This window comes from Saccostrea echinata, unplaced genomic scaffold (assembly GCF_033153115.1).
Source record: "Saccostrea echinata isolate AGI-Se365-2 ecotype Australia unplaced genomic scaffold, CSIRO_AGI_Sech_v1 ptg000001l, whole genome shotgun sequence".
Taxonomy (NCBI): Eukaryota; Metazoa; Mollusca; class Bivalvia; order Ostreida; family Ostreidae; genus Saccostrea; species Saccostrea echinata.
In genome coordinates this window covers 12,151,958-12,224,046 of record NW_026889750.1, presented here as the reverse complement: position 1 = coordinate 12,224,046, position 72,089 = coordinate 12,151,958, and the positions used below count along the sequence as shown (strand labels likewise).

Genomic DNA, 72,089 nt, shown 5'->3' with positions numbered 1-72,089 from the left:
TGAGCTGGAATAACTAAAAAAAACACAGAGCATACTAGTCATGCTCTACATGACCGGTCTAATAGGTATTTCTACGCGCTACCTCTTACACACTATAATCAGCAACCACGTGTTCGATAAAAAAACATGTTAGATTTATCAACCTGCAGTAAATATTTTTATTTTCTTATTCGAACAATCTCAATCGAACAAAAGATTTACCAGCTTTATTCAAATTCATAACAACACTGATTATGCGTAAATGCTCCAAGATTTGCGCATTTCGAATGTTACAAAGAAAGAAAAATATATTAATTATACACATACAATTTATTATCAAATACCCAGAGACTTTGACACAGACAATAATGACTGTACATTGTCATGAACGTAACCATCTTTGGCATTGTCTGAGCGCCACCGGCCGTGTTTCTTAAACAGTCTGTTACTTACACCGGCATTAGCAGCTGCAGTCGCGCCCCCAGACCTAAGACTGTTAAGACCAAATCTCGATTTACCCACCGCACAGCTTTCGAAAGCCTCTAGTAATATTTCTCTAGCCCTAGTGACAATGGTCCAGTATTTCTTAACTTAAAAATACCTGATTTCTTAAAAAAAATTCACATTTCTGAAAATAAAGCAATCAGAATCTGATGGAACATCAGCAATCTGCAGATACAATTTTAACATATTATAACGACATGTTACAATATCTGTTCTAGAAACGATTACATTGCTACCATTCTTATATCTATCTGTTTTCTTTTGCGATAAATAGAGATACATGTAAATGGTCATAATAAAACACAATATCAGATCGATTTAAGTTGACAAGTTCTGAAAAACGCAAGACAGCTGCGTAACTTAATAAACACATACATGAAATTCGAATGTCAAGTAAACTGTTACTTTAAGATCCGTAACGTTCCACAATTCACTGAGGTATTTCGGGAGTAATAGGTTCGTTCTTGGTGACGGGTTTTGCACTTATTCTGAGAGTTCCCTCCAGAACTGAAACAACTAATGATGAATGACAAGGGTTTGCTTTGTCTGAAATCTCATGAGCCCAGGAAATTGCGTAAAAAGCTTCATTAACCTTGGAAACAGAATTGCATTGTTTAGATAAATGTATTAATTACAATGAAACGTTAAAGTCGGTGGCAGGAATATGTTGAATTTTTTAATTTTGCGATTGAAACCAGTTTATCCAGGAATTGAAAGCATAACGATATGTACGATAAGTACTCTCAGATTTTGATTTCTCAAAATAAAACCTCAAGTCTGCTAGATTTTTCCTCTGATGTATGAAACGAACTCCATTTTCCAATTTGGAAAATATTTATCATTTACTTGTTGACCCGGAACTACCTGATTGACTGGCAGCGCTGAAGAGGGGACAGTGTTTTCTCCAGTGACCCGCTGACTTGCAGTGGAAACAGATATCATAGGCTCATGGTTCCCGTCGTTTCCCAAAGCCACGAATAAGCTGCTGCTGGCTTCCAGCCGCTGCAGGAATACTTCCATTATTAGACTGAGGAGCATTGTAACCAGAGGGGTGTGTCTTATAGGGTTGGAATCGCTTCTGGTCTCTAATGGCACGCAACTCTCTATTTACAGTTTACCGTAGTTTTTTGTCGTCGTCTGAATCTGAAGCGATGTCATTGTGCTCGTACTTATGAACGGTGGCCCACCCGGCTGGAGAGTTGTCAGCGATGTTACGCTTCGTTAACTTAGAAATAATGTTCTCGAAGAGATGGAAGCCCTCACTGTTGGGTTTGACCCTTTTCTGTAATTTCTGCAAATCAGCAATTATTTCCTCGTTGAATTTGAACTGAATCTTATTGCCTGTAGACTTCAACGAAGACGCTATTTCCATCTTAAGTTTTATCTGTAAGTCGATTTCACGGCCCTCCTGGCTGTTTAAAAGTTCTTTCTTAAAGAAATTCAGGGAAGAGTCCAAGTAACACTTGAATAGATTAAAAGTGTCTGAAATATCCGTTGCTGTTGTACTATTAGATTTCTTATTTGTATCCCCGCCCAACAGGATACTGTCCGAGTTCGACATCGTAAAGCGTGTGAAAAGCGTAAAGTCTTGATCTCGAATGACTAAAATAACCACACACACAGAGTTGCCAATCATGCTCTACATGACCGGTATAACAAGTATTACTACGCGCTACCTCTTACACACTATGATTAGCAACCACGTGTTCGATAAAAACATGTTAGATTTATCAACTGCAGTAAATATATTTCTGCAAATGAATGAATTGTTTAAAAAAAATAGCTGTTTTTACAGATGCATAAATAAAAAGCATTTATATTTACATGTGTATTTATTTTTTACATGCCAAAAAAAGAAAAATTCATAATCATTTTAAATCTTCTATACCCTGAAACTCTGGATCAGAAAAACCAAGTGAATTAAAACTCACGAGTCCACTTCTATCCAAAAATCGATCAGAAATTACATCTTAACATATCAAACAGTTAAAAATAAATATTTTCAATTTTTCTTGTCAGACAACTATCATTTATTTAAATAAATATTAGTAATCTAACATAACCATTAAGTCTTGCTTCGTTTGGAATATGTACATTTCTAAATATTTTTAACTATTTTGAATGAAGAATCCTGCGTTTGCTTTAGCAATCATGATCGTTCGTGTAACGTGTAGAATCGTGTACGTGAAGGATCGTTCGAGTAACAGGTTTAATCGTGCGTTAATCGTGATCGTTCGTGTATCTTGTCAACAATAACGTTTCAGCCACTGTATGATGAAGTTTGGCCTGATTTTCAAAACTTTAAACATTGTTGATAACTTTTGAATGACAGAAGAAATGGCGTACATATTTGACAGGTGCATCACCTTTAACAAGAAGTTTCGAATGAGCTTTGATATTTGACCCTGTGACCTTGACCAGCAAATTCAATCTCTTTTCAAAAATTTTATCATTGTTTCTAACTTTTGAAGGAGAGATTGATTGATTGTTATTGTTTAATGCTTAGTCGGCAATATTTCAGCGATATTTCGGCGGTTTTGAAGGAGAGAAGATAGGGCATGCTATTTGACATGTGCATCATTTGTTAAAAGACCTTTTCAAATGCACTTAGATTTTTAACCCCATGACCTTGATGTTTGATGTTTGATCTAATTTTCAACAATTTTAACATTGCTGATAACTTTTGAATGGCAGAAGATAGCACAATTATATTTGACACGTGCATTGCCTGTTTCATGACCTTTCCGAATATACATGTGTACTCTGGTTTTTGACCTCGTGACCTACATATAGACCTCTAAGTTTAACCTACAGTCTTTTTCATTTTTTTTTACATTGGTAAATTTTGGTAGGCAAAACATTGGTAAGATCTGAAGGAGAGACTTTTGTATCATGCCCGCAAAATGACCTTCGTTCCGCACATTTACACAACATACCTTTTTACCCTAAAAAGGTTTCAACTCAATTGGATAAGCAGTTTCCGAGAACACTCGCAGAAAAAAGTACACCGGAGAAGAAATAAGAAAAACAAGCAAATTCAAAGAATCGTGGTCCCCCGCTTTCGGTGTCCTAGTGGATGGGATGCCATTATTTATGGCATATATTGTAACACTCTTTTTGTGTGTCCTGTCTTGTCTGTGCATCATACAAGAAAGACAGAAATTATTGTATTAATAACAGTTATAGCAAAGACTATAGCTTTTCAAAACTACACCAAACTTCAACATCAAGGTCATGAGGTCAAATATCATTATACAACCCGAAAGGTCTTGTCAAAATCAATGCACTTGTGAAAAAATTATCAAAATCCAGAGTATACAATTGGAGAGGTGTTGAAACAGGTAATTCACATGTCAAATGTAAATGCTGTAAATATCCTCTCTCAATCAAAAGTTATCAGCAATGTTAATATTTTTTAAAATTAGGTCAAACTTGAAGGTCAAAGTCCTGGGTTAAAAAATATGGCGCACTACTAATTTTAGCGCCCTTAACGCTAAAATTTATTGTGCGCTAACGGATTTCTAAATATTAAACTTTTTTGTGGTCAAAGCAATCACTTACGTAAACCGGAACGCGTGATTACGTAATGTCGTAGGGTCATACTTGCACTGGTAAACTGTAGGATCGATCGAGATAGTCCTACCAAATCATGAATTAATTAATCTATTATTAAGTGTTACCCGGTACTTATCATTAAAGGCAGAGATTTTAAGCACGGCCTTCAAAACCACCTGGTCTATGTACCCCTGTCAATCAAGTGCATAAAAGACCCCTTTTTTTTACCGTACGGTTACCTGAGGAGAGGGAGTGGTCTTATTAGTACAAATGTTATTTACCTGAAGGGCCCTAATACTCAAGATGCCAAAAAATTCATATACACAGTGCATTATACAGGAAGTCTTTCTGGTGACATGGTCAACATTACACAGTTTTGTCTAACTCTGAGTGAAACAGTGGTGAAAAGAAACAATTCTTTTGCATAAAATTGGTAAATTCAACAATTTCATCGATATTTTTTGATCAAATAAATATCATGTATAAAGAAAAGTTTTATAAAAATTAAAAAATTCGAATGTAGGCTACAAAACAATATAAATGACATTTTTTTAATTGTCAGTAAATAAAAAAAAATAATTACAAGGTACGTTGTATGTATAAATATTGTTCCATTTCTCTTGAGCACATTAACCATCTATAAAGTTATTAATTTCCCTGGCCGACACTGGTACCCATGATGTTCATTTACGAATAAGGAATTAGAGGAAATTCGAACAATGATTGTGACATTTCTTCCACTGCGTGGTGAAGAATTATTGAAAATTTTTGTAATCCAAATTTCTTAAAATATAATGCCACCCAAATACAGCACAACTTAAAAATAAACCCCAATCCATTGTACACCAAAGACAACTATGTGCACATGTATTATTGGTGATTTTTTTTTTTTTTTTTTAACATCTGCATCCACAGAAAAAACTTTTCCCTGGCCGACACTGGTACCCATGATGTTCATTTACGAATAAGGAATTAGAGGAAATTCGAACAATGATTGTGACATTTCTTCCACTGCGTGGTGAAGAATTTTTGAAAATTTTTGTAATCCAAATTTCTTAAATTAAAATATAATGCCACCCAAATACAGCACAACTTAAAAATAAACCCCAATCCATTGTACACCAAAGACAACTATGTGCACATGTACTATTGGTGATTTTTTTTTTTGAACATCTGCATCCACAGAAAGAACTTTTCCCTGGCCGACACTGGTACCCATGATGTTCATTTACGAATAAGGAATAAGAGGAAATTCGAACAATGATTATGACATTTCTTCCACTGCGTGGTGAAGAATTATTGAAAATTTTTGTAATTCAAATTTCTTAAAATATAATGCCACCCAAATACAGTACAATTTAAAAATAAACCCCAGTCCATTGTACACCAAAGACAACAATGTGCACATGTACTATTGGTGATTTTTTTTTTTTTTTTTTTTTTTTTTTTTTGAACACCTAGGCCTGCATCCACAGATAAAATTTGTGGTAAAGGAATCTTCATAATTTTCAAATTAAATTCATGCCATCGGTGTCTAATTATTTTATTCCATTTAGTGTTGATTCATTCATTTTATTGGGGGGAGGGGGTGCTATATTGTTCCCGAATGACGGCGACTTGAGTTTCTCTGTACCCAAGCCACAAATCAAGCGGCATAAAAAAGAGGTTGCCGCGTGGTCAGGTATTTGTTATCGAAACATTCAATTTTAGAACATCAGGCAGCACAGGTAGATGGTATGTCATTCAGATCAGTAGCTATTGTTTTTTATGATAGACAGGCGGTATATTATTGATCTTGAACCAGATAGATTTTGGGGGCGTTAACATAAAATTGGATGTTTAAGGTACATCATTTGGTGCTAGAACCTGATTGACATTTATTTACTAGTCCCTGTGTATACCCTGCACACCTTGTTTGGCACTCGTGGTGACCTTCAAATTTTATTCGTTTGGAGCACTTTCGGTCATGACGAAGTACATGTACATAAAGAAAAGAGGAAAGTAATTTCGTTTCTTTTTATCTGTATTTACATATCATTGGAAGCCTTGAGATAACTTCTGTTAATGATTTAGAGTAATTTTATTGAGAAGATTGTGAATTATTTTCAACTGATCATCCCTATGATGATTTCCATGAATAACTACTCATGTTTGAGTCACCTTCCGGTTTGGTCATTGCCTATCTTATATCCGCATTAGCCAAACATTTCTGTAAAACGAAAATAACTTGAAAAATTCACTTTTACATCGCTTTCTGCCACGACCGGAAGTGACAGCAAAGTACAATTTTACATGATGTAAATAAACTAAGGACTGACTAATCAGTACTGAAAGTTTTAGACTTCAGTCATGTGCTGTTCCTGAGCAATTAGGTGAACAAAACCTCAATTTGAGGACAGGAAAACATGCGATCGTAAGGGAATTTTACTAAGATGGTTGACATCACTGTAGACAATTGTAGTCTCAATAACATGTAAAAATCATTCAAAAACTTTATCTATAAGCGATATTTTTGGGAAAGCTAAAAATCCCAATTACGTATTTTTTTCTCATAACCTTAAGCCTTCGTTTTTTTGTTTCCGGTGAGACCAACATATATCGAATCTGTGAAGGAAATACAATTATATGATGCATGTTTCATTTCAAAAGAGGAAGGCTGAAATTTGTGATTTATTTGATCACTTCCTGTGACGAGCGGAATTGACGGCTGACGCTCTTAACCCAAATGGTTTCGCTTACTCCTTAAGGTCTATTTCTCATATACGTTTGGTGTCTTAATTTTTTACCGTTTTTGAGATCTCTCTCGTACAAGTTCTCATTTTGCGGACAGGAAAAACACGCGACCGGAAGTGACTTTTACAAAGATATTTTACGTTACTCTAGACATTTGCAGTCTTAATAAGATATTTAAAAAGCATTTCAAATACTTTATCTATAAGCGATATTTATGGGAAAGTTCAATACTCAAATTTTGCAGTTTTTGTTCTTGTTTTCGGATGGAACCAACATATTTCGAAACTGCGAAAGTGATACAACAATTTGATGCAAGTCTTAATTTAAAAAAAGGAGGTTAAAATTTTCGATTTTTTGGATCACCTCCGGTGACGACCAGAAGTGACGACTGACGCTCTTAACCCAAATGGTTTCGCTTACTCCTCAGGTCTATTACTCCTCAAGTCTATTACTCATACTAGTTTGGTGTCTATATCGCTCACCATTTCTTAGATATCACTTGGACAAAATATTTTTGAAAACAAGGAAATCGGACATGTCTGACGACCGGGAGTGAATTTTGAAAAAGTGAAAAAAAGAACTGTCTGGAACTATTTTTATTCTCTATTTGAAGACAATCCAGCCAGTCATCTTTGAGAAATCGTGCCGACAAGAAAAAGGGGAAAATTAAAATAAAAATTATAATAACAATAGATCGTCGCCCGCGTGGCGCAGTGGTTAGAGCGTCTGCTCTAGAGTCGCGGAGTGAGGAGTTGATCCTTACGTCGCGGGCTCGAATCCCACTGTGGGACGTGATGACCGGTTCTTCGGATGAGACCGTGTAAACCGAGGTCCCGTGTCGCAGTAGGTGTTGGCACGAAAAAGATCCCTAACTGCTCAATGGCCCTCAGCGCCGAGTATAGGACAAGATTTGTTGCCCTCCACCGGCAAGTGGTGGCGTCTCCATATGAGTGAAAAATTATCAACAAACAAAGAGGAAACGGAAAACCTTGAAAACAGTACAATCGCTATAAGGTCTTTCGTCTGAAACGAAAGTACTTAATAAACAGAGTAAAAACAATATGATCCCAAACTCCGTTTGGGGAACATAATAACTAGTTCTAATTGTAATGGAGACCGTAACAGGTGTTCCCCCAAACGCTCCCCCTAATCCCTTTTGGTGCCCAATTCCCTATAAGCTTCATTAAATGAGGCAAAATCTTTGTTTTGTACTATATTGATTTGAAATATCAGACATTCATGACACAGAATCAGTTAGCAATGTATCAGAAAGCAGTTAATTCTCTGCAGATAGTATGGTGTTTATGCATACTGCAAGAGTTGATGCATCAGATCTAATTGAAATGAATTGAAATTGTTAGAATTCTAATGGACTTTGGTTTTCAGAAAACATACTGTAAATTTATCGCAATCACCGCTTAGGGAGTTGTTGGCATAATCATGAATCAGCGCGACATATGTCCGTGCCGTGTATTTATAAATTATTTCTTAGCGGTATTCATGGGTTAGCTCATCGTTGTCCGCGCTAAAGCCGCAAAAATATGAACCCCGTTTTTTTTAAGTACAGATGCAGTATGTTTCTATAGAATTCGCTTAAAGGTCAAATTGAAGATGAAAAGATCAGAAGAAATATCTCTCATCACGTTTGGGTCAACGAAACCGAAGACAGTGTAAACACCAAAGTTTTTTTTTTAATTTAACTAAAATACAGGCACTGCAAAAGAATAAACGCGAATGTGGTGCCTCATATTACGTCCCATTCGAGAATTTTTCACTCACATAGAGACGTCACCATATACCGGTGAAGGGCTTCAAATTTTGACCTATACTCGGCACTCAGGGCCATTGAGCAGTGAGGGATCTTTATCGTGCCAACGCCTGCCGTGACACGGGGCCTCGGTTTTTAAGGTCTCATCTGAAGGACCCGCAACTTTCACTTCAAAGTGCCGAGCGCATGGCGAAGGAACAGTTGCTACCCATTTTTTATCGACCTAGGTCAGTCGCGGCCGAGATTCGAACTCACGACCTCCCGATCTATTAGCGGATCAAAACAAAGAAGATCATAACCATTATATCATTAAAAAGGTACAGCACCAATGGAAACATTTTCACTATGTTGATACCCTACCGAAAACTGTAGAAATTCAGCCATAGACATTCATACAGGAAATGATCACTATGTAAATGGTTATTTTCACCCCCTTACACCCTTCCCTCCAATTTTGCCCCATTCAAAAATCGCCCAAACACAAATGTATTTAAGAGATAATGCTGTCTTTCAGTTGAAAATTCGCCCACTTGCGGTGAAGGAGAAAAGGGGAAAATAAAACAAGGGCGAAATTTTCCCTGTATACAGTATTTCATTGATTTAGTATTATCAGAGAAATCAAGCATGGGCTACACTTACTTTTAGGAAAAGTAGGATTGATCCTTTCTGGAAGAACAAAAAGAAATTGAGACGTCGAGTTAATATTTACATTAATATAAAAACTGATTTTAAATGGAAAAGCCTAACAACAGAATATTGTCATCATTCCTCCACTGATAAATGTCTTCCACTGAAGACATCATCGGACGTTTATCTGTACTTTGAGACAATTGAAACTAAACATTAACCTCAATCATCGGACATTGAAAAGGTCTTTATAACTTTAAAGGGGTATGCATGGACACAGATTTGAATTTAATATTTTCTAAAATTTTCAGTACAATATCATGACTTATATGTTGCTAGACCATTTCAAGCAGAAATTTAATAAAGAGTGTTTAGAAACGTCTTTTATCTGGACATCATTAAAACTTCGAATTTCGGGACGTGTTGATCGACACATATCCTTGCACTTTCACGAAGTAAAATACATTCCTAATACTTAAGTAAAGTAGAAATTTTGTTGTGTATTAATGAAAAATATTAAAACTATAATCTAGAAAACTATGAGTAAAAATGCGAGAAAGCAGAATCAACTTACCAGTATTGTTAGGTCATGCTCAGTGATGTGTGCAGAATAAACAAATTGAACACATCCCTTAAAACGTAAACATTAACAATAACAGAGCCTGTGCCCTGTTTACAAACACGCATGTTTGACGTGATATAAAGAAAAATTTCGTTGTCGTTGAATTCTAAGAATATTTACGTAAGTTTAATTCATTAAATTGAATTTATTTTTTGAATAAACAGAAAATTTTAAAAATGTAAACAATGCAACTGTGTCCAGGCCCCTTTAAAAATTCAATAAAAATAGAAAATTTCAAGTATGAAATAGCTTGGCCATTTAGAGAAAGGAAAAATAAAAGAACTAGAAGGAAAGTGTATTTTACTTAAGAGACTAGTAAAAATTGGCGATATTGTTCTAATCAAAGAGGACCTCCGTAGAGGAGCCTGAGCTTGAAGATTGGGAGAAATTGTGATTTGACATTGCGTCAAGAGGGTAAATTCACATTTGAAACAGTAATGCTATCTATCAAAGACAACCTTTGAAAATACTTTATCAAATAGAATGTAGCGATGAGACAGACCATGTTGACAATGATGTAATAAATCAGTGATATTTCTCCGGTCCCTGGAGCAAATGTGCAGGCTGCTGAAAGAGCGACAAAACTGATAAAGGAACAATTGAATTTGTGATTGATTTCCTTGGCCTTAGCAGTGATGCTAACAGTTGCAATTCTAAATTTTTTCTAAAAATTCAATCAATTTCTTTTAATTCTGTAAAATCTAGAAAGTTCTATACGTTACCTGAATTCGAGACAGGCCAGCCCCCCTCCCCCTCCCCCCCCCCCCCACTAGGAAAAGAAAATATGTTTCGGATTTAATAGAGAGATCTGTTTTGACCATGACTACTACAAAAAAAAATTTAATCAAGGGAAAAGCACATCCTTTCTAGGGATAGAAAGGAAGATCATTGATGGGAGGATCATTATGGAACCTCCGCATAGAGGTATTTAATTAATGTCTTTGGAATTGAAAGATTTACATGTGAAAAGAGACTTTCTTTATACGTTTGTTTATTTTCACTTTTGTTATTGTTTTTTCTTCATTTCTTTTCTTAAATTCAAACTTTGATGATGAAATCATGTAAATAATGATAAAATTGCATTCTAGGACAGTAATTTTGCTGATGTCCAATAATTGAATAATACTTGAATTGACTGGAAAGTCCTCAATTAAATAGTGTAAAGAGTATATTGGAGTTGAAAGCATATGGGGAAATCTAAGATGACTTTATGAAAAAAAAAACTTAGGTGCACTCGACATTACTTGTAATTTATTCAAAATCAAATAAATTTTATGCATTTTTTTTAACAATTCTCTGCTGTTAATGAGGTCAAATATTGCCAGTTATTGTTTTTCAACTCAGGACACATTTGTTAAGTTGTCATGTTTACTTTGGTTCAGATTTGTATAAGGTCATCTGAGTAAACTCAGGTGATCTATCGCTACATGTATCTGTCTTCGTCCGTTGTGCTAGTGCGATGTGCGTTAATATTTGAACATTTTTAGCTTCTTCTCTGAAAGCCGCTCAACCAACATTTACCATTTTTGGCATATAGCATATATGGGTGAAAGGGGAACAAAGAATATGAATTTCATTGACTCTGCCCCCCTGGGGCTTGGGATGTGGGGCCAAAACCACCAAAATTAATGCCATGGGGGTCTGATGAATATATAGTGAAAATGCATTATTTCTTAAAAAATCTTCTTCTCTGCTCCTGTGTATTAAGCAAACAAACAAAGTGCATAGTTATGATGCAAGAGGGTGCCTCTTCAAAAATTGTGAATTTCATGGACCCTGGGTCAGGGGTTCTGGTGCTAGGGTGGGGCTCTAATGATAATATAGTGAAAATGCATTAATTCTTTGAAAATCTTCTCCTCTGCTCCTGTGAATTAAACCGATGAACTTAGTACATAGTTATGATGAAGAGGAGTGCTTCTTCTAAAATTATGAATTTCATGGCCCCTGGGTCAGAGGTTTTGTTGTTAGTGCGGGGCTCTAATGATAATATAGTGAAAATGCATTAATTCTATGAAAATCTTCTCCTCTACTCCTGGGTATTAAGCCGATGAACTTAGTATATAGTTATGATGAGAAGTGGCGTCTCTTCTAAAATTGTGAAATTTATGGCCCCAGAGTGAGGGGTTCTGGTGTTAGGGCGGAGCTCTACTGATTATGTAGTGAAAATGTAGTAATTCTTTGAAAATCTTCTTCTCTGCTCCTGGGCATTAAACCGATGTACTTAGTACATAGTTATGATAAAAAAAAAAGGGTGTCTCTCCCAAAATTGTGAATATCTTGGCCCCAGCTCTATTGGCTCTATTGATCGTATAGTGAAAATGCATAAATTCCTTTAAAATCTTCTTCTCTCCCCTGTATATGAAATATGTGGAGATGACGAACAGTATTCGAGCTCAAAAATCAATTATACATTACAAAATAGGAGCAGAACAAACGCGGACCTCGAAGACATTGGGGGGGGGGGGGGGTCAGGTGCCATGGGGGAGTGAGCATCCCCTTGCCGACGTTACACCCGCCGTGTGCTCCATGTCATGATCGGGAAATAACGGAAAAATCCGTCAACAATTTATTGTGTAAATAATGGGCAAACAATTAATATGAAAAATGTCAGTCAGCATTTGACTTAATGATGGATTGTATTTGCTGACAAGGTCATTGTATCGACCATAGAACTTACGAAATGATGACTTAAAACGAGACTGCTGATAATCTTGTTTCATCAACTTGTTTGTCAATAACTTACCTCGTTTTAAAAATTGTTCATTCGTAGAGCATGCTCTGGCGTATCGAATCAACTGAGAGATATAAACCCCATATGCAGGTGATAAAAGTATACTGCTGCATAAGTAAGGGAAGTTGATGATTGAAAAGTTAAAGTCATCACGTATATAAGAAGATAAACTAAGTATATAGTTACAATGATCAAGGGTGCATCTTCCAAAATTGTTAAAGTTGTGGCATCAGGGTGAGGGGCATCAGGGTGTGGGCCCTGCGAGAGGGGGGGACTCTATGGAATATAGAGTGAAAGTGCATTATTTCTTTGAAAATCTTCTCTGCTCCTAGGTATTTTGGAGATAAACAAAGTATACAATTATGATGAGCAAGGGTGCCTCTTCCAAAATTTTGAATATCTTGGTCACTGGGCCATTGGTTCTGGTGTTAGGGCGAGGCTCTATTGATTATATAGTGAAAATGCATAAATTCTTTAAAAAATCTTCTTATCTGCCCCTGTTTATAAAGAAGATAAACTAGGTGCATGGTCATGATGATCAAGGGCGCCTCTTCCAAAGTTATGAAATTTGTGGCCCCAGGTTGGGGGTTTGCAGGGGGCCCTATTGATTATATAGTGAAAGTGCATCATTTCTTTGAAAATCTTCTTCTCTACCCATTTTTATTAAAGAAACATACTAAGTGCAAGGTTATCTTCTTCTCTGCTACTTAATAGAATATATGAAGTTGTAATAAGCAGGGGTGTTTTACCAGATTCTGAAATTCTGCACCCTTTGGTCAATTTATTAATTTCTACTGAAAGAAGTTATTCCCCTTTGCCATTCACCAATGAAAGTTAATCACTGTAAATAATGTAACTTAAAAGGTCAATTAATAACAGAATTATACAAGGAATTTTATTATGTTTAATAGAAAACTACTTTTATAGGTTTCAATGGTCAGATAAACTTTTAAATAATAGATAAATGAAAATGGGACAAAAACATCTTTTCTTTGTACAATAAATATTAGTAATCTTTAAAGACCAAGAGAGGCCAATGCGAGGGGGATTGACATGTTTTAACTTTTTACAGTACTCTAGAACTATTGCTCTGTTTAGTCCGCATGAGGATAGTGACAAATGGGGGGGGGGGGGGGTTACAGGCAAATATATAGATCAAGTTAAATATTTGTTATTAAGTACTAAGTAAATATTTTGCTGTTCCCTGATTATCCTATTTCTTTTGTTTTTGGGAAAAAAGCTTCATTTATCGGCTTATTTTGTTTTAAACTATGGATCGTTACATTATACTCAGGTGACCGTAAAGGCCCTTGGGCCTCTGGTATATATTTAAATTGACTATCATGAGAGCAAAACTATGCCATTACTGCATATTTATTGGAAAAAAAATGAATTACATTTGTATTTGCAGGAAATTTTGATCCAATACAAAAATCTGCCGTGCATTTTTTGGCCTTGTTGTCTCCCTCCAACATTGAATGTGGGCGAACAAATGCATGCTTCAAAGTAATATGTGCTAAACCACAAATACCAATAAACAAGCATGCTCTTAACTTTTTTGGACATAAAATCTATAGCATAATTTAAGGAAGGAAATAAGAATGATATATAGATGATTAATGATTCATATGTTACTTTTTGAGTTTATTGGTTTATCGTAGAAATAAATAATTTATCGTCAAAGAAAATGTTCAATAAAATATACATTATTATTTTTTTTCATATTCTGAATTATCCCTCTCTGTATATCAGAAATTTTACAAATTCGGTTAAGCATTCAATTTGTACGTAAAATAAAACATTTGTCAAAAGTGCGGAAATTACAGACAAACAAACTTTTATGAAATTGAATTCACTGAAAGGATACTATTAACATTCTATAATTTTATAATTTCTGTATTTTTAAGGTCTTTCGTCTTCAAAGACCTTACAGTGATTCTATAGTTTCTTGTTCTTCTTATTATTTTTCTTTCTAATTTTGTGCATGCGATTTCTCCAACACTTCTGGATGGAATGAAATTTGCAAAAAAATCTGTCTTAAGCTGAATTTATTTTGTTCGGAAGGAAATTTGAAAATTCACTTGCGGTGCCACGTTACGGACCATTTTCTAAATTCAAAAAGACATTTTGTCCGCGAATGATATGGAGAACGACAAAAGATATCAATGTCAAACTTTCAGGGATTACGTATCGTGATAGATACTAGCCTTGTCGCTACTTTTCCTTCGTTTTTCTTTGATATTAGTAGGGTTAATAGAGAGTCTTATTAGAATGCGAAATATACAATTTGTTTCAAAACTTCTCAAACCATTTTCTAGATATTCGTCATTTTTTCATTCAAATACGGTGGTTCCGACAGCGTTATGGTAAGCGTGTTGAATTTTCACGCGCGCGACCCGGGTTCAATCCCCAGATTGTTCAATATTTTTATCATTTGTTTCAGATTAAATTTACGTTTTTATCTTTGTTATGATGTCTGCTATTTTTTGCTGATAGACTACAAACTAAAAACTGTTATTTCTTATATATTTTCTCTATGTCAGGAAAGAGAAGTTAGAGAAATTACACAACGGTAATACACATTGTGTTATAAGTAATAACTTTTCGAGAACCTTGCCTGACGAAAGCAATCAGTATCTATAGTAAGTAATACTGTTTCTTTCACATGCCGGGCTCGGCTCCTATCAAAATAATAGAAGACCACAAAAATAAGAAAAGCATTTTTCAGAGACTGTTTAATGACGTTAAAATATTTTTTTTATAGATGCAAATTCCTTGACTGTCGTAGTGCGAGACATGTTTTGTTGCAAAACATTTCAGTCTTTACTTGAATTTATAGCTAATCGGAATAGTCCACTTCTGGGGTAAACAGGAATAAAAGATATATAAAAGAACTTGGTGAATTCACTGCTTTAGTATTACTTGCCCATAAACGATATGTTATATATACAATGTGATATATATATATATATATATATATATATATATATATATATATATATATATATATATATATATATATATATATATATATATATATATATATATATATATATATATATATATAGATAGATAGATAGATATATATATATATATATATATATATATATATATATATATTATAAAGCTCGAAAATCAGGCTATAAGAACATACCTTTTTTCAATTTCATTGAAACTTTCTCACATTCAACAGAACGTATATTCCAAAGAAAAGGCGCGAAGATTTACTTGTGACGTTTGGCGCGAAATAATGTATCGTGCCCCGCCTTTCATAGTAGACAAATGGACTGATGCAGTAATATAGAAGTGAAGAAAAAGATTACACAGACATGTCTAATTTGGAATTGCATTGAATAAAAAGTTGATTGCATAAAGAATCAGGGAAGTAAACATATCAATAGATTTTATCAGTAGCAGATTATTTCCTGCTAACAGTTATTGTCAAAACTCAAGTAATAAACTCCGATGTGAATCTGCGTGCACAAAAGTTGGCTGGCTAGTTTTCGTCTTATTACCCCGCACTATTTATAAAAATTAATTTTACCTGCCTGACGCTCTTTACGTCAGACAATGAGGTCAAAGTAAACATCGCTGATTGCTGGTGAAGTGGTTTCCATATTAAATGATTTGAGTTTAATTCCGACTGTGTCCGATTTTTTTTTTTTCATATTTTTAGCTTAAATTTACGTGTTCATCTTTATAAATTGACATTTTTTTCTCTGTATAAATTCTGCATTATTTTCATTTTTTATAAATAAAAATTTTTCAAATCCCGGTATATTTTTTAAAGCTCCATGGTATATTTTAAGTGTAGCAAAAAGCAGATATAAATATAATTTTACAGGCAAAGAATATCACATATAAGGAAGATTATTCGGACGGAAGACCTCTCGTTGCTCGCAACGAGTATCTACTTTTTTTTTAATGTATTTGTACAGATTGAACAACCATAATTGCGCAATAAAATTTGCTTATAAAAAAGTGAAGATGCCTGCATTTCCTTTTTTGGGGGACAAGCAACGTGAAATTTATTAAAACATAGCTCTTAATTTCAATTATATCAAAATAGAAATATTTCATGTTATGAAAATTTTTCGATTAAAAAATTTCTTGAAGAACTATGATAGCAAAATACATGTGACCATGTTTCTTAATATTTTGAAACAAATAGCACTTTTATTTAAAAGATATAAACCCTCCTGAAACTTACGTTTAGATTCCATTGTCAACATTTTTCAGTTATAAAATTCGCAGACATATGATTAAGGTGACCTTTAAATAAACAAATATTTTCAAAGTAAGTTTTTAAAAATAGTTATAATTAAAAATAAACATTTGTGCCTTCTTACTTTTCATTGTTAGGTTGCATTCAAGTTTAAAATGAACGAGATATTTTGTATGATAAGAGTAAAACAACAATATAGCACTTATAAAGGGGGAATTCGAAGAGTCGAGTCATAATTTATATTTTATTCAAACATTCTTTTACACTTTGAGATCGCTATGTCTCCTTAAGATAATGCGTCTGTGTAAAACATTTATACTGGCCAATCATGTGTTTTAAAACTGGGGTCATTTTAGATATTTAAAGTTGTGTAATTAACTATACGTTACAACCATGTAAGCAATGTAAAGATTTAATAAAATCTAAATTAGCAGAGATATGAAACGTAGAAACCATTAATTTGACAAATATATAAGACCGTGGTCAGCAATAAATTTAAACTGTAATTAAATGTGATTATAGCAACACGAACTATAGACATAAAGTTATGTTATTAATGAACATAAAGCGATTAATTTGGGCTTGACACAAACTGCTGTCTGACTGCTCGTCAATTAGTTATGGTTCAATCCGAATTCCTCAATGCAAAATAAACTTGACATTTTGGTTAATTTACTTCATATAAACTTCACTGATTTATTCTTCTGATCTTAAAGATGAAGACTTAAGGTAATGACACCTTGAATACCTTGTACTCAGAACAATCGTTAACATTTTGCTAGCTGAAGGCATATTAGAACGATTGAAATTTATATCAAAATAAAATTAAATCTTGAGCCAATTTAAAAAAAAAATTACAGAACACAATTTTCCTAAATTGTTGTCTAGCTTCTATCAGAAACGCATTAATAATCTAGAAATAATGAAAGTTAATAAGGCACTCTGCAGAGAATGCACTATGATTTTACAAGTATATGCAAAATTCAAATTCATGATGGTCGGTATTTAGGGAACTTTAAATAATTTAATAATTTTACTGTTTTCGTTCGATCAGATTCAACTTTGATTGGTGTCTGAATAAATATAATTTCCAGGCGGCAATCATCATACATTTAATTACATTAAACTGGTGCTAATTGGAACGAGTACTGTTACAGATGCCCCCCCCCCCCCCACACACACACACACATACACGAACAATTGTGGATTTAAAAAAAAGTACCAGAGGACAAAAAAGAACAAGATGCGTGCTTATCGCCAAGACAACTCTTAACTGAAAAGATATGCAACAATACCTTATTAGAAACATACCTGAATGTCAACCTTTTTTATGTGTACAAGTAACACACGCTTTCAAAAATGGACCGTGAATATTACAAGTTTTATCCATAAAATCAGTAGAAACAAAGCTTTTTAACAATCTGGGAAAAAAAAATTAATGACAACAAGAGGCCCATGGGTCACATCGCTCATCTGAGCACATTGGCTAGGCAAAAGCACAAATCAAGATTACCGGGAGGGGGGGGTTGAATTTTAAACTACCTGATGATGCTTCCATGTCAAAATAACAAATGGCTTTGTTGTACTTGAGAAGATTTTAAAAAAAAAATTCCCATATATTCCTTTGTAAAAATTTGATCCCCCATTGTGGCTCATCCCTATCCCAGGGGTGATCATTTAAACAAACTTGAATATACACTACCTGAGGATGCTTCCATATCAATAGGACTAAACATAGCTTTTCTGTTCTTGAGAAGAAATATTTTTCTATATGTTCTTATGTAAAACTTTCAATCCTTCATTGTGGCCCCGCCCTACCCTCGGGGGTCATCATTTGTACAAATTTGAATCTACACTACCTGAGGATGCTTCCATATCAATATGACTGAACATAGCTTTTCTGTTCTTGAGAAGAAATATTTTTTCTATATGTTCTTATGTAAAACTTTCGATCCCTCTATTGGGCCCCACCCTACCCCCGGGGGTCATCATTTGAACAAACTTGAATCTACACTACCTGAGGTTGCTTCCATATCAATATGTCTAAACATAGCTTTTCTGTTCTTGAGAAGAAATATTTTTTCTATATATTCTTATGTAAAAGTTTCGATCCCCTTATTGGGCCCCACCCTACCCCCGGGGGTCATCATTTGAACAAAATTGAATTTACACTACCTGAAGATACTTCCATATCAATATGACTAAACATAGCTTTTCTGTTCTTGAGAAGAAATATTTTTTCTAAATGTTCTTCTGTAAAACTTTCGATCCCCCTATTGGGCCCTACCCTACCCCCGGGGGTCATCATTTGAACAAAATAGAATTTACACTACCTGAGGATGCTTCCATATCAAAATGACTAATCATGGCTTTGCAGTTCTTCATCAGAAGAAATCTTCCTATATATTTCTATTGCAGACTTTGATCATCCATTGTGGCCCCACCCTATCCCAGGGGGTCAACATTTGAACAAACTTGAATCTACACTACCTGAGGATACTTCCACATAAGTTTGATCAATCAGGGCTTTGCTGTTCATGAGAAGAAGATTTTTAAAGATTTTTCCTGTATATTTCTATGTAAAACTTTGATCCACCATTGTGGCCCCGCCCTACCCCCAGGGGGTCATGATTTGAATAAATTTGAATCTACCCTACCTAAGGATGCTTCCATATAAATATGACCAATTAGGGCTTTGCTGTTATTGAAAAGAAGATTTTTAAAGATTTACCCCTATATATTTCTATGTAAAACTTTGATCCTCCATTGTGGCCCTGCCCTATCCCCGAGGGTCATGATTTGAATAAACTTGAATCTACACTACCTGAGGATGCTTCCATATAAATATGACTCATCACGGCTTTGCCGTTCTTGAGAAGAAGATTTTTGAATGTTTTTCCCATATATTTCTATGTAAAACTTTGATCCTCCACTGTGGCCCTGCCCTACCCCCGGGGGTCATGATTTGGACAAACTTCAATCTACACTACCTGAGGATGTTTCATATAAATATGACCAATTAGGGCTTTGCCGTTCTTGAGAAGAAGATTTTTGAAGATTTTTCCTATATATTTCTATGTAAAACTTTGATCCTCCATTGTGGCCCCGCCCTACCCCCGGGGGTGATGATTTGAACAAACTTGAATCTACACTACCTGAGGATGCTTCCACATGAGTTTCATCTTTCCTGGCTTTGTGGTTCTTGAGATGAAGATTTTTAAAAGATGCTATTAATTTTTCACTAATTCTTTATTATCTCCCCTTAAAAGAGGGCGTGGCCCTTGATTTGAATAAACTTGAATCCCCTTCACCCAAGGATACTTTGTGGCAAGTTTGGTTGAAATTGGCCCAGTGGTTCTTGAGAAGAGGTCGAAAATGTAAAAAGTTTACAGACAGACGGACAGACAGACGGACCACAGACAAAATGTGATCAGAAAAGCTCACTTGAGCCTTCGGCTCAGGTGAGCTAAAAATGTTATTGTTGAAAAAAGAGGGAAACAACGAAAAAAGTCGACTACAGTTTGGATTCGAGATATAATGTTACCGGAGTAGGTGAGTCCTTACTCCTAACGTAACATGTATTACTTAGTGTATTCCCTGTAACTACAACTGTATGAAATACCATAAAAAATATTGTGCAAATATCGCAAAATTCGCACGAAAAAAATACCAAACATCATTTTAATGATAAAATCTTATATTCAAGCTGAAAAATGTGAGAAAATAATTTAGATAGACACGCTAACCCTATTGTAATATTATTGGAAATAATGTGTTTTATGCATTCATATGTATTTTTCCATTTATGTGTTTAGAATTTAGCTATTGAAGAATATGTATGTATATCTCAGGTTTCGGAGTTATCCCATGTTATGTAACGCATTGTCTCAGGTTTCGGGTATATTGCGGTGTTTAGACAATTATTAACGTACAAAGCTATCACGTGATCACTATCACTGTTAGATGCTGCAAGTGTTGTGCACGCCTTAATTTGTAAGGAAAACATAGCGATTATTGATCTTGATCAACGACTTATAATTACTTTATTAGCGGTACTTGAAGACTTATATGCACGGTGATATTACATGTAAGTGTTGATATTTGTTTTTTACAAATCGGTGGTAACGATCTATCTTTCGACACCCTCGCAAAGATTGTAAGGAATATCATTTCTTTTACTAACTTTCTGATTCACGGTGCGGGTGTACAACACGTAATTGTTGGTCAACTTCTCCGACGTGACCCTCGAAAATCGCCACCAGGATATAGCGATGGTGTTATTGAGATAAATCATCTTTTGAACACTGCGTCTGCATCATTACCAAATGTGACATTTTGGAAACACCGGGGTTTTTGGACTAACCTTCATTACCTGGGGCCTGATGGAGTTCATCTATCTACAAAATCATGCAGTACCGATCCAGTACCCATGGTCAAATACCTTAATAGTATCAAATATGCAGTGGTGAACACTTGCAGGAGGCTAAGGCCAGTATAAATGAATTTGAAGTAGTATATAAAAACATGTAGGCCTATATAGATATATGTATAGGATGTGAGTGAAATAGAGTAAGATAAGAGAGAGATACTTAGAGTTAATAATAAATTAAAAATAATAAATTTAAAAAAAAAATGCATTAAATTTTGTATTATATGAGAACTTGCAGTACATTATTCTAAGTTTTCCATGTTACTGTCTCAAAGTTATTGGTTCGCAATGTGAACTAACAGTGCATGTTGTCTAAGTTTTTCATGCCACTGTTTCTAAGTTATTGGTTCTCAATGTGAACTAGCAGTACATGATGTCTAAGTTTTCCATGTTACTGTCTCAAAGTTATTGGTTCGCAATGTGAACTAACAGTGCATGATGTCTAAGTTTTTCATGTCACTGTTTCTAAGTTATTGGTTCTCAATGTGAACTAGCAGTACATGATGTCTAAGTTTTCCATGTTACTGTCTCAAAGTTATTGGTTCTCAGTGTGAACTAACAGTGCATGATGTCTAAGTTTTTCATGTCACTGTTTTTAAGTTATTGGTTCGCAGTGTGAACTATCAGTACATGATGTCTAAGTCATGTCATTGTCTCAAGGCTATTACCTATCTATGTGAACTACTATCCTCAAAGTAAATCATATGTTATTATTTACAAGTAAGTAAAGTAAAATTATTAGTATGTGAGTCTCAAAGTCGCCTAAGTCAACTATCAATACATGATTACGAGCAATGCATGGCTTTGTCTTTTATTAAAATTTTTAATTAATCAGTATAGAGTAACAGATTTATTTGATCACTGTTACTTATGTCTAAGAATATTTAAAGTCTTTAATGTTTTTCAAGCCATGGTTGATAAAATCATATTTATCAAGTATTCAATTATGAAAGGTCATTATCTGAAATTTGGTGATGCCTTTCTATAGAACATCAGAAAGTATCAGAAGTTGTATTATAGATACACACAATTCTAGAATTTGCTCGTTCAGTTTCAACCATGCCAAAGAAACGGCCAGCCACAGACGATACCCCGAGAAGAGGAAAGAGAGTAAGAAATCAGAGTGAAGTGTCAAAATCTGTGGAACATCCATCGGTTCAGATCGATTATGAAAAACTGGCAGCCGAAATCTTAAAGCAACAAGATAGTGACAAATCTCCCATCACCAATGCTGTACAAGCGGCTCCTCAAGACATGCAAGTGGCAGATAAAACTCTTTCCACCGAATCCAGTGTGCAGGATGCTGGACCTTCTTCAGATGCTACAAGCAATATAATGGTTACTTAATCAAATATTGAGTTCAGGTGAGCCAGCAACACCAAAAATAGCACACAGCATCTCCCTCACTGATGGGATCCCTCTCGGTGCAACAGTAGCACAGCGCATAAAACAAAAAAATCTGGGAAGATCAGTATTTAGATTTGCGCGTGATGCTGTAGCAACGAGAGGATCCAGTATCTTTAAATATTGCTGCTGGATCAGTTACAATACAGCAAAATGCAACAAAGCCAAAAACACCCCTGTCCATTAATCAGTGGACAGATGCGTTTTTGATTTTCACAGCAATCTATCTGGAAAAATCTCCAAGCCAAGCCCCGCACTTGTTAAAATATTGTTTTTTCATAAGGGAAATGCATAAAATGTTAGGAGAAAAGGCTTGGAGAATATATGACGAAAATTTTAGACAGTTAAAAGAAACAGTTAATATCCCCTGGCAAAAACCCATTGAAGAACTTAGGGTGAAAGCTGCTACGGGTACCTATGTTAATAATACAGCCCAACAGCCCTTTCGGAAAATGGCAAGCAAAACGCAAGTCCGTTTCTGCTATGCCTTTAACAATGGGGAACGATGCTCAAATGACCAATGCCCCTACTCTCATACATGCCAAACATGCTATGGAAACCATGCAAGAACAAGTTGTCGAGGGGGTAGAAGAAATCAATCATCAAATATCAAATCCAAAGCTACAGCAACCACTGGGGGGTCTTCTGCTTCCAACACCAGTCAACCCAAACAAATTAAGTGAATTTCTAGTTCATTATGATAGGTCTCTTTCAGATTTTTTAGAGCAGGGTTTTAAACAAGGTTTTCGACTAGGTTGTGTTGCAGACCCCAACATATCCGAGATGTCAAAAAATCATAAATCAACAAGGGAACACCCAAATATTATCAATGAATACATTGATATAGGTCTAAAAAAAAAAAGGTTAGAATTGCTGGACCATTCCTTACACTCCCGTTAGATCACTTTATTGTATCACCCCTAGGTTTAGTGCCGAAAGGTAATTCAGGTAACTTCAGAATAATCCATGACTTGTCTTTCCCAAAAGATCAATCCGTGAATGCCAACATTCCAAAAGAGCTCTCTGCTGTGCACTATGATTCAATTGATAATGTTGTCTTTTTGGTTCAAAAATTTGGTCAAAATAGTTTAATGGCAAAATCTGACATCGAAGATGCCTTTAGAATAGTTCCAATTCACCCTCTAGATCATCATCTATTAGGTTTCCAGTGGGAAAATTCATTTTATTATATGTGTTTACCAATGGGTGCAAGTAGCAGTTGTCAAATTTTTGAAACATTGAGTTGTGCGCTACAGTGGATAATGGAAAATGTCTTTAAAGCAGCAGGAGTCTCTCATATCCTGAATGATTTTTTCTTTGTTGGCCCACCCAACTTATCAAAGTGTAGGGATGATCTAGTCAGTTTCTTATTCTTGTGCAAGCAAATTGGAATTCCCATTAAGATGCAAAAAACGCAGACTCCTACAACAAAAATCATTATTTATGAGATAGAAGTAGATACTGTGACAATGGAATGCAGACTTCCATATGAAAAAGTTGTCAAATTAGAGAAATACTAGATCAATTAAAAAAGTGCAAAAAGGTCTCATTAAAAGGATTACAGTCAGCCATAGGTCTTCTAAACTTCGCGTGTGGGGTAGTAGTACCTGGAAGAGCCTTTTTAAGACGTTTAATCAATCTCACATGTGGTTTTGATGAGTTAAGTTAGATAAAGAAGCTAGAGCTGACTTAGCTACCTGGTCATATTTCATTGATCACTTTAATGGAAAGTCCGTTTTCCTAAATAAAGAATGGATGTCTTCTGAACATCTAAATCTGCAAACTGATGCCTCAGTGTCACACGGTTTTGCAGCAGTGTTGGGTTCGAAATGGTTTGCGGAAAGGTGGCCTGATGCCCCAATACAGTATCAATTATGCATCAAAGAACTTTTTCCAATTGTGATTGCATTAGAATTATGGGGGCATGAACTTAAAAACAAAAAACTATTGTTCCTATCTGACAATATGGCAGTAGTAGATATCATAAATAAACAGTCATCTAGAGAACATAATCTCATGAAACTGTTACGTCGGCTTGTACTAGTGTCAATGCAGTGCAATATTCATTTTAGAGCTAAACATGTTTCAGGAAAATCTAATGTACTTGCTGACAGACTCTCTCGTTTAAAATTTCAGGAGGCTTTCAGGGAAGCCCCATTCTTAGACAAACAACCAACCCATGTTCCATGCCAGCTTTTGCACATTTAACTCCAATGGCTCGCAATCTAAAACAGGCTTCTCTCAACCCTGCGACATAAAAAGCATACCTACATACATGGAACATGTTGCAGCATTGGTCACCAACAACACTTGATCTCCCATTAAAGATATCCACTATTTGTAATTTTTTGGCTCACCTTTATGAGAACAAATATTCACCTAGCACATTGGCATCACATGTTTCGGCCATTTCATTCTTTCATAAAATTTGGAATTTGCCAGATCCATTTCAGAATTTTCTTGTTCAGAAATTGTTAAAAGGATGTCAAAAATCAGGTCAGGTAACAGACTCAAGACTACCAATAACAGGGGAAATCATCATAAAACTTGTGAATGCTATTCGTCATACATGTTCTACTTGGAATCATCGAATTCTTTTGAGAGCATTGTTTCTTACAGCATTTTTTTTGGATTTTTTTAGATTAGGAGAATTAATTGTAAGGACACCTCAATCTATGAATCAAGTGTTGCAAAGGTCAGACATTTATCTTGAAATTGTAACAAGGAAAACAGGGGAAATCATCATAAAACTTGTGGATGCTATTCGTCATACATGTTCTACTTGGAATCATCGAATTCTTTTGAGAGCATTGTTTCTTACAGCATTTTTTGGATTTTTTTAGATTAGGAGAATTAATTGTAAGGACACCTCAATCTATGAATCAACTGTTGCAAAGGTCAGACATTTATTTTGAAACAGTAAAGGGGAAATTGAATAGTGTAAGTTTAATTTTGCGTCACACTAAAACTATGCAATCTGATCAGTCCGTTACCATTTGCCTAGATGCCCAGTCTGAAAAAGAACTTTGCCCAGTGTTTGCTCTTTTTGATTACTTGTGCCAATTTAAACATTCAAAAGGGCCCCTTTTTCAATTTATTGATGGCACTCCAGTTTCACATTCATTTGTTTCAAAACATTTAAAAGCAAGTATTACATTCATCGGTTTGAATCCAAAATTGTACAAAGGTCATAGTTTTCGTATTGGGGCAGCAACTCATGCAGCTAGGTTGGGTTTCTCTGAAAATGCAATTCAACGTATGGGTAGATGGAAATCTGATGCAGTCAAGAGATATATAAGGACAGGATCTTTTACTCTTTCTCTCCAGTAGTCTGTCCTTTCCTAGCATTTGTTGGATAAGGTATGGTCTGCCATCCTCTCTCCATTATAACGGTATAACTTAAACATCCTCTTGCATAGGTTGTCCTGCGGTCAATCTTAGATGGGTCAGATTATGTCTGCCATCTTAATGAAGGTTGTCCCTAGATGAGCTATAAATGAGTCAGATTATGTCTGCCATCTTCATGTAGGCTGTCCCTAGATTAGCTATAAATGGGTCAGATTATGTCTGCCATCTTCATGTACATGTAGATTGTCCCTAGATCAGATTTAGTGGGTCAGATTATGTCTGCCACCCCCCACCCCCACCCCCAATACATTATCACTGAGTCAATTTTAGAGGGGTCAGGTTATCATATACATGTATCTTTTGTTGAATGCAATAAAGTATTAGGGAGTAAACGATATTTTTTTTAGTATGAAATAAAGGACTCAGACATATGGAATGTGTACTTTGAAGTATTTGGATAGGTGAAATACTGTCTGCTTTGTAATTAGGTTTAGGAAATCCATTGTAGTTAACCTTTACTGATATGTTTGTTTTGTTACAGTTATGTATATATTTTGAACCCTTGTACTGGAAATATTGTATCATTTATGCAATTTAATGTGGTAAGATGAAGGATGTTGCTGGCCACCATTTAGTATTCAAGTATACAGAACTATCTGTCATCTTTCATTATAACATATTGTATTAAGGGAACTCCTATGTTGTACATGTATGCGAGTTGTTTCCCTTGTGTGGCGGAAAATCCAATGTAGTTGGATTTTTGGTGGCCTATTGTTTGTTGCCACCTCAATTTATTTATATCTATATCTATATTTCTTCACTTAGAGCAGTTATGTTAGTTTAAGAGTTGTTGTAAAATGTGCTTTATAAATAAAAATTAATTTCATTACAACGTGTATTGGTAACAATCCTCTAATAAAACTAATGTCCAAATAACTGTATCTCACTTCCATTCTCAATGACCGTGTAGTGTAGGGCAGCGCCGCGAGAATTCCATCGGCATCGGAAGCAGGTTTTTACTTGCCTAGATAGCCGAGCGGTCTAGTGCGCTGTTCCTGTACTGCTAGGAGACAGATTTCGTAGGTCGAGAGTTCAACCCCGGGCTGGGGCGGAAGTGGGTATCCTTATAAAAGTGAATTTCTTTGTGCTTTCTATATTAATATTTCTTCACTTAGGGCAGTTATGTTAGTTTAAGAGTTGTTGTAAAATGTGCTTTATAAATAAAAAATAATTTCGTTACAACGTGTATTGGTAACAATCCTCTAATAAAACTAATGTCCAAATAACTGTATCTCACTTCCATTCTCAATGACCGTGTAGTGTAGGGCAGCGCCGCGAGAATTCCATCGGCATCGGAAGCAAGTTTTTACTTGCCTAGATAGCCGGGCGGTCTAGCGCGCTGTTCCTGTACTGCTAGGAGACAGATTCCGTAGGTCAAGAGTTCAACCCCGGGCTAGGACGGAAGTGGGTATCCTTATAAAAGTGAATTTCTTTGTGCTTTCTATATATATATATATATATATAGAACGAGTAAATCACAAAAGTTCCTTGCAAATTTTTAAGATTTTTAAAACAGACTTAATCATATTCATATATGTCTGCAACAATTAATGTATGTGCTTAGCCAAGTTTGATCTAAATTGATATTTTTGTCAGTATCTTTTATTTTTTACTACCTTGGTAACGTTCACACACCATTTTTCAAAGATATCATTCACAAAATGCACTTCATAAGACACATTATACTGATCTTTTTTTTTTCTAAGTTAAATTGTTAATTTTAGCAAGTTCAAATATAAAAAAATATTTCCATATAAGTTTGGTTTGGTTGGTCAAACGTAAAAGTAATTTATGGTTAAACCGACCTAAAACTATATCTGCAAAGATTAAATATGATAATAACAAGAGGCCCAAGGGCCTTAACGGTCACCTGAGTACAACAATTTAGAGGATCCATAAACTGATAAATGAAGCTTTAATTGTTGCCCAATAGCAAGAAAATTAGTATAATTAAGATCAACCAAATAATTGGTCTAGTATCTTTCTATATCTGTCCCCATTTATCACTATTACCATGCAGACTTTTAACAAAATGCCTATATTATTACCCCTCACTTTGGCCTCACGTGGCCTTTGAAGAACATTTAAGAAGATAAATTATTTTTGTTCATTTTTATTTATCTATTATTTCCAAGTCTACCTGATTATTAAAACTATGAAAGTACCTGTTATGTTATACAATAAATGTTCTTGCATAATTCTATTAACCTTTCAAATACATTATCTACAGTGATTAATTATCAAAAGTGAATGGCAAAGGGGAATAACTTCACTCAATAGAATACAAATTAATAGAGTCCTGGCAAGGACCAGAACACTTGACTAAATGGTCCAGATGTTGAAAATTTACAAATTTGGAAGAGGTACCCTCATCATCATAACTATGCAATTAGTTGAAGATTTTCAAAGAATTCACACATTTTCACTATATTATCAAATAGAGCCCCCCCCCCCCTTTCAGAGAAACAACAGAACCCCTGGGACCACAAGTTTTAAAAAAAATTGTAAAAGCATCCTTGCTCATCATAACTATACACTTGTTTCTTTGCTTTATAACCAGGAGTAGAAAAAAATATTTTGAAAGAAATTATGAATTTTCACTATATAATCAATAGAGCCCCCCCCTTCACCAGAACCCCTGACCCAGGGGCCATGAAATTCATAATTTTGGAAGAGGCAGCCATGCTCATCATAACTATGTACTTAGTTACTTTATTTCATACCCAGGAGCAGAGGGGAAGATTTTCAAAGCTTTAATGCATTTTCACTATATCATCAATAGAGCCCCACCCTAACACCAGAACCTCTGACCCAGGGGCCATGAAATTCACAATTTTGGAAGAGGCACTCTTGCGTATCATAACTACTGTACACAGGGAAACTTTCGCCCCCGTTTTATTTTCGCCCGTTTCGCCCTAAACATTTTGGGTGAATTAAAAACGGGGCGAATTCAAGGAATACAGTATGATTTCTTAAACAAAACTATGACTGGGCGAATTTAAAACGGGGCAAAATTATTTGCAATTGTGAAAGAGTGAAAATAACACGGGGCGAAAATAACCCTGTATACAGTATGTACTTACTTAGTTTATTTAATACCCAGGAGCAGAGAAGAAGATTTTCAAAGAATTAATGCATTTTCACTATATAATCAATAGAGCCCCGCCCTAACACCAGAACCCTGACCCAGGGGCCATGAAATTCACAATTTTGGAAGAGGCAGTCTCTCTCGCTCTACATAACTATGTACTTAGTTAGTTTATTTAATACCCAGGAGCAGAGAAGAAGATTTTCAAATAAATAATGCACTTTCACTATATGATCTATATAGCCCCACCCTAGCACCAGAACCCCTGACCCTGGGGCCATGAATTTCACAATTTTGGTAGAGGGCTCAATGCTTATTACAATTATGCCAGCAGTTTGATTGCTTGATGTCCAGGAGTAAAGAAGAAGATTTTTAAAGATTGCATTAATTTTGGTGGTTTTAGCCCCACCCCTCAGGCCCCAGGGGGGCAGGGACCATGAAATTCACAATTTTTGTTCCCCTTCACCCATAGATGCTATATGCCAAAATTGGTTGAAATTGGTTGAGAGGTTTCAGAGAAGAAGCTGAAAATGTTTAAATGTTAACGCACGACGGACGACGCACAACGACGGACAAAAACGGATAGCAATAGGTCACCTGACTGACTCAGGTGACCTAAAAATCCAGAACGTAAGAGTTTTTCACCATATCTTAATGAAAACCTGTTTAATAAACAAAAAGCAATTCAAACTCTCTCGAAGTCGACGTCCCCTCCTTATAAAATGAACAAACGATGCACAACACCACTAAAGTCTCCATGTGTCAAAAGACTAAAGAAGTGTGTAACTCCTAAAGTATATCCTTCTGTTGCAAAGTGTCAGTGGACGTCAATTGAAAAAGTCAATATAAATGATTTTGACCAAGCATCTTCTAATTTAACAAAGCCTCTCAAATTTCCAAAGGAAGAGTCGAGGAGTAATAGTAGTAGAGAAAAACATGCGGGGTCTTCCAAAAGAAGGTGCTTTTCTCGAACGATTTGAAAATGAGCATGAAGATACAAATACTGACGAATCTGACATTCTGCCCATTGATTGGTTTCCTGACCATAAGGATATGGTTGCTACGCATGCTACGATTTCGAATGCGTTAAAACAACTCAAAGAGCACGGTCTAGAAAAAAGATTTATCACTTTTTTCAAATTGTTACAATCTGGATCATTTCCGATCAACAACATTACTTTTAGATTGTGGTTAGAAGTTGTTGAATGGTACGGCAATGAAAATACCACAAACATGCGGTTTTTGGATGAGACAAAAACGTTTTGAAACTAGGCTGGCGTATATTTGGGGAAAGTTTATAAGATTTTTGTCTGGGTACAAGAATATAACACAAATGTTAAGCTCTGAGTCAAGCCGAGGACATTATGATCCTCAGGTATCCAATATCAACTTTATTGTACCCTCTGTTGAGTTGCTGCGGAAGCATTCGTCACACAGTGACGAAAACATACAACCTAGACTTCCGGGAATTTATTCAGATGTCATGAGAACTGTAGCAGGTAACCTGAATAATACGCGTACGTCAGCACGTCTATCTTATGATGCTAAAAAACTAAAACTAGGTCTTTGTACCGATTTTGGTGACATAGACCACTTGGGATTTGAGGAAAATGGTTTGACTCTTGCCATGCAAAAACAAAAACTTGAAAAGAGTGCAGTTGATAAAACTGCTCTTAGCAATCTCGTGGAGGTTGAAACACACAGCAGTGATTTGTCTGAGATAAGCTCTAATCTTGCATCTGAAATCGTTAATGTACTGAAAAACTCTAAAACAGTTCTTTCCATTTATGCCGAGGAAATTAGAAAAGTCAAAGAAAAAAAAGAATAATTATGCAAGGCAAAAGTTTATCTCAAGATTGGGCGCAGATTGGCGTCATGGACAGCATACTTATGTCATTAGTGCAATAAGTGCTTTTTTATATGGTACAAACAACTTTCTAGAGAGTCACAGAAATATATTAGATGATATTTGCTTTGTCTTAAGTACTTTAAATGGGTCGGACATGTACATAAGAGGAGTGAACGTTAACTTATCTAATCATCCTGCTTACCATGAATTACAGGAAGACCAAGAAACAAGTGACCCTCGTCATATAAAGCAACAGACTAATAGATGGCTTGAATTAAGACAAAAGGCGCTCGTTACGGTAGCACCCTTTATGCTGCCACAGGTTTAGATGGTTTAAAAAAAATCAAAGGGAATATTTTGACAAGGTCATATGCAAAGTAGAAGAAGAGAAATCAAAACAAGTGCAAAGAAACATGGAATACGGTACAAAGAATGAAATCATTGCAATTGCAACGTTAATCACCAAGGTTTTGCCTGTTCTTTATCCGGATTTAGAGTACAGTGAAGAAGGTTGTGTGCCTTTATATAGAGGTGAAAAACTTATGATTGTATCTCCAGATGGAAGTTTAGAAGAATCATGTAGTGTTGGTGGTAAATCCACAAGATTGGCTGTTGAAATGAAATGTCCCGTGTCAAATTTGCACACCAAAGTACCCGAAAGATATATTTTACAGTGTTTATCGGAAATGTATGCTTTAGTTTACAAGTTGATAAGTTAGTTTACCTGTGTTGGAGGCCAGACGTTTCCAGTGTGTTGGAACTTTCACATAACCAGTTACTGTTTCAGAAAGCTCTGGAAGAAAACAGTTGATTTACAAAAACCAAAAAGGCCAGTGAAAATCTCAAAATTAGTACAGGATCTGAGAAAACAAGTATAAGAAGAGTCTTTACGTGCATCATTTATGGGAGAGTTTCCCTCCGCTGTAATGTCCTATAATATTACCTCAAGTTAAACCCTTCAGGTAAACAAGGAGTTTATCATAAATGTGTTACAAAAGATTATCTCTTTAATGATGGATGGGTATGAACTACAGCGCCAAAAAGCCTCAGAGCTCATGGTATTCTTGTGTTGTGATCTTGAGATCTTGATAGAAATTGAAGTAAAGATCAAATGAGATGGGCACCTGTCGCCTGGTTTCCTAAAGGTTATAGTCTCTCCACAGAACTTTTCCGTAAAATTATAGAAAAGGTACATGATGAGTGCCATGACCACGGGATTCATGTGCATTGTGAATCATTTGATGGACAGTGCCATAACATTGTTGTAAGATCGCTAGATCATAGACCTTTAACAATTCTTCAATTGCACAAAGATGCATGGCATGAGACTGAAAAGTTGAAGAAATCTCAGATTTTGAAAATGCTAGCAGACATCAATGACGGTTTTTATCATAGCAAAGTTGACAGTGTTATCTATTTTACAAATGGTGGAAATCATCTTCTTGTTCTTCGTAAAATTTCGTCTCAGAAAATCAGCATTAAAGAAAAGGAAGATAAAGAAATGTCTGAGAGAAATGACATCGTCATAAATCATGTACCAGGTGAAGTGCTGCAGAAAACATCTGGTGAAGAAATTGGAATTGCAGGCGTCAACACAGTTCTATTAGACTATGTGATGATCGACAATGAATCAATGGTTGAGATGCAATCTTGCAATGCCTCGAAAGGCAGTTGGGTTAAAATATACACGGAATCTCTTAAAGATACGGTCGCCCGCGTGGCGCAGTGGTTAGAGCGTCTGCTCTAGAGTCGCGGAGTAAGGAGTTGATCCTTACGTCGCGGGTTCGAATCCCACTGTGGGACGTGGAGACCGGTCCTTCGGATGAGACCGTATAAACGGAGGTCCCGTGTCGCAGTAGGTGCTGACACGAAAAAGATCCCTCACTGCTCAATGGCCGTAAGTGCCGAGTATAGGAAAAAATTTGCAGCTCTCCACCGGCAAGTGGTGGCGTCTCCTTATGGGTGAAAAATTCTCGAGAGGGACGTTAAACAACATACACTCAAACAAACAAACTTACAGATACGTCCACAGAACTAAACAACAACACTGAAAATGGCAATATTAATGCTAGCACTTTGCTTAATATGAGTTCCTTCGAACCAGATGAGTCTAACTTACTCAGAGAAAGCAATGACGATAGTTCAGAAGAAAGTAAGCGGGTCCTTTCTGATGAAGAATTACAGTCGATTCTACTCTCACTGAGGACTGATGCTTCTGCAAATAAAAAGGGTCAGTGGGACTCTAAAGAAATAAATTACATAAGAGAAGCTTTTAGTACACCGGAATAGTTAGCAAAACTCCGTGATGTCTATATCAAAGTAATGATAAGATATTTCCGGACGAAGGAAATGACAGATATGAAAGTATCTTTTGCAAAATCCGACAAAGTCGTGGGACTTTGTAAGCTATTAGGCCTTGAGTCATCTAATAAAACTCTTGTTTCTCATACAAAAAATCTGATACACAATCCTAAAACACTCAAAGAACTCAGCCGTGCTATTCTGTCAAGAAAAGTTTCAAAATTCTGCCTTAACATTGTTAGGGCAGAATACATTTAGCCAAGTAAGTTAAATGCGTGGAGGGAATCTTCTTCAGTGCAAGATACTGTTAAAGTTGGTGATGGCGTATATCCGGAGTTTTGGTTTTATCATCCAGAGTTCAGTGCTCGTCGATGTCAGCTTGAGGTCAGATGTATTGATTTCTCTTATCTCCTGACAAGAATACGAGGAAAATGTTGTAAAGGGGGATCGGAAAGCATCTCACGAAAAAACTTGGGTGGATGTTGCACACTCCAAGAGGACTTTACTAACCCCAATTATGGTCGAAGACGTGGTAGACCCCATGTCTGTTCCTATGGCAGTAACCCATTTCCAGTAGGATGTGGAGGAAACTATGAAAGAATATGGTCATTGTAGGAGTGCATCCCTCTGTCACGATGTTTTGAGAATGGTGGAGATCAGAAGATGAAACCGGTATAACAGCCTCTGACAGGATAAATATGAGGAAACATATTCGATCTCGTCTGTTGCAGTACGTAGACTTTTCCCACTTTCCGCCACCGACTTCTTACGTAAACGGATGGCCCATTCAACTCTGGGAGGCAGTGATATCAAATATTAATGTTAAAGCGCTACTCTTCGCTTGCCAGACATGGAACATACAACGTTAAAGCGTTTAGTTCTATGATGGGTGAAACCTTTTTTGCTTAATGAACAAATCAAGATAAAACAGGAAGTCATGGGACCCTAACATGTAAAGAATTTGTCCAATATATGAGTGTGTCAACAGAACAAATGAAAATTCGTCTAGATATCGAAAGGTTCGAAACTCTCTCTCTCTCTCAACAACCTCCTTGGCACGCTAAAGATCGTTTCTCTGGTTTTCGAAAAGAGTAGGCTCATTGGGGGCCGCAAGAGAAACCCAAAAACTTTCAAAACCGTTCATACAGTATTATAATTCCTACCGCCGAAATATGGCCGAAATATTGCCGACTCGGCGTAAAACAATAACAATCTCTCTCTCTCTCTCTCTCTCTCTCTCTGGGTGAAAAGATTGACATAAGTTAAACTTATTTTTAAAATGTCATTGCCTTGGAACATTCTTTCGATAATTTGTTGTCAATTCCAGGCCTTTTACATACCAAACATTTAAATCAACTCTGTACAATTTAGCTGGAGCATCAGACGTAGTTAAAGAAGCACCAAACAGAGAAGCAGAGAATACAAACTTGGGTCCGAAGTATTACATTAATCAAGTCGTACTAAGGCAAGTATTATTATATAGGCAGTTATGAAATTAATGTCATACCACATGTTATTCTAATACATCATACTGTGCTCATGATTCATCTTTTGATTTAGGGACCATTAATTTGACTCGACGAAGAGAAGAAGAGTTAATGGGAAAAACCGATCTGGAACAGTTGCCACAAAACGAAATGATACTGAAAAAGGAATGCTAGGAGTCATATGGGTGTAAGCAAGACCAAACATGTCAAAATGCTTCCTACAAAGGAAATGTGTATTTTAGATGAACAATTAAACATATTAAAAATAAATGCTTTCCTACTGTTATATTCATGATACTATCTTACATATTAATTAAAAAAAAAAAACACTTTTATAAAAATTTTTGAGACTTTTTGTCATTTAAAACAAAGAATAATAAACACCCGAGAATTAAATTCTCCGTGTGACATATGCCATCGTCAAATTATGTTATACAAACAACAAAATAAAATCATCATCAAACAGATATTTCAAACTTAAATGGCCAAGTAAAGTATATAATGGAATAAACAGAATTATACCTTTTTTCATAACAGTACGATTTCTGTAAATTTAAGCTACAGATACTTTAGAAATTTTACGCATAATCTGTAAAAAGAAACAATAAAACAATAGAGACCCATACAAATGTAAAATTAAAAGTTTAAATGCAAATTTAGAATTATTTATAACTATCTTTGGTTATAGATAGGTTTAAATTAGGATTTAAACTTTTAATATTTAGCACTATTAGCAGATAATGATAAAGAGATTTCAGTTCTTTTCTTTGACCTACAATGTAAAATCTTTTTAGAAGCCCGAAAACGTTAATTTTTATACATTGTATTTTTTTAATCAGTCTTATTGCTGTTTCTTATTAAGGTCTTCCGTCTTCACGGAAGACCTTATAGTGATTCTACTGTTTCTTCTTATTCCTTTTTTTTTGTCCAAATTTTGTGCACGCGAGATCTCGAAAACTATTTAGTAGTTTTCAATGAAACTTTCACAAAATAGGAGTCATCATATGAACTTTGTTCATCACAAGGAAAATTTGGAAAATTTGCTTCTGGTTCCAAATTATGGGCAAATTCTTGATTTTTAAATAGAATTTTGTCCGCGGCATATCTAAAGAACGACTAAAGGTATGAACTGGAGACTTATTAGAGATTATAGATAATGTCTTCTAAATTACCAGAATTGCTTTTTCGTGCGTCGTCACTAGCCGGTGGCTACCGGAAGCGAATTTTAAGTAAACTTTTTTGTTTTTCAATATATTTCAATGATATTAGTAGGGTTAATGGAGACTCTTTTAAGAATGCATAATATATAATTTGTTTGAAAATTGATAATAAATATTATTATTAAGGTCTTTCGTCTTCACCGAAGACCTTATAGTGATTCTACTGTTTCTTCTTATTAGGGTCTTCGTCTTCTGCGGAAGACCCTTCTATTATTCTATTGTTGATTTTTCGCTTTTCTTTTTAGGGTCTTCTGTCTTCAGCGGAAGACCCTTCTATTATTCTTCAGTTTCTTTTTTACCTTTATTATTATTATTATTCTTTTTTTTCTTTACAAAATTTGTGCAGAAGATTTCTCGGAGATGGCTCGTTCGATTTTATTCAAATTTTCATGGTAGATGCGTTGACATCTGAAGTTAATTCCGGCAATATCGTTTTTTGAAAATCACTTCCGGTCGGAAGTTATCGCCCTTTTATTAAAATTCAGAGGACCTCCTTGTCTGCGATGGAACTCAAAAACGGCTTAAGCTTGAGCGCTAAAATTTTCAGTGATGATAGAGGACATGTTGCCATATTCCACCTGGGTTTAGATATTTTCCGGAAGTGCCTAGTATGGAAGCTCGGTAGGGGTCGAAATTTAGGACACGAATCATGAGTGAATTTTTGAGACATTTTTTTTCATATCTTTTAAAGTATAATTATTTTGTTAAAACATATTGAACAATATTTGTGCAGAATAAAAAGATCTGTAAAATGATATCAAGAAAAAAGGGCTGACTCATCACGTTAGGGGCCGATAGGGGCCGAAAGTCTTTAATTGATAACTCTTAAACAAGCAATATTTTTGTATATATTACTGAAGCAAAATTATTTATCTTAACAAACTACAACTATATATTATGATTTTTACGTCATATGTTTCATAAATAAGGGCCACAAGGGGCCAGAACGCTTTATCTTTGAAGCTTTATGTCTCGAAAAGGGGAAATATTTTGAAAAGCAATATTGAACAAAAGTTGTTTAGAATGATGATCTGAACAATGTGCATCCTTTGAATTTTTCCTAAACAGCCCCTAAAAGGACTTAAAGGGACGGCCCCTAAATATTTCAAGTCTACATATCTCGAAAACGAAACGAAACTTCTGAGTAGTTGTTGAACAAAAAGTCTTCCGAATTACAAGACCTTTCATGTGATATCAAGAAAAAGGGGCTGACCCCTCAAATTAGGGGCTCAGAGGGGCCCAAAGTCTTTCATCTATAAATGCTTAACGTTAAATATTTTGATATTAATTATTGAAGCAAAAATGTTTATCTTCACAATCTGCAACTATACATCTTAAAATTTTCTTCAAATATTACGTAATTAGGGGCCATAAGGGACCAGAATGCTTAATCTTTGACGCTTTATATCTCGAAAAGGGGAAACATTTTGAAAAGCAATATTGAACAAAAGTTGTTTAGAATGATGATCTGAACAATGTGCATCCTTTGAATTTTTCCTAAACAGCCCCTATAAGGACTTAAAGGGACGGCCCCTAAATATTTCAAGTCTACATATCTCGAAAACGAAACGAAACTTCTGAATAGTTGTTGTACAAAAAGTCTTCCAAATTACAAGACCTTTCATGTGATATCAAGAAAAAGGGGCTGACCCCTCAAATTAGGGGCTCAGAGGGGCCAAAAATCTTTCATCTATAACTCCTTAACGTTAAATGTTTCGATATTAATTATTGAAGCAAAAATGCTCATCTTCGCAATCTGCGACTATATATCCTAAAATTTTCTTCAAATATTACGTAATTAGGGGCCACAAGGGGCCAGAATGCTTAATCTTTGACGCTTTATATCTCGAAAAGGGGAAACATTTTGAAAAGCAATATTGAACAAAAGTTGTTTAAAATGATGATCTGAACAATGTGCATCCTTTGAATTTTTCCTAAACAGCCCCTATAAGGACTAAAAGGGACGGCCCCGAAATATTTCAAGTCTACATATCTCGAAAACGAAACGAAACTTCTGAATAGTTGTTGAACAAAAAGTCTTCAGAATTACAAGACCTTTCAAGTGTTATCAAGAAAAAGGGATTAACCCCTCAAATTAGGGGCTCAGAGGGGCCCAAAGTCTTTCATCTATAACTCCTTAACGTTAAATATTTTGATATTAAATATTGAAGTAAAAATGTTCATCTTCACAATTTGCAACTATATATCTTAAAATTTTCTTCAAATATTACGTAATTAGGGGGCATAAGGGACCAGAATGCTTAATCTTTGACGCTTTATATCTCGAAAAGGGGAAACATTTTGAAAAGTAATATTGAACAAAAGTTGTTTAGAATGATGATCTGAACGATGTGCATCCTTTGAATTTTTCCTAAACAGCCCCTATAAGGACTTAAAGGGACGGCCCCTAAATATTTCAAGTCTGCATATCTCGAAAACTGAATAGTTGTTGAACGAAAAGTCTTCCGAATTACAAGACTTTCATGTGATATCAAGACCCCTCGAATTAGGGGCTCAAAGGGGCTAAAATGTTTAAAATCTTTATCAAATATTGCGTTTTTTGGTGCCATAATGATCAAAATTCTGTTAAACATAACTGAAGCAAATTGTACGTTTTCACTATTTATATATTTATGAACGAAAATCTCAGTCAAATTCGTATCTCATCTTACCAAAAATCGGACGGAAGACCCACTCGTTGCTCGCAACGAGATCGCATCTAGTTATTATTTTTTTTTTCCTTACCGATTTTTGTGCAGAAGATTTCTCGGAGACCGCTCAATCGATTTGCTTCAAATTTTCAGATTTAATGTGTTGCTAACTGAAGTTTATAACGGCATTTCAGTTTTTGAAAAATCACTTCCGGTCAGAAGTTATCGCCCTTTGATCGATTTTAAGATAGACCTTGTGTCTGCACAAAAACTCACGAACGACAAATGCTAGAGTGTTGAAACTTTCAGTGGTAATAGAGGACATGTTCTAGATGTGCACCTTGGTTTTCAAATTTTCCGGAAGTGCGAAGTATGGAAGTTCGGTAGGGGTCAAAATTTAGGACGTGATTTATGAGTGAATTTTAGAGACATTTTTTATAATAACATTAAAAATAGAAGTATTTTGTTAAAACATATTGAACAAAAAGTCTTCAAAATCACCTTTTATTTGATATCAAGAAAAAGGGACTGACCCCTCAAATTAGGGGCTCAGAAGGGCCAAAAGTCTTTTACCTATAACTCTTTAATGATCAATATTTTCTTATAAATTACTGAAGCAAAAATGTTTATCTTAACATTCTGCAACTATATATTATAAAATTTTGATCATATGTTTCGTAATAAGGGGCCATAAGGGGCCAGAATGGTAAATCTTTGACGCTTTATATCTCTAAAAGGGGAAATATTTTGATAAGCAATATTGAACAAAAGATATTCAGAATAATGTTTGAAACATTATACAACCCTTTAATTTTTGCAAGACATCCCCATTAAGGACTTGGAGGGCTGGTCCCTAAATATTGTTATTCTATATATCTCTTAAACGAAAGGATATTTCTGAATAGTTGTTGAACAAAAAGTCTTCAAAATCACAAGAACTTTTAATTGATATCAAGAAAAAGGGGCTGACCCCTCAAATTAGGGGCTCAGAAGGGCCAAAAGTTTTTATCTATAACTCTTTAATGATCAATATTTTGTTATAATTTACTGAAGCAAAAATGTTCGTCTTAACATTCTGCAACTATATATGATAAAATTTTGATCATATGTTATGTAATAAGGGGCCAAAAGGGGCCAGAATGCTAAATCTTTGACACTTTATCTCTCGAAAAGGGGAAATATTTTGATAAGCAATATTGAACAAAAGATGTTCAGAATAATGTTCTAAACAATATACTGCCTTTTAATTTTTGCAAGTAGTGCAAAATTCAACTGCACACTAAATTAAAAATTTTAAATTAAAAATTGCATCACTTTATTGCATCTTTTTCGCAGATTCGAAAGATGTTGGTCCCACCGGAAACAAAAACGACAACTTCCGGTTATAAGAGAAAAGCTAAATAATTTGAGTATTTTACTTTCCAATAAATATTCTTTATAGATAAAGTATTTGTCATGAATTTCAGATATGTTATTCAGACTGCAGATGAGTAGAGTAACCTCAAATATCTATCAAAAATTCATTTCCGGTTGCGTGTTTTTCTATCCTCAAAATGAGAAATTGTCTGAGCGAGATCTCAAAAACAGTAAAAAGATTAAATCACCAAATTTTTTTGAGTTACAGACCTTGAGGAGAAGGCAAAACCATTTTGGTTAAATGCGTCAGTCGTAACTTCCGGTCGTCACAGGAAGTGATCAAAGAAATCAAAAATTTTAACTTTTCTTTTTTAAATTAAAATTTGCATCACTTTATTGCATCTCTTTCGCTGTTTTGAAATATGTTAGATTCCACCGGACACAAAAACGTCAATTTCCGGTTTTAGGTGATAAACTACGTTATTTCGATATTTAACTTTCTCATGAATATTGCTTATCGATAAAGTACTTCAAATGTTTTTATGCATTTTGTAGATACTGCAAATGTCTAGAGAAACATTAGAGATTTTTTTTTTTTTTTATTTATAAAATTCACTTCCGCTCGCTTGTTTACCTGTCCTCAAAATTAGAATTTGTTCTCACAATATTGCTCGGCAACAGTAAACCACTGAAGTCTAAAACTTTCAGGACCGATAGTCAGTCATCAGTTTATTTGAATCGTATGAAAATCATGTATCGCCGTTACTTCCGGTCGTGACAGGAAGTGATGCATAAAAGTGAATGGTTAATGGTTAGCGCGTTGGATTTTCACGCTGACGACCAGGGTTAAATCTCCAGAGTAGCTGAATTTCTTTTATCACTTTTTAAGCTTGAATTAATGTTTTTATTTTCAGAATCGGACAGAAGACCTATCATTGCTCGCAATGAGTTTCTACAGTACCAACCAGACCCAACCTGACACAAAGCAGTCCCAGAGCAGTCCCACAGCGGTCCCAGAGCAGTCCCACGGCGGTCCCAGCAGTCCCAACGGTCCCAGAAAGCAGTCCCAGCGGTCCCAGAAAGCAGTTCCAGCAGTCCCAGTGGGCGGGGTTAATTAATTTAATGGGCGGAGCTTACTCAGAAATGAGATTACCAATAAACAATGTAGCTATAAAAGGCAGTTGAAATTGATGATCCATTTCTTTCTAAGTAGTATCAATTCTCATGCGACAGTCATTTCTGAACTGTTAAGAAAATCACACTACGCATATAGAAACAAATAATATTGAACGAAGAAGACGTTCACACCTACTAATAACACGAATATTTAAACACAGTTATGTGGTATATTAATTTTTCACCAAAATAAATCGATTTCTTAATTTACTGTGATTGATATTGGTTTCCATATTTATTTTTTTTATAGGAAATTAAACTTGAGTTATTTATTTTCTATCAGAACTAGCTTTAAATAGACCTTATAATTATAGAGCAAGGCCGATTCCCATACTATACTCTGAATGCATTTTTCTTAAGTATTGGAGCTTTTGAAAAATTCTTTGAGTATTATATTTCAGTCATGATTATTTTCACTGACTTGCCAATTTGATTGTTGTTAGATTCTCTATGTAACAGAAAACAATAATACTTTTATTATATAAACGTTCGAGTGTACATCTGTAAATCACGCGAATGGAACCCTCAGATTATGTTCAAAATTAATTAATCCCGAAATAAATTTATACACATTTATTGAAACGAAAATTTTTTGCAGTACCTAAATTGAAATTAGTGTCATTGTTGACCAGCATGTTCAGTGATGTGTAACAGTGATACCATTCATTGACTTTCTACTAATCATGCCCGAAGGCGATTGAAACCTCAGGTGTTGACACCATTTTATACATTTGTATTGCTTTTTATTAATCGGCCAGGAAAACACAAACAAAACAAATAAGAAATAAGTCACAATTCCCAACATTTTAAAATGATTATAAATTTACTCTTTTAATATCTTGTTTATAAATCAAAAACAAATTCATAAATAAATTCCCCAATAATTGTTCACATTGTTTAAATGACTGAAGAATGGTAGAATAATTTATTTCATGGTCATTTAATAAATTATTAGGTTTTATTTGAGTGCGGTAAAAAAATAGCATGGAATGCTCTTTTTTTTAGCATGTGGTTTTAGCTTTTTCAATTTAAAAGAAAAAATTCCAGAACAGTACGTCCCTCTGAATATCTTACTGTAATGACAAGTTTGTTTGTTTTTTTGTTTGTTTTTTTAAATAGTGCTAATGCAAACTTTGAGTACATACCGTAACTTGACAGCATATATTAATTAATTAAATAGGCCTAGATATTTTTTTCAGACACCTGTATTAAAGTTTTAATTAGCATTGATTAATTAAATAGGCCTAGATATATTTTTTTCAAACACCTGTATTAAAGTTTAATTTAAGGGATAAAAGCCATCTCCTGACTTCCCTTTTAACTACTTTCATTTTTTAAAATTAATTCTAGACTACAATTGTGTAAATTTACAGCCCCTGAAGACATTTAGTAATTACATGTATATCTATCTCTACTTATTAAAATTTTATAAGAAATCGTGGATTTTTTTTTAATTCTTTATCTTAAACACCTCTCTGCTAAAGTAAACAAAACAACAACAGGGAGCCTGCAAATTCAGAATACACAAGGGGCGGAGCTATCATGTCACTCAGAACCTTTTTCATGCATGAGTGAACAAAGCAGTCCCAGGGACTGCTGGGTCTGCTTTCTAGAGCAGTCCCACAGCAGTCCCAGAGCAGTCCCACAGCAGTCCCAGAGCGGTCCCACAGCGGTCCCAGAGCGGTCCCAAAGCAGTCCCGGGGACTGCTTTCTGGGACTGCTTAGGTGTCAGGTTGGGTCTGGTTGGTACTGTAGTTATTATTGTTATTCTTATTTTTCCTCCCATATTTTGTGCAAGCGTTTTCTCAAAAACTATCCAGTGGTTCTCAGTGAATTTTTCAGAGATAAGGGACAATTATATGAACTTTGTGCATCAGAAATGGCCAATTTTCTGATTTTTAATTGGATTTTTGTCTTCGCAACTCCTTTAGAACGACTAAAGATACAAACTAGAGACATATCTAAGATTATTGAGCATGACTTGTAGATGTTCTGGCCAATTTTTTGTGCGTCGTCCTTGCTTCCGGTCACTACTGGAAGCGAATTTCAAAACGATCTTTTCAACTTTTTTGTTCTTCAATATTTTTCATTGATGTTATTAGGGATAATAGAGACACTTCTGAAAATGCTTAATGTATAATTTGTTTTGAAATTGATAAATTCAAACTCTAGATATTCGCATTTTAAAATCTGATGCAGGGTTCAAAATGGCGGTTTTGTCCGTAAACTCCAACGAGCTGGTCAGAGTTTAAGAAGACAGTCGAGCGTCTTGCTGTAGGAAACTGCCAATGATCAATGAAATGTACAGGAATTGATGGATCTGGCAGATTTTGGAAATTGATAATCTGTCTTTGAAAACATAAATACTCCGACCTCCAAATGCAATAAAATTAGTAATTTGTACGGTACATGCAATAATATATATGATTATTGAAACCATTCATTAGAACATACATTTCATAGAAAAGGCGCGAAGATTTACTCGTGATGTTTGGCGCGAAATAATGTATCGTGACCCTTTTATGGCAGACAAATGGTCTGATACAGAAGTGCAGAAAAAGATTAAATGGACATGTCTGTATGAAATACATGTATATGGAATTGTGGGCATAAAAAGTTGAATACATAAAGAATAAAGGAAGTAAACAGTATTATCAGTTCATCAGTAATAGATTATTTCTTCTGCTAACAGTTATTGTTTAAACTCAAGTCACGAATTCCGATTGAATCTGCTTGCACAAAATTTGCCTAGCTAACCCTCATTCTATAATTCCGCACTATATAATAAAAAATTCAACCTCCCTGACGTTTGTTACTTCAGTCAATGATGCAAAGTAAAAATCGATGATGGATAGTAAAATTAATCTGGTGTAGTGGTTTCCATATTGAATTTCCACGCATGCGATCTGGGTTTAATCCCGATTATGTCTGAATTTTCTCTCTCGTTTTCTAACTTAAATTTACGTTTTCATCTTTATAAATGATATTTAGCGTTTTTTCCCCTGTTCGAATTCTGCGCTATTTTCATTTTTTAAAACAAATCTTTAAAATCCTTGCATTCTGAAAGACCCATATTTTATTTTAGGCATCTTTACTATAAGAATATATAAAATTATGTAATTTAACATGCAAAGAATATCACATATAAGGATGGTTATTCGGACGGAATACCTCTCGTTGCTCGCAACGACTATCTAGTTATTATTCTTATTTTTTCCTCAAAAAATTTTGTGCATGCGATTTTTCAGTAACACTTCAGTGATTTTTAGGATCTAAAGAACGTCTAAAAAAATTCACTGGAGACTTGGAGATAATTGTACATGACTTATAGGTTAACAGAATTATCTTTTTGTGCGTCGTCAGTTCTTCCGGTCGCTACCGGAAGGGAATTAAAAAAGTAGAATTTTTCAACTTTTTTGTTTTTGAATATTTTTTGATAATATTAGGATGGTTATTCGGACGGAAGACCTCTCTTTGCTCACAATGAGTTTCTAGTTCTTCTTATTATTTTTTGACTTTTAAATTAGACGTTCTTGAGATCCTTCACGGACAAAATTTCATTTTAAAATCAGAAATTGTTCATAATTTGGCACCGGAAGCGAATTTTTAATTTTCTCCCAGATGTATCAAGTTCCTATAGATGCGCATTATTCCTGAAAATTTCATTGAAAACCACTGAAGAGTTGCTGAGAAATCGCGTGCACAAAATTTTTGAGAAAAAAAAATAAGAATAATAATAATAAGAAAAAACAGTAGAATCACTATAAGGTCTTCCGTGAAGACGGAAGGCCTTAATAATAATAATAAGAAACAGTAGAATCACTATAAGGTCTTCCGTGAAGACGGAAAACCTTAATAATAATAAGAAGAGCAAAGCTCGTTGCTAAGCAACGAGTAGGTCTTCCGTCTGATTTTCAGTATCATTGCTTGAAAAATTGGTAAAGATAGGTTTAGCATTTGTTCCAGACCAAAAACGATGTTGATCTGATTTCGTATACTTTTATGATTAAAATCTAGGTTGATTTTGTGAAATAAAGCAATTTATGACTACTTCCGGTTTGACGGGAAGTGACACTAATCTACAGAAAATTAGGTCTAAAATCTTGGGTGAAGTGAATCATTAAATTTAATGTTGATATATGCAGAAATAAGTCATTTCTGGCTACTTCCAGTTAAACCGAAAGTGCTTGAAAGTGACGATATTCGATAGAAAAAAACGGTCGGACGTTCTCTTGACGGAAGTGACGTCGTTCGACGTATTTTGACAACGTCACTAGCTGCTACTTGTGATTTTGAACAACATTGCTTTTTTGATGTATTACAAATTTAACCATTCTTTTTGAGATATCTTGAAAAAACTTTTCGTCCTTCTTAACCCCTTATTTTAGGGGCCAGCCCATTTCTATGATATCAAAGATCTCATGAAAGATCTTATAATTTTGCATTACTTTTGCTCTACATGTTTTAACAAAATATTTACAGGTAAAGAAATATTGTAGAAAACGTGTTAGAAATTTTGAAATTATCGAAATGACTTTTTTCGAGCGTAGACGTTTGGTACTTCCGGTGGAAGTGAACTACGTACTACAAATCTACATATGTTGCTCTATCTTCGCTGAAAGTTTCGGGTTTCTGTGATAAATTGTTTATTAGAAAACTTGCAGACAATCTGACCCTACCAAAAAATCACTAAATCACGGAAATCTTCGGACCGGAAGTGACGTCATCAAAAAAAAAGTCATAGATTTTTTGATGTTCTGTCAGACTCGAAAGTTTCATGCGAATCAAGCAAGCCGTTTCCGAGAACTCACGTGCACAAAATCGGTATGAAAAAATAATAATAACCAGATGAGATCTTGTTGCAAGCAACGAGTAGGTCTTCCGTCCGATTTTTCGTTAAGATGAGATATGATTTTGACTGTGATCTTTGTTAAAAGATAATAATATATAGACTTCACTAATTAGATTTCATTCTTCTGATTTATATACCATTATCAAAGAGCTATTATAGATGAAAGACTCTTGGCCCATCTGAGCCACTAGTTTGAGGGTCAGCCCCTTTTTCTTCATATCAACTGAAAGGGTCTTGTGTTTTTGAAGAAGTTTTGTTCAAGACCTATTCAGAGATTTCTTTTCGTTGTTGAGATATGCTGTTTAGAAATATTCAGGACCAACCCTTCAAGTCCTTAATGGGGCTTTTTGACAGAAATTTAAAAGATGAGTATTGTTCAGAACATTATTCTGATCATCTTTTGTTTAATATAGCTTATCAAAATATGACCCCTTTTCGAGATATAAAGCGTTAATGATCTAGCATTCTGGTCCCTTGTGACCCCTTATGATGTAATATACGAGGGGCATTTCAAAAGTTCTGGCAACTGGTGTGCGGTAAATTAATGAGCGTCATTATCATAAATTAAATTATATCAATCCCTCAAAATAGTCTCCGTTGACCTGGACACACTTTTTCAGTCTTGAAATCCACGTGGAAAATGCTGCTCTATAGTACTCTTTCGGTATACGCTTCATACACTGGAATACGGCACTTCCGACTGCATGACGACTTTCAAATCGCCGTCCTCGGAGGGCTTCTTTGATAACGGCATTCAATCAAAAATCGCATGGAGCTAGATCAGGACTGTAGGGTGGATGTGGTAAAACGGCAATACCATTTTCCTTTAAATATTTGGTTACTACCTCTGATCTATGGGCAGGTGCGTTGTCATGGAGGAGCTTTATTCCTCTAGTACTGGTTGTTGGTCGGGTCGTTTTATAGTGCTCTACAACCTGAGACAAGACATTCTCTGCATAGAATTGACCAGTAACACTGCTGTGTTCTGGAACCGGAACTTGAGCAACAGGGCCTTTAGAATCAAAAAATTAGGCGTACATTACTCTCCGGACAGACCGGTTTCTGCGTGCAATTTGAGGCCCTGTATCATTTTCACCGATCCAAACTTTATTATTGAGCTTATTTTCCGGTTCAAAAAAATATATCCATGTTTCATCACCAGTTACAATCTTATTTATTCGCCTTTGGTCACAATCTTCATAAATTGTTAGTAACTGTGAAGCCATTTCTACCCGGATGCGCTTTTGCTCTTCCGAGAGAAGATGCGGCACCCATCTAGCACAGACTTTCCTAAGCTTTAAGTTTTCCTTTAAAATACGAAAAACTGCTGACGAATTAATGTTAGTTAAGTCTGCTATTTCCTCAACTGTATATCTAGCATCATCAGCTATCGTATTTTGAACAGCGACGATTTCTTTTTCGCCATATGCACAAACTGGACGCCCCGAAGGGGGGGGGGTCATCTTCAATTGATTTTCTACCCTCTTTAAATTGAACTACCCATCTTGCTATTGCTCGATATGAAAGAGCATGCTCTCTATATACTACATATAAATCGGCTTTTATTTCTGTTGCCTTAAATCCAAGCAATGAGCGAATTTTGCAATACGCTCTTTGTTCAACAAAAAAATTGTTCTCCTTATCAGTCATTTTTACGCCCAAAATACCTAATTATGACGTCATTTTATCAGATCTATACGTCATTTTGAATGTAAAATGACGTCACTACTAATGCATATTTGCCTAAGCTTTACAGTGGTAACAGAGTCATTTTAATCCGTAACGTAGTTTTATTATTAATTTTATATACCAGTTGCCAGAACTTTTGAAATTCCCCTCGTATGATCAGTTGTAAATTGTTTTGATGAACACTTCTGCTTCAGTAATTTTAACAAAATATTGATCGTTAAAGAGTAATAGATGAAAGACTTTTGCTCCCTCTGAGTCCCTTATTTGAGGGTTCAGCCCCTTTTTCTTGATATCAAATGAAAGGTCTTGTGATTTTGAAGACTTTTTGTTCAAAACCTGTTCAGAGATTTCTTTTCGTTGGGGAGATATGTTGAATGGAAATATTTAGGGGCCACCCCTCCAAATCCTTAATGGGGCCGTTTTACAAAAAATTGAAAGGGTGCATATTAGTTAGAACATTATTCTGACCATCTTTTGTTCACTATTGCTAATCAAAATATTCCTCCTTTTCGAGATATAAAGCGTTAAAGATATAGCATTGTGGTCCTTTGTCGCCATTATTACGTACATATAACATATGACCAAAATTTTATAATAGATAGTTGTTAATCGTTTTGATGAACACTTTTGCTTCAGTAATTTATAAGAAAATATTGATCATTAAAGAGTTATAGATGAAAGGTCTTTGTCCCTCCTGAGCCCCTAATTTGAGGGGTTAGCCCTTTTTCTTGATATTAATTTAAAAGTCTTGTGCTCATGAAGACTCTTTGTTCAACAACTATTCAGAAGTTTCTTTTCGTTTTCGAGATATGTAGAATAAAAATATTTAGGGGTCAGACCTTCAAGTCCTTACTGGGTACGTTTTGCAAAAATTGAAAGGGTGCATATTGTTTAGAACATTATTTTGAACATCTTTTGTTCAATAATGCTTATCAAAATATTTCCCCTTTCCAAAATAGAAAGCACCAAAGATTTATCATTCTGGCCCCTTTTGGCCCCTTATCACGCAATATATGATCAAAATTTCATAATATATAGTTGCAAAATGTTAAAATGAACATTTTTGCTTCAATAACGTATAACAAAATATTCATCATTAAAGAGTTATAGATGAAAGAATTTTTGCCCCTCTGAGCCCCTAATTTGAGGGGTCAGCCCCTTTTTCTTGATATCAAATGAAAGGCCTTGTGATTATGAAGACTTTTTGTTCAACACCTATTCAGAAGTTTCTTTTCGTTTTCGAGATATGTAGAATAAAAATATTTAGGGGTCAGCCCTTCAAGTCCTTACTGGGTTCGTTTTGCAAAATTTGAAAGGGTGCATATTGTTTAGAACATTATTTTGAACATCTTTTGTTCAATATTGCTTATCAGAATGTTTCCCCTTTCCGAGATATAAAGTATCAAAGATTTATCATTCTGGTCCCTTTTGGCCCCTTATTACGCAATATATGATCAAAATTTCATAATATATAGTTACAAATTGTTAAGTTGAACATTATTGCTTCAGTACTATATGACAAAATATTAATCGTTATAGAGTTAAAGATAAAAAAAATTTGGGCCCCTATGAGCCCCTAATTTGAGGAGTCAGCCCCTTTTTCTTGATATCAAATGAAAGGCCCTGTGATTATGAAGACTTTTTTTTTAACAACTATTCAGAAGTTTCTTTTCGTTTTCGAGATATGTAGAATAGAAATATTTAGGGGTCAGCCCTTCAAGTCCTTACTGGGTTCGTTTTGCAAAAATTGAAAGGGTGCATATTGTTTAGAACAATATTCTGAACATCTTTTGTTCAATATTCCTTATCAAAATATTTCCCCTTTCCGAGATATAAAGCATCAAAGATTTATCATTCTGGCCCCTTATGGCGCCTTTTAACGTAATATATGACCCTAATTTTATAAAACATAGTTGCAAATTGTTAAGATAAACATTTTTGCTTCAGTAATTTATAGCGAAATATTGACCGTTAAAGAGTTATTAATAAAAGACTTTTGGCCCCTTTGAGCCCTTAATAGGAGAATGTCGGCCCTTTTTTCTTGATATCAAATGAAAGCTCGTATCATTCTGCACAACTTTTGTTACATATGTTTTAACAAAATATTTACAGGTATAAAGATATAAAAGAAAACGTGTCAAATTTTTCGAGATGCTTATGAGCCTATTTTTCGAGCCCTGGCGAGCTTCGGTGCCTTTTGTGCTGGGACGATATAGACTCAAAAAAGCATGTCTACAATCCTTCCTCTACCTTCACTGAAAATCTCAACTCAATCTCAACTCAATATCTTTCATCGTTTAGGAGTGATTGTCAGGACAAGCCGACCCTCTGAAAATCAGAAAATCGTCCATATCTCACGACCGGAAGTGACGTCATCAATATAAAAAATTTCCAATAAGGTTCAGTTCAATATCTATCAGATCTGAAAGTTTCGTGAAAATCTACTGAGCCATTTCCAAGAACTGCACAAAATCGGTAAGAAAAAAAAGAATAATAATGAGATCTCGTTGCGAGCAACGAGAAGGTCTTCCGTCCGATTTTTGATAAGATGAGATGTGATTTTGACTAAGATATTCAATAGAAGATAATGATATTAAGACTTCCCTCATTAGATTTCATTCTTTTGATTTATATAACATTATCTTAAACATCTTTTGTTCAATATTGTTTATCAAAATATTTTCCCTTTTTGAGATATAAAGCTTCAAAGATTTAGCATTCTGGGCCATTTCGGTCCCTTATTATGTAACGTATGATCAAAATTTCAAAACATATACTTGATATCAAATGAAAGGTCTTGAGATTTTGAAGACGTTTTGTTCAACAACTATTTAGAAATTTGTTTTTGTTTTCGAGATATGCTGAATAGAAATATTTAGGGGCCAGCCATTAAAGTCCTCAAAGGGGCCGTTTTGCAAAAATTTAAAGGGTGCATATTGTTAAGAACATTATTCTGTACCTCTTTTGTTCACCATTGCTTATTAAAATATTCCCTCTTCTCGAGATATAAAAATATTCCCTCTTTTCGAGATATAATGCCTTAAAGATTGAGCATTCTGGCCCCTTCTGGACCCTTATTACGTAATATATAATCAAAATATTATAAGATGTAGTTTCAACTTGTTTATATAAACATTTTTGCTTCAAGAGTTTATAACAAAATATTGATCGTTCAAGAGTTATACATGACAGACTTTTGGCCCCTCTGAGCCCCTAATTTGAGGGGTCAGCCCTTTTTCTTGATATCAAATGAAAGGTCTTATGATTTTGAAGACGTTTTGTTCAACAACTATTCAGAAATTTATTTTTGTTTTGGAGAAATGCTGAAGTGAAATATTTAGGGGCCAGCCCTTCAGGTCCTTAATGGGGCCGTTTTGTAAAAATTGAAAGTTTGCATATTGTTTAGAACATTATTCTGAACATCTTTTGTTCAATATTGCTTATTAAAATATTCTCCCTTTTTGAGATATAAAGCTTCAAAGATTTAGAGTTCTGGTCCCTTATGGCCCCATAATACGTAACATATGATCAAAATTTTAAAACATGTAGTTGCAAATCGTTAAGATGAACATTTTTGCTTGAGTAATTTATAACAAAATATTGATCGTTCAAGAGTTATACATGAAAGACTTTTGACTCCTCTGAGCCCCAAATTTGAGGGGGCAGCCCCTTTTTCTATTTCTATCAAATGAAAGGTCTTTTGATTTTACACATCTTTTGTTATATATATATATATATATATATATATATATATATATTAACAAAATATTTAAAGGTATAAATATATGAAAGAAAACTTGTCAAATTTTGCGAGATGCTTGTGAGCCTATTTTTCGAGCCCTGGTGAGCTTCGGCGCCTTTTGCGCTGGGAAGATATAAACTCAAAAAAGCACATCTACAATCCTTCCTCTACCTTCACTGAAAATCTCAACTCAGTATCTTGAGTCGTTTAGGAGTGATTGCCAGGACAAGCCGACCCTCTGAAAATCAGAAAATCGTCCATATCTCACGACCGGAAGTGACGTTATCAATGACGAAAATTTCCGACAAGGTTCAGATGAATATCTATCAGATCTGAAAGTTTGGTGAAAATCGACTGAGCCATTTCCGAGAACTCGCGTGCACAAAATCGGTAAGAAAAATAATAATAATAGGGAAAAAGAAACCGAACGAAAACAATAAGGTCTTCCGTTGGAGACGAAAGACCTTAACTAGATTTTTAGTGGAAAAGTAAAAAATCGTAATAATTCCCGACCGGAAGTCAATTTTTCCAAACTTTTTCAATATTTCAAAATGAGATGAAATAACACATCATTCCTGAAAATTTGGCTGAAAATGAATGAGTAGTTTTTGAGATATCGCGATTTGAAAAGGTCAAACAAATAAAAATGAAAAATAATAATAACAACTAGATGCGTGCTTGTTGCTAAGGCAACAAGTGGTCTTCCGACCGACTCTTTGCTGAAAAAATATGTTGTAATAGGCCTACACAGTGTTACGCGAGACTACGCGAGATTTCAGTTTTGGAGATAAACAAACATGTCGGCCGGTGTGCAGTAAATAGTGCGATGGCGTTTTCTATCTTATATTGGGCAAATGGATATTAATATATAGATTAGTCTTGGAACGAATTATAATGTGGAGAACAGCACCTGTGAGTGTGTTAATGGGCAGGATAAATGCCACCATAAGGCTAGCCTCCTTCTCTATGGGTAATCTAATCTAAATTTATTTAGTCAATAAACAACTTATAAATCTATTGAATTTATTTTAAAGCATTCGATGGACCTACAAGCATAATAAAATATGCTATGCATGTAAATATATGTAACTTCTTTTCAATCCCTGATGGACAAGTTCTAAACAAATTTCAATAAAATAAGTATGTATGTCAGGTATTTAATTCTCAACAGGTATAAGAATGTCTCCAAGACAGATGTTCGGCAGTCTTGGATGAAAAATCCAAAGTCGGTCCCACCTCGACAAACCAACACAATGGAGGACCTTTTCCCTGCAGCAGACAGATTTGTAAATTACAGGTTAGCTAGCTCAGGATTACTACATTTACTAATGTGCAATATATATATGTGTGTGTGTTTATGTATGTACATGTATGTATGCATTTAACTTCTATTTCAATTTACAGTATGTAGTGAATGATAATATGTAATGTACCTAAAGTATCAGATTTAATTATTTTGCATGGTACAGTGTATATGTAGAACCATTTAGTGTTTTATTTTGCTCTATTTTTTAACCTTTGTCAAAAATTATTAGGGCAACAAATAGGCCAGTCAATGATAGGGACAGGGAGTTCCTATATCAGAAATTGACTACTGTGGGGAGATTTTCAGGTGAATCTGATGCTTTATTTTATTGTCACATTGTTTACAAGTTTATTTGTTATTGATACTTTTTAAAAATTTATAATGTGATAGGATAGAATGCATACATATATATATAAATTCACAAACGCATCTACTAAACTATATAAAATAACGCTGTGACCTTTAGGACTTCAGGTATTTCACGGTGTATTTGACATTGAACTGAAATTCTGTCATTTTTATGTGCATTCTCTCCTTTTTTTTTTTTTTTTTTTTTTTTTTTTTTTTTTTTTTTTTTTTGCTTTTTGGTCTTTTACATGTTTAGCTTTGTTCTTGTCTTTTTTTGTTCTTGTTTTTGTATTAAACTTTTAATAATACACTTTTATATGTTTAAACCTATTTCTTTTACTCTGAAGGAGTTATTTGTACATTCTTTTCACATGTCATTGTATACATTGAAATCCCACACTTATTTGAAGTAGTGAATAAAATAAGTTTGTAAAAATATTAAACATTTATACCGGTATTAATAATTGGTAATGTAACTGCAGTTTAATACAGGGTTATTGAGTATTTGCCTTATTTTTCTATGAGGGTTTAAATTTTTTTAAATTTAATCAACAGCAATGCATTGGATACTATCCCCTGAGCCGCCTGTACCCACACTTTCAGTGCCTCTAGTTGAAGACTTCATATCTAGCCAGGAATTTATTTCTGCGAAAAATCCGATTGCTTGGATGAAGCAATGAAGCAAAAATTAATTATTAATGAGCAACAAATCCAACAGGTAAAGACAAAAAAGTTGTTAAGTGAGTTGAAAGTATTCTGTTTAATATGAATGTTGTTTAAGTTTAAGGACTTTTGTAGATTGCCTCTCTTACCACTGGTCAAAAAGAAAATTGCATGTGGTCATCTGTTAGGAAGAATAGATTAACAGCATCAAACGTTGGTTGTGTTTTGGCAGCGATCAAGAGAAATAGGTATACCTGTAGTTATATGCCTTTATATGTACATGTAATTAAATAATACATGTAAAAGCAGTTAATCTAATCAAAAATATTGAAAATTTGATCCTTATTCAACAGATGTTCTTGCTCCTTATTTAATAGATATCCTATCTCCGTATACAAAAGACTATGTTCAGCTTATGATCTGTCAAAAAAGGATGCTATTATTTGGGGGATGTGCAATGAAAAAGTCGCCATTGAAAAGTACAAAACCTTTGGGGATGCAGTTGTAGAGCCAACAGGTTGGTATTTTTCTTTCATAAATCAAGCAAAATGTCAATTTCTTTAAGGCAAATAAATAATAATAAAAAAAATTGTACTTGAGAGAATTTAAAATTCAGTTATTAAACTGAAGTTGAAGATAATGAGTATGAATATACTGTTTTGATGTTATGTTTATAACAAGTCTTCTTGTACAATATTACAATATTCGGAGTGTTGCATTATAATGTTATCTTGTAACTTTATAATACTATTTATAAGGTATCTGGCTACACTGTAATGGGGTTCTTTGGTCAAGCCCCGATGGACTCATTCGTCGCCCAGCTGCATTTGAATTCAGCTATCAGAATCCAGGACTAGCCGACATGTTAGAGATGTTAAACGTTAAGCCAGAAATTCTGGAGGTGAAATGCCCTTCTCAGCGAAGAATATGACCATTCCAGAAGCTATATATTGAAAAAGTAAATGATTTCTGCCTAGGTAATAATAGTGTATATTAAGTATTTTTTTGAAAATGTAAATTATTTTTAATAACTCCAATATATATGTTTTGATAAAGTTAGGTACCCATGTAACAATTGTTAAAAGTTTCTCCTCCTGTTTTAATTTATAATGCTAATCCTCAAGGCATATAATTAGCCTTCTCACTTTATTGTAAGGAACAAATTACTTATAAATTTGTAATAAATACATAGTATTGTGTTTTAATGTTTGAAGCACCAATGAAAATTCTTATTCTTTAAAAATGTGACAAATATATTATATTTTATTAGAATTATAGAATTATATTATTAGAATTGTTAATTCTAACAATACAACATAATTGAAAGACTTTTGTAGAAATGTATCTAAATTGCTGAGGGACATGCCTTAAAATTTCATAATTTTTAATGCGCTCATTTGCTCTTTCAACATGTATGCGAGACTTGGCTATTTTTCTACATAGCTGGACCTCACTGGGGGTGTATTGGGATTTAGATGTGAGAAAGGGAGGAATATTTAAATGTACTCCTTGGGGCAACAACTTGTGAATAGTGAACCCTTTGTCTGCTAAGATCATATCACCTGGTGCTAACTGTTCCAAGACCTTACAATGTTCTACTATTGCAACATCGGATGTGCTGCCAGGGTACAAATTACTAATAAATACCAAAGCACCATTTGGTGCAACACCTGTAACACTTTTAACAGTGTGTGAATTTTTGTATCAACTATATGTGCTGGCCTGCAATCTCATGTCATTCCCTGGAACATCCTGGGTGATTTCCGTCGCATCAAGTACTATTCTACATGAACTGAAATCCCCAAAACTTACAGGCATAGACCCCTTGCACTTTTGGAGAGAAGGAATGCGACTCTCTACGAGTCCTTCATATAAAACTTCATGCAATGCACAAATCTGAGAAGTTACAATGTTATTTACAGATGACGCACTAGTGTTGAACCTCTCAGCTAGGTCCAAAAATGGGGTGGTCATTGTCAGTTTCATTAAAGTCATCAACAGTTGGTCAGTCAACGAAATGAAAGATGGTGTCCATCCATCAATATACTTTATCTGGAACCTCTGCATCATTTCATCAATGGCAAGAAACATGTCAGGACGTAGACTTGTGTACATCAGCATCTATATCAAAACAGTGTCAAGAATGTTTTTTTTTCTTTTATTATTCAAATTTATTTGCCCATGAAAATACTGTCCAGCAGTATTTCATATAAACAGTTTTACAAGATATAAGCAGATTTATTTTCTTTCCTGGCATTGCATGTTCTAGCACTTATCCAGTCATTTATCACAGGCTGATGAACTGTCCAGCAGTTGGCCCATTATCACAATAAACGTATAAACTGAAATGAAAATACTTAACCGCAAAGTATCGTGTTCAAAGACATATGTGATCATAGCTTATTTTTATGAAAGGAGATTTTCAACTATAAATTTAAACGTTTTAGCAAGGTTTTTATAGCTGAAATTTAATTTGTCTATATTGAATGATTACAAAATTAAACTTATTTATCTTATATATACTATTTATACTATAATATATATGTAATATAATACCTGATATATTTATACTATTTATCTTCCGAAACGTACCTTCCTTTCATCACTTAAGATATCACCAATCCTGAATGCTCGCTTTGTTGACATCATCCTGACCTGTATTCTTAGTTCCTCAACCTCACGCCTCAGGTTCTGGTGAATACATGTAAAATGTACATATAACGACTTACAAATAAGAATTAAAACATGTACCAGGTAAAATGCCAAAGACACCAAGTTTTAATATATTCTATCAGACATTTTTTTAATTTCTTAATAAGGTGAATGCTATTGCTACTATGTCACTGATTTGTGTGTACAGCTGTCATATTTACCTGATTCTCTTCTTTTAACTGATGAAGCCTGATAGGTGTGATCTAGAGAAACGTGTGATGGTTGACATGACATTGCAGTAGATTCACACTGGTCTTCAGAGACTGCTTTTTCTTTTATCTCTTTTTTTTCGGTTCTCGACAAGCTGAACAAAATTAAAATGTAACATTTTATGCACTGAAAACTTAGCTTTAATCAGTTAATACATGATTGTTCATACTATCAGAAAAACATATAAACAAAATCATGTTTTATTACACTATATAAAAGTAGCCCTGTTATACAGTACCTATTTATTTTGCTCGGATCAGGGAAATTGAACATTTTTCCACAACTCCATGGGAAGAGGGTGGGGCCATTACTCTTCTCACCATCTACAAAGTGACAGCTGCAGATCCTGTCATTCTGAGGGATCATGCTTCTATCCTTAAGTCTGTTTTATTAATAAACGTTTTAAAAAGTCATATATTAATACATGCTTTGAAATGTATACAGCATTCTACGTACAAACAGCTGACAAAGGTCAAAGATACGATAAGTGATGATACATACCTGCAAAGTTTTTCCCATTTCTTCGCCAATGCGAGGCTGGTTGGGAAGCGAAACATCTTATAACCGTATACGCCGCCAATCTACTATAATTGCACTATATATCGATCTCCAAGTTGTCTCCGGAAGTAGTTTACCGGAAGTGAGATTTTACGAGACTGTGTAGGCCTATACCAAATTGGAAACATACCTAAATGTCAAATTTTCGAATGTATTCAAGTACTACAGGTTTTCAAAAATAAACCATCATTATTACATTTTTTCAATAAACTTCGTAAAAACAAACCTTTTAAACATCGGTGAAAAGTACGAAAATAAATGTCACTTTAATTGAAAAAACAGGGAGGAAACGAAAAAAAATTTTCCTCCAGTTTGAATCAGCCATAACATGTCATCAGAGAAGTTTATTCCTTTCTCAAAAGGTAACAGTTTTAGCTTATGTATTCCCGGTATCTGTAGCTGTATTCATACATGAAATGTAAATACTAGACATCATTTTGAAGATAAAATGTTATATTTAAGCTGAAAAAAGTAAATTAGTACGGACATTCTGAGGATTTAACCGGGGTCGCCAGCATAAAATCCAACATGCTAACCATTGCGCTAGCAAGGACCACCGCTTCGAAGTGAAAAATGACGAATATCTAGAGTATGAGTTGATCAATCTTAAAACACGTTATATATTTAATCTTCTTATGAGACTCTTTATAAATCGTGTAAATTTTATAGAAAAATATTGAAAAACAAAAAAGTTGAAAATAGGACTTTTTCATATCACTTCCGTTTGCGACCGAAAGTACAAACGACGAAAAAAAAAAGGTCGATCAACATATCTCCATTTGATGCTCTATCACGTCAGTGAGTTTCAATTTCATATCTTTAGCCGTTCTCGAGAAAATGAATAGACAAAATTCCATTTAAAAAATACAATTTTCTTAAAAATCGCGAACGGAAGTGAATTTTCAAAAAATGAAAAACAAATCTGGAGATATTTTCATGATGTATCATCCCTGAAAAAATCTTTGAAATCCGTCCACTCACAGCTGAGATATCGGCCGTACTATGAAAAAAGAATAATAATAATAATAACTAGATGCCTTTCTTGTTGCTAGGGCAACAAGTGGTTTTCCGACCAAACTTTTCTCCAAAACGCTATGCTATCTCACTTTATTTAATACTTTATTGAAGGTATTTTTCGTTTGCTTTTATGTAACACATTATTTCAACATAGATCATAATTATTAAAGGATTTCTGTAGAATCTCTGTTAACAAAGCTTTAAAAAATAAGCAAAAACTATCATACATGTCTTCACGGAGAAAAATATTATTTACAACTGAAAAAAGAGAAAAACAATCTCCCGCCCCTGCAGGATTCGTACCCGCAACATAGGAGAAAGTTTGGATCGGTCATATCTTTGCAATAAATGCATCAATCAAAATGATGAAAACATGCATAGAATTCTTAGAAGACTCTCTATTAACCCTGTAAACTTCAAAGATAAATTTTGAAAAACAAAAAAGTTGCAAATTTAACATTTTTGAATTCACTTCCGTTTGCGACCGAAAGTGCGAACGACGAAAAATAAAGGTTAATCTCCATATCTCCATTTGATGTTCTATCACGTCAGTGAGTTTCAATTTCATATCTTTAGCCGTTCTTGAGAAAATTAACGGACAAAATTACATTCAAAAAATTCAATTTTCCCCCAAAATCGCGAACGGAAGTGAATTTCAAAAAAGTGAGGGACACCCCTGGAGATATATTCATGATGCATCTTCCCTGCAAAAATCTTTTAAATTGAACCACGGATAGCTGAGATATGGCCTGTACTATGATAAAAAGAATAATAATAATAATAACTAGATGCCTTTCTTGTTGCTAGGGCAACAAGTGGTCTTCCGACTGAACTTTTCTCCAGAACACTATGCTATCTCACTTCATTTCATACTTTATTGCAAGTATTTTTCGTTTGCGTTTATGTAACAGTCTTTCAACATAGATCATAATTATTAAAGGATTTCTGTAGAATCTCTGTTAACAAAGCTTAAAAAAATAAGCAAAAACTATCATACATGTCTTCACGGAGAAAAATATTATTTACAACTGAAAAAAGAGAGAAACAATCTCCCGCTCCAGCAGGATTCGAACGCGCAACATAGGAGAAAGTTTGGATCGGTGATATCTTTGCAATAAATGCATCAAACAAAATGATGAAAACATACATAGAATTCTTAGAAGACTCTCTATTAACCCTGTAAATTTCAAAGAAAAATATTAAAAAACAAAAAAGTTGCAAATTTAACATTTTTGAATTCACTTCCGTTTGCGACCGGAAGTACAAACGACGAAAAATAAAGGTCGATCACCATATCTCCATTTGATGTTCTATCACGTCAGTGAGTTTCAATTTCATATCTTTAGCCGTTCTCGAGAAAATTAACGGACAAAATTCCATTTAAAAAATACAATTTTCCCCAAAAATCGCGAACGGAAGTGAATTTCAAAAAAGTGAGGGACACCCCTGGAGATATATTCATGATGCATCGTCCCTGCAAAAATCTTTCAAATTGAACTATGCATAGCTGAGATATGGCGTGTACTATGAAAAAAAGAATAATAATAATAACTAGATGCGTTTCTTGTTGCTAGGGCAACAAGTGGTTTTCCGACCAAACTTTTCTCCAGAACGCTATGCTATCTCACTTCATTTAATACTTTATTGAAGGTATTTTTCGTTTGCGTTTAGGTAACACATTCTTTCAACATAGATCATAATTATTAAAGGATTTCTGTAAAATCTCTCTTAACAAAGCTTTAAAAGCATAAAAACCATCATACATGTCTTCACGGTGAAAAATATTATTTACAACTGAAAAAAGAGAAAAACAATCTCCCGCCCAAGCAGGATTCTTACCCGCAACATACGAGAAAGTTTGGATCGGTCATATCTTTGCAATAAATGCATCAATCAAAATGATGAAAACATATATAGAATTCTTAGAAGACTCTCTATTAACCCTGTAAATTTCAAAGAAAAATATTGAAAAACAAAAAAGTTGCAAATTTAACATTTTTGAATTCACTTCCGTTCGCGACCGGAAGTACGAACGACGAAAAATAAAGGTCGATCACCATATCTCCATTTGATGCTCTATCACATCAGTGAGTTTCAATTTCATATCTTTAGCCGTTCTTGAGAAAATTAACGGACAAAATTCCATTTAAAAAATACAATTTTCCCCAAAAATCGCGAACGGAAGTGAATTTCAAAAAAGTGAGGGACACCCCTGGAGATATATTCATGATGCATCGTCCCTGTAAAAATCTTTTAAATTGAACCACGCATAGCTTAGATATGGCGTGTACTATGAAAAAAAGAATAATAATAATAATAATAGAAAACAGACGGAAAACAATAAGGTCTTCCGAAGGAAGTCGAAAGACCTTAATAATAATAATAATAGAAAACAGACGAAAAACAATAAGGTCTTCCGAAGGAAGTCGAAAGACCTTAATAATAATAATAGAAAACAGACGGAAAACAATAAGGTCTTCCGAAGGAAGTCGAAAGACCTTAATAATAGAAAACAGATGGAAAACAATAAGGTCTTAATAATAGAAAACAGACGGAAAACAATAACGTCTTCCGAAGTAACTCGGAAGACCTTAAAGGACTTATCGCATGATTTTTCAAAAATCTTAATTTTATGAAAAATATTATCTACAACCTTGTTTATTAAAATTCTGAATACAATAAACGTTGTTGAAAGCATATTTTAAGAGATATTGAGAGTTGAAATTCAAATACGGCAATATGCATATTTCAGTCGGATTTCGGCGAAATACTGCTCTGACGTCATAGGCGACAATTCAGTGATAGGGAGATGAGAAGTTTCACACTATTTACGAAGTTATCAACGACAAATGCAGCTTAATTATGAAAAATGCTGAAAAAATTAATTCCTACCGTGATTTTCAATTACTATAGAAACATTAACTAGTCCTAAGGTATAAGAATTTTGAGATATTTTCGTTTTTTATTCCAAACATTTAGAATCTGTAGGTCTGATTACGGCAATGTTTCGTGATCGGAAAATGATTTTTCAAGACCGCCATCCTTTACAAAACACATGAAAGCATACTTGCATGAATTAATATTATGCTAAAAACGAAGAATAACAAAGTTATGCAATATTAAATTTGTGAATCAAATAAGTTAATACATGAGATAAAATGACAAATCAAATTGTATTGTGATGGCGAGTTTCTTCGTCTTCGCCGCGTCTCCCTCGCTATCGTCGCTGCTACATGTATTTTTACAATGTTAACGGATTTTTCAGATTATTTCTTGCTGACAATTCTAAAATATAAGGTTGGATATGAAATTTCATATCGATAAAATCAGTGATTTGGTTGTCCATAACGCAGAAAATCCAGGTTGTATCGCGTATATTTTAGTAACATTTACGTGAAGAGCTGATCAGCCATTGTCGCCTATGACGTCACAGGGTCACGTGATCGCTATCTAATTAACTTAGATTTTTAATTCAGGGGTTTTCATCTGAGTCAATAATTGGTTAATTACCGCGGTTTATCAGCAGTAAAAACACAAAATTTATAAACTGTGGTCATAAGGAACGTTTTACGTTTTTAATTTCAAATAATTTAGAAACATGCGATAAGTCCTTTAACTAGAGCATAGCTCGTTGCAAAGCAACGTGTAGGTCTTCTGATTTTCAGTATCACTGCTTATAAGATGGGTAAAGGAAGGTAGAGCAATCATTAAAATGAAGGTCCCTAGACGAAAAATGCTGTCGTTTGTATTGAGTATATCTTTTTGATTGAAATGTAGGCTGATTTTCGTGAAATAAAGTAATTCATGACGAATTCCGGTTTGACCTGAAGTGATGCTAATCGACAGAAATTTAGGTCGGAAGTCTTGGGTGAAGTAAATCACTTCATTTTATGTTAATATCTGCAGAAATAAGTCATTTCTGGCTACTTACGGTTGAACCGGAAGTGGTCAAAGGTGACGAAACTTGATAAGAAATAAGGTCGGACGTCCTCTGTGACCTGTATAATTCAATTCAATGCAAATATCTGTGAAAAGAAGCAATTTTTTGACTACTTCTTGTTTGAACGAAAGTGACGTCATTTGACGTCTTTTGACGATCGCACTAGCTTATTACAAATTCTCAATGCTTTTTGAAATATTGAGAAAAAACTTTCGGTCCGGTCCCTCTAGATGCCTTATTTAGGGACAAGCCCAATTTTCATGATATCATTGGAAAGGTCCTGTAATTCTACGATACTTTTGTTCTATATTCTTGGTATGACTTTTTTCTGGCCATAGCAAGCGTTGACGTGCGGCACTTCCGGTGGAAGTGAACAAAGTACTAGAAATCTATATATGTTGTTCTATCTTCAATGTAAGTTTCATGTTCCTGTGAAAAGTGGTTTGTTAGGAAACTTGCGGACAAAATGTCCCTCCAAAAATCACTAAATCACGAAAATCTTCGGACCGGAAGTGACGTCATCAAAATAAAAAAGATGTATCTAGTTTTTACAATATTCTACCAGACCTGAAAGTTTCATAAAAATCGTGCGAGCCGTTTTCGAGAACTCGCGTGCACAAAATCGGCAAGAAAATAATAATAATAATAATAACTGTGGAAAAGAAACCTAAGAACTAGAAAGTCTGCTTTTGCAAGCAATAGCGTATGTCGCCCCGAACTGGCTTTATTAGAAATGGTCTAAGTCGATCTGAGGTCGATTTCGGGCTAAGAGAAATATTCTACGTTGCTTCTTACTCTGGCTGAGGCGCGCGCGTGTGTGCATGGGGGAGGGGATGTTTAGTAAATGTGTTTATTTATTAGTTAACAGAATCTTATTTGGAAACTGCATGCGAAAATAAAGCATTACTCAACCAAAAAAAATTTACCAGAGAAAAACGAGACTTATCAGAAACATACTTTTTATTAATCGTTTAGAATACAACCGATTTTTTTTTTCTATAAATTTCTTGCAATTGCATCACGAAGGTATTCCGTCCTCTTTACCTCATTCCGAGGTTTTTTTAGCACACGAAACACACCCCGTGTTAAACCAAGTGCTTTCACGCCAAATTAACAGTTCTTACGAGTATAAATGAAAATAAAAGTGAATAATTTGTAGTGTTTAACAGGTTAGAAATAAACAAATAGTCATTTTTCCTCATCAAGGAGGTTCATTCTGCATTCTCTAGTATGTATTACCATAGCACATAGTTACTGAACATTGACAACTTCTTATATATAGGTAGTAAACATAATGTTAATAATTTATAGTTTGATAAAAAAAAGAAATAAACGTATATAGAACGTTTTTGGACATTCGTACTAAGAACCTGCAAATGTGTCTTAAATCTGTAGATAGACCTATAGCTTTATAAATCTTAAAAAATATATTAAAAAACAAAATCGTCGGAGGAAAAAGTGGAAAAATGATTTTTTAAAAGAAACTTCTGATAGCATACAATGGTCCTGTGACCGCGACTTTTCTTCAATCATTTGTTCCTTACCTGGTTTCAACGACAAACTTTGAAAAAATAAAAAAAAATTGGATGCACAACTAGGGTTGGTAATTTTTATTTCTGGAAAGTTTATTAAGATTTTGAAAGCCATCTACGAGAACACTCGATTACAAAACTAATATGAACCAAAATACGACTTCGGTCCCGTGGCTGAAGCGATGGACCTACTGCAATCGAATCCAATTTTTTTGCGGAAACCACTTTGATCCAGAAGAAGGAATAAAACTTTGAAGTTTCCAAAAATTGATTGAGAAGTTATTGAGAAAACTGGAAATTAAAGAATTTTCACTTATTCTCCGTTTCCATGGCAACTGTAGGAATTTAGAAAAATTTTGAATGTTGACTGCACACCTAGAGTTTCTAATTATAATTTCTGTAAAGTTTCATCAAGATTGTCCAAGCCACCTCTGAGATCATATGTGAGCATAATACCTATTTTCTGGGGGTTTTTTTTCTATGGTATCTATATGCGGTTAATTCCGTTTTTTTTTTTAAATAGAAATTACTTTGACACAATGCAAAGAATCATCCATCAAAGAATCAAAATGATTGCTTGAGCATTTACTGAAAAAATGGAAGATAAAGAATTTTCAATTTTTCCCTGTTTCCTTGGCAACGATTGACCATTTAAAAATTTTAAATGTGAATCGCACAACTACAAGTAATGGTCATGTTCAAGGAACCAGTGAGAACACTCACGGACAAAATTCCTCACTTTTCGCACGTTTCCATGGCATTGGTAGCCATTTTGAAACTGAAAGTATGCACTGCACGAGTACAACTAATGATCGTATTTTGTGGAAAGTTTCAGAAAGATAGTCCAAGCATTCTGCAAGAACATCCCCGGACAATGTTTTTAGGCGTACAATAGCAATATGTCGCCCGACATCGTTCGGGGCCACATAATAACAAGAAGGTCTTCTGCTGAAGACGGAAGACCTTAACTAGAGTCTTATTGCCTCGGCAATAACAGATCTTCCGTTTTCTTGACTCTTTCTAATAATAATCTTATCAATTAGATAACTCTAAATGATTAATGGAGGTTATATCAAACCTTCCAAGTATATGTTAATAAAGTTAAAAACAAATGAAATATCTTCATTTCCAAATTACCTATTTCCTTTATTTACTTCCTGTCAAGACCGGAAGAGCTCCAAACGAATAAAAAAATCATTCTGCATCTTTATTATACACAACTGATCATCCCTACAAGTTTTCATGATGAAATACTCATGTTTGAGACAACTTCTGGTTTTTCAATCGGCACTTCCGGTGGAAAATGTCCTTTCTAACGTCGGTATAAGCCTAAAACTGCTGTAGATACAAAAAAATGAAAAATTCACTTTTTTGCACCATTTTCTTTTACGACTGGAACAAATGGCGACACACAATTTACACGATGTAAATAAACTGGTGACTGACAATCACTTCTGAAAGTTTTAGACTCCAGTCGTTTACTTTTGCTGAGGAATTGTGAGAATAAATTCTAATTTTGAGGACAGGAAAATACGCGACCGGAAGTGAATTTTATAAAAATATCTGATGTTTCTGTAGACAATTGCAATATCTACAACAAATATATAAAAAAATTATTTCAAATACTTTATCTGTAAGCAGTATTTATGAGCAAACTAAACATGGAAATAAGGTAATGTACATTACTCATATAAGTATGGTGTCTTAATCTTGTAACGTTTCCGAGATCTCGCTCTGACTTCTCATTTTGAGGAGAGAAAAGCGCGCGACCGGAAGTACATTTTACAAAGATATTTGAGGACACTCTAGACATTTGCACTCTGAATAACATATTTTAAAATCATTTCAAGTACATGTACTTTATCGATAAAATATATTTATGGAAAAGTAAAATACTCAGATTATGTAGATTTTCTCTCATAACCGGAAGTTGTCATTTTTTTTCCAGTGTGACCAACATATTTCGAAATAGTAGAAAAGATACAATAAGGTAATGCAAGTTTTATTAAAAAAGAGAAAAGTTGAAATTTTTAATTATTTTTATTACTTCCCATGACAACCGGTAGTAACAGCTGACGGATTGAAACTAATTTTGCAAACGTAATTATCATTATCTATCATTCCTGAAAGTTTGGTGTCTTAAGCTTTTACAGTTTTGGAGATCTCGTTCGGACATGATCTGTTTTGAAAAAACGGAAATCAGACATATCTGACGACCGGAAGTGAATTTTGCAAAATCCGCACATATTTATTCATAATTTCCACAATTTTTATCCTTTTTCTTTTCTGTAAAATAAAAACTTAACCTGAATGATTTCTCTACAATATTTACATTCAGTGTAATTTTCTCTATGAAATCCATTTGAAATCTACGACATTCAAATCTCTATAACACACGCGAAACCTTGTCACCGTGCGGTAGAATACACAGCAGCAACTATATGTATTTTTAATATCTAGGAACACCAAAATGTATATTGTTTTGACTCAATTTAATTTAAAAAAACAACTACTACCTTGTTAAATTAACGTAAAATACAACAACTGTGCGTTTAAAATTAATTTGTCATTTTTTTTCTCGCAATGTTTATTTGCGTTATTTAACTTTCCAACGTCACAAACGGCTCTAACGTCTATTAAGCACACCAGTTCTGAAAGGCGCTAAATTCATAATAAAGATTAACAAAATAAACAATTATGAAGAGAGAAAATTAGAAAATGTAAATATAAGCATTGAATTCTTATTTTTGGATGACTTCGGTCCTATAACACACCTGGACGTGCCGACAAATTATCATATCGCGCTAACGCGCGGTATTCAATTTGTCGGCACGACCAGGTGTTTTATAGGACCGACGACATCCAAATATAAGAATTTAATGCTTAAATAAAGTATATATACTTATTTTGGATTGTTTCATACAAACAATTTTGATTAACAGTTTTTAGCTCACCTGATCCGATGGCTCAAGTGAGCTTTTCTGATCAAAGATTGTCCGGCGTCATCTGTAGTTTTCACATTTTCGACTTCTTCTCAATAACCTCTGGGTCATTTTCAACCAAACTTGCCACAAAACATCCTTGAGTAAAGAGAATTCAAGTTTGTTCACAGGAAGTGCCACGCCCTCTTTCAAGGGGAGATAATTAAGAATTCGTGAAAATTTGATGGCATCTTTTAAAATACTTCTTCTCAAGAACAACTGGGTAAGAAAAGATTAAACTAAAGTGAAAGCTTTTTTACATACTCTAAATTTAAGTTTTTATCAAAATCATTACCTCTCGGGGGTAGGGCGGAGCAACAAGAGGGGTCTAAGTTTTACATAGGAATATATAGGAAATGTCTTTAAAAATCTTCTTCTCAAGAACAGCTAAGCCATTATTAGATATATTCATACAGAAGTATCCTCAGGTAGTGTAGATTCAAGTTTGTTCCAATATGACCCCTTGGGCCATTTGAGTAAAACGCATTGAGGAATGATCTGACAACCCTTGGAATGGACTACCCAATGGGTATATATGGCAAAGCTTTGGGAAAGTTAGGCATTCAGAAGCTAGCTGAAGAAGTTAGATGTTGAATCAGCAATAAGGGTATTACAACCCTAATAGCAACAGATTCAATGAACTTGAATACATAATAGATGTGTTTAATACTTAGTATATTTAGACATAATTCTCGTAATTGACTATTAGCATATAAGGATGGAATGTGCCCTCGTATATGACCTTGAATTTTGGTAAGAGTTATCTCCCTCTGTTTTTAATTGATAAAAGAACCAATTTTAAAAAACTTATCTGGTAAAAAAAAATCGTTTTCAATTGTCATTCTGTTTCTAATTTCTAATATGTGTTTTAATGCATCTTTCCACCACAGTTTTTATTGATATTCTAATGAATTGAATTTTCATTATTAAAAAATCGCTTTTCTCCATAGACTTCAATGAAATCTTTGTTAATTAATTTACTGCTTAGTTATTTACATTTTTGAAACTTTCTCTTAGCAAATCCTTTTCTACTGTAAAATGCTTAAAATTAATACCAGAGTATTATGTTTATGATGGACATTTAAGGATAGAGAATGGAAAACCTTAAGGGTAAGCGCAAAATAAAAGTATAAACGTTATAAACACCGGTGGCAAGTATCCTAGGGATTTGTTGTTAAGTTCTGGGTGTAGTAAATCTGAAGAAGATTGAGACACCTGGTTCTCATCTTACAATGGGAACAAGGGGTGAAGCACAGTGCAAGTAGTACCTCACCCAGTCGCCATCTCTAGATAAGCAGTCCCCATCTCTAGATAAGAGAAATTTGAAGAACTGTGTGATATACCGTCAGACAGAGCTGTCGTGATAATCATAAACTCAAACAGAGTAAAAGGAAAACCTATGTATCTCTTATAAGAATTAGATCATACGCGTTACATAGGAAATATCTTTAAAATCTTCCTACGAACAACTAAGCAATTACTAGTCATATTTATACAGAAACAACCTTAGGTATTGTAGAATCAAGTTTGTTCAAATTATGACACCCCCCCCCCCCCGGGTTTGGGGGCACAACAGAGGTTCAACGTTTTACATAAGAATATATAGGCGTCATCTTGAAAAAAAAATCTTCTGCTTTAGAATGGCAAAGCCATAATTAGTCATAATATCATAGCATCCTCAGGTACTGTAGATTCAAATTTGTTTAAATTTAGGATGTAGAGTGGGGCCACAATGAGCCATCAGAGTTTTACATAGGAATACATCGGGAAAAAATCTTCAAAATTCTTCCTTTCAAGAACAGCAAAACCATGATTAGTAATATTGATATGAAAGTATCCTAAGGTAGTGTAAATTTAAGTTTGTCCCCTCCCCCTCCCACCCTCCTTGTTCAATACTGAACAAAGTTCTGCTACTTCCTAGCCAATGTGCTCAGGTGAACGAAGTGGCCCATAGGCCTCTTGCTTTAATGTAAAAAAATCAAGTTTTTTAAGCTACAGCATAATGCTTCAAAAATTATGAATATTTGACTGTATTCTGTGATCTTGGCCAAGCCGTACTATAATCATCAAAAAATATTGAAAAACAAAAAAGTTGAGAAAAAATCGATTTTTGTTTAAAATCGTTTCCAGTGACGACCAGAAGCCATGACAACGCAAAAAGTAGATTCCACACAAAAAGTTTTTTTTTTTTTTTTTTTTTTTTTTTTTAGATGAAATGTCCTTCTGATAGGAGTGATAACATTCCAAAGAAATTAATCTTACCTCCAATGAATTGTCTTATCAGATTTAATAATGAGGTCCATATATAGTCAATTCAACCAAATTTGATTTATGATACAGATATTGATTTCAATTTTCTTTTGCCAGTATTTTTGACGGCTACTTATAATAGTTGACATTTGCATTCAGTTTTTTAAACTTAAAATTGAGATATTTCTCTCTCTCAATAAAGAATTTTTAAAATGCTACAGTAATTTATTATGTATAAGATGCAGAATTTTCATAATTGATATTTTTCCCTTAAAAATTTTTTTGGAGGAAGATAACTCTCGTAGATGGAAAGAGAACTTTTGTAGATGGATGCATTTTTTTTCACGAGCACAGAAAACACTGTGATATTCTTATTTAAAAAGCAACGCTTCATTATGTTTTTAATATGACTATAATAAGTATTACATTCAATATTATTTTCATATATACCTCATATTTTTAGGTCACCTGAGTCACTCAGGTAACCTATTGCTATCTGTTTTCGTCCGTCGTCGTGCGGGAGTGCGTCGTGCATAAACTTTTCACATTTTCGATTTCTTCTTAAGAACAACTGGGCCAATTTCAACCAAACTTGCCACAAAGTATCCCTTGGTAAAGGTGATTCAAATTTAATCAAATGAAGGGCCACGCCTTCTTTCAAGGTGAGATGATTAAGAACTAGTGAAAAATTAATGGCATCTTTTAAAAATCTCTATCTCAAGAACTACTGGATCACGTAGGATTATCTTGAAACATCCTCAGGTAGTGTAGATTCAAATTTGTTAAAATCATAACCCCCAGGGTTAGGGTGGGGCCACAATGGACGATCAAAACAAAGGAATACATAGAAAAAATCTTTAAAATTCTTCTCCAGAACAACTGGGCCAAGAAAAATGAAACTTATGTCGAAACATCCTCAGGTAGTGTAGATTCAAGTTTCTTCAAATCATGACCCCAGGGTAGGATGATCAAAGTTTTACATGGAAATGTATTGGAAAAATCTTCTCAGAACCACTGGGTCAAAAGGATGAAACTTATGTGAAAACTTCTTCAGGTAGTTTAGTTTCAAGTTTGTTCAAATCATGACCCCAGGGGGTAGGGCGGGGCCACAATGGATGATCAAATTTTTACATGGGAGTGCATTGGAAAAATCTTCTTTTCCAGAACCACTGGGCCAAGAAAAATGAAACTTATGTGGAAACACCTTCAGGTAGTGTAGATTCAAGTTTGTTCAAACCATGACCCCAGGGGTAGGGCGTGGACACAATGGATGATCAAAGTTTAATATGGGAATACATTGGAAAAATCTTCTTCTTTAGAACCACTGGACCAAGAAGGATGAAACTTATGGGAAACATTTTCAGGTAGTGTAGATTCAAATTTGTTAAAATCATAATCCCTGGGGGTAGGGTGGGGCCACAATGGACAATGAAAGTTATACAATGGAATACATAGAGAAAATCTTGAAAAAATCTTTTCTCTAGAACAACAAAGCCATGATTGGTTATATTTACATGGAAGCATCCTCAGGTAGTATAGATTCAAATTTGTTCAAATCAGGACTCTGGGGATAGGGTGGGACCACAATGGATGATCAAAGTTTATCATCATGATCAAGATGATCAAAAATTACATATGAATACATAGGAAAAATCTTTAACAATCTTCTTCTCAAGAATAGCAAAGCCATGATTTGTCTTATTTATGAAATGTATGGTGATAACGAACAGTATTCAAGCTCAAAAGTCCATTAAACAATACAAATTATGGAGCAGAGCAAACACAGACCTCTACAACATCAGAGGTGGGATCAGGTGCCATGAAGGAGTGAGCATCCCCTGCTGACCGGTCACACCCGCTTTGTGCTCCTTGTCAATATCGGGGAATAACAGAAAAATCCGTCGACAATTCAGTGTGTAAATAATGGTCTAACAAAAAGTATGAAAAAAGTCAGTCAGCATTTAACTTAATGATAAACTGTATTTGCTGACAAGGTCATTGTATCATACTACTTACGAAATGACGGCTTTAATGAGACTGGTGATATTCTTGTTTCATCAATTTGTTTGTCAATAACTTACCTCGTTTTAGAAATTGTTCATAAGTAGAGCATGCTCTTGCGTATCGAATCAACTGAGAGATATAAACCCCGTATGCAGGTGATGAAGGTACATTGCTGCATACTTAAGGGAAGTTGACAATTGAAAAGTTAAAGTCATCACGTTTATAATAAAAATTGGTGTTAGATTACCATTAACGTCTTTTTCTAGTAAAATATCCAAATAAGAAACAGATGTGTCAGACTCTGTGGTATCTTTAATTTCAAGCTCTCTGGGATATATCGTATCGATATAAGAATGGAAATAACAATTGTTAATTGACAATACGTCGTCGATATATCTAAGTGTCGAGTTGAAGGCCACAGCAAATGTTTTCTTCTTTTCACGTATAAGATTTTGAACAAATTCTGCTTTATATGAATACAAAAATAGGTCTGCTAATAACGGGGCGCAATAGGAACCTCTGGGAATTCCAATAGATTGTTGGAAGACCTGGTCTCCAAAAACCACAGATAATGTCAATCAGAAACTCAAGCATCTTTTTAATATCAACTTCAGAATACTTGTGTGTACTATCAGAATGTTTTTAGCCAAATAATTTTGTAATGACTAATGACAAGGTACACTGAAAGTATATTTACGAGTTCCATTTTTATTGAAAAAGCAGCTGTCAATGATATCAAAAAGCCTTGACTTTAATTTATCGTGGGGAATGGTTGTATATAAAGTTGAAAAGTCGTAAGTTTTTATGTTGTTGATTTTGGTAAAATTTTTGTGATTTCAAATTTTCCAAAAGTTCCTTGGAATTTTTAATTATCCACATCTGATTTACACCACCTCTCCTTCACTACTGTTAATATTTCAGTGTGGAGTAAAGAGAGATCCTTGGTGGAACATTTACTTAAACCCGCTATGTATCTTTGTTTGTAAGGATTTTTATGAAGTTTCGGAATCCAATATAGATATGGTAATTCAAATTCATGTTGGTTGTTGGGAATATTAAAGATATTCAAAACTGACATATGATTTTGAAGAATTTCCTCCTTAGAGAGGGAGCTATGGGTATAAGTTGGATTACCACTTGTTGAATTAAATCCGAGTTCCTCTAAAATACAA

The 72,089-nt window shown here is 34.5% G+C and overlaps 1 long non-coding RNA gene and 3 pseudogenes across 1 annotated transcript; 3 read left to right on the top strand and 1 right to left on the bottom strand.

The window, feature by feature from the left end:
- The first annotated feature begins 21,419 nt into the window (after window positions 1-21,419).
- LOC133189216 (uncharacterized) lies at window positions 21,420-21,734 on the top strand. The gene is made up of 3 exons (XR_009721428.1): window positions 21,420-21,474; window positions 21,538-21,604; window positions 21,668-21,734. It is a non-coding gene; the product is annotated as an uncharacterized LOC133189216 (long non-coding RNA).
- Window positions 21,735-22,518: 784 nt separating this feature from the next.
- Window positions 22,519-23,397, top strand: LOC133189108 (uncharacterized; annotated as a pseudogene).
- Window positions 23,398-53,726: 30,329 nt separating this feature from the next.
- On the top strand, window positions 53,727-54,710 carry LOC133194852 (uncharacterized; annotated as a pseudogene).
- A 707-nt stretch (window positions 54,711-55,417) lies between these two features.
- Window positions 55,418-57,221, bottom strand: LOC133194844 (uncharacterized; annotated as a pseudogene).
- Between the last annotated feature and the right edge of the window lie 14,868 nt (window positions 57,222-72,089).